Source organism: Oreochromis niloticus, linkage group LG22 (assembly GCF_001858045.2).
Source record: "Oreochromis niloticus isolate F11D_XX linkage group LG22, O_niloticus_UMD_NMBU, whole genome shotgun sequence".
Taxonomy (NCBI): domain Eukaryota; kingdom Metazoa; phylum Chordata; class Actinopteri; order Cichliformes; family Cichlidae; genus Oreochromis; species Oreochromis niloticus.
In genome coordinates, this window is record NC_031985.2 from 33,299,328 (window position 1) to 33,371,416 (window position 72,089).

The 72,089-nt window shown below is 39.8% G+C and overlaps 1 protein-coding gene and 1 long non-coding RNA gene across 12 annotated transcripts; one reads left to right on the plus strand and one right to left on the minus strand.

Moving 5' to 3' along the window:
- Positions 1-14,377: 14,377 nt before the first annotated feature.
- On the minus strand, positions 14,378-48,920 carry phactr4a (phosphatase and actin regulator 4a). Of its 10 annotated transcripts, none has more exons than XM_005450713.4 (16): positions 48,561-48,920; positions 43,875-43,993; positions 41,308-41,349; positions 29,874-30,044; positions 29,694-29,774; positions 28,427-29,614; positions 26,691-27,059; positions 24,069-24,200; positions 22,985-23,561; positions 21,688-21,920; positions 18,860-19,010; positions 18,547-18,602; positions 16,508-16,569; positions 16,263-16,400; positions 15,660-15,736; positions 14,378-15,510 (listed from the first exon to the last, which is right to left on the minus strand). In XM_005450713.4, the coding sequence occupies exons 3-16, from the start codon at positions 41,318-41,320 to the stop codon at positions 15,495-15,497; spliced, it is 3,264 nt and encodes a 1,087-aa protein (XP_005450770.2). In that variant the 5' UTR covers positions 41,321-41,349; positions 43,875-43,993; positions 48,561-48,920; the 3' UTR covers positions 14,378-15,494. The 10 variants fall into 10 exon arrangements, with proteins under 10 accessions (XP_005450770.2, XP_019206349.1, XP_013125944.2 ...); XM_019350804.2 differs by lacking the exon at positions 48,561-48,920 and adding an exon at positions 47,688-47,808; XM_013270490.3 differs by lacking the exon at positions 48,561-48,920 and adding an exon at positions 44,714-44,828.
- On the plus strand, positions 44,945-52,198 carry LOC112843487 (uncharacterized). Of its 2 annotated transcripts, XR_003215851.1 has the most exons (4): positions 44,945-45,558; positions 50,203-50,461; positions 50,547-50,626; positions 51,991-52,198. It is a non-coding gene; the product is annotated as an uncharacterized LOC112843487 (long non-coding RNA). The 2 variants fall into 2 exon arrangements; XR_003215850.1 differs by lacking the exon at positions 44,945-45,558 and having other exon boundaries at positions 49,172-50,461.
- Positions 52,199-72,089: the final 19,891 nt, after the last annotated feature.

Sequence of the window (72,089 nt, forward strand, 5' to 3'; positions counted from 1 at the left end):
AGACTTGTTCTACACAGTAGTAAAGACCATGGAACAATGGACCATGATGGCTATGTAGTATACGACAATATCTGAGGCCAGGACGGGCAGGGAAAAAAAGGTGTGTATGTGTGTGTCTGCGAGAGAGGGGGGGGGGAGAGAGTCCTTTGTGAGTATGGATGTGTCTGTCAAGAAATGTAATTGAAAATCAGGGTGGGAAGCTGCAATTAAGCCCCCAGGAGCCAGAGGTAGACAGAGATGGATCCAGGAGAAATGGGCCATCCACAGACCCCAAGAGTACCAAAGAACTACAGAAACATCTTCATATCTTGATACTGCAGACTGACAAGACAAAAACTGAACTTTTTACTTGTACTTTAAGGTTTGCGTACTGTTACATCTGGTGTAAAACTAACAAGATCATCATCCCAACGGTCAAACATGGTAGTGCAGGTGTGATGGTCTGGGGCTGCTTTAGGAAGTGGATGACTTGCCGTAATTGATGAAGTGTCTCGCCATCAGTGTGTGCCCTGAAGATCAATCGGACTTGAGTTACACAGCAGGAAAATCTGAAACACACCAGCAAATCCACCTTTGAATTGCTCAGAAAAACAAAACACAGGCTTTGAGTGGCCTAATCAAAGTCCAGACTTAAATCTGACCAAGACGCTTTGGCATGACCTTAAACATAAATTTAAAAAGAAAAAAATACAGTTGGGGCCAAAATTCTTCCACACCCATGTGGAAGACTCCAGTTATTGCCAATGCTTGATTGCAGTTGTTGCTGGCTGTAATGGTGGTCCTACCAGTTATTACTTTTTGGTGTGGACACAGAGGACAGAGACAGAGTTTGGATTACAGGACCAATGAAGTCTAATAATCCAAACAGTGGTGCAGGGGGAAAAACAGTACAACACAACACAGAGATAAGGAAAACTGAGGGCTTATATACACACAAGGAGCGATTAGAGAGGACGCAACTATGGAAAAACAAGACACAGGTGAACAGAATCTAACTAATGAGACAAGGGGACATAAAACAGAACACACTCGAGACACAAGACAACAGAATACAGGGGATGCATCATAACTGAAACAAGGAATAGTGTCATAGTTTGCTGTGTGGCAGGCAGGTAGTAATGACTGACACACAGACCCGTCTCAAGTAAAGGGGGCGTGTCCAAACGAAGCCCGTGTCAAGGCCCATTCTTCGTTCTTTGTTCATTCATTCGTTCTTCAGAGTATCATGTGACTTTTCTCTGAAATAATTTGACTGCCTTGTTTTTTGATTTGAGGTGTTGAAAAGATGCAGGAGTTCATTTTTTGAATGAACTGGATCTCAGGTGATTTTGAGGTTTATCACCAGCTTGCAAGGAGATTGTAAGCACATTAGAGAGTGTGTGTGCATACATTTGTAGTATACCGGACCTCATATTGTTATTCTGCAAATGATATTTCATTATGTTTATATATCGACTGTTAAGTAGCCCACGTGTATTATCACAGCAGGGTATGCTGTACATTGTCCAGCAGATGTCAGTACTTTCAAATGCTGTTGAAGACGGCTTCATGTGATCTTCCGTTTGAAGTAATTGGCTGGAAAGATTCTACACATTCACGGGGCTTCATCACACCATCACTACAGGCAAGGGAAGACCCAAATGCAGGACTCACACAGCATAATGTTAAGCTCAAAAACATGCTTTTTGAAACTGGGACTGGGGATAAACAGACATGTTGACCTGAAGGGATAAAACAGTCAGGCCGGTACATGACAGACCAAATAACAAAACACTAGGACTAACAAAAGCCAGAAACTAGAAATAAACTCGGATGCACAAGAGAAAGCTAAATTATACAGAGCTAGCACTTAAACCATCTCTTTAATGCAGTAGAAAAAATCATGAGTCCAAAACAAACTCAAAACACTGAGCCAGAGACCCAGGACAGACTAGAATACACTGTGAACAAAACCCAAATAACTACAACTGAGAGAATGTCAACATGTCTTTAAAAAGTTTAAAACTCAAGACTGCAAAAAAATTATACCACTACAGTCCCAGGAGCGTGACATTATCCTAGTGTAATATTTAAATTGGTTTGCTTATCAGAAACATCAGAAACAAGTGTAAAAAATATACAAAATACTAAGAAATCAAGAATGGGGCAAAATACTTTTTCACAGCACTATATGTGTTCAGCAGTTTCTCACACTCAATTTTTCAGAGAGTTCAGGTGACAAAATACTCTTTCAGGAGAACATTATATATATTTTATTGAATGGTACAATTAATTATCCAGTCCATAGAAAATGTCTAGTTTTGGAATGCTGATATTTTGGATTAGTTGCCAGAAATACCACATGACAGTGCAGTGAGTAAGATGATGGCTTTATTCCCTCTGACTAAAGGAAATTTTGTATAACTAACGAGCACTCACATAAATAGTGTTCTTACTAACTGAAAGCCTAACCCTCTCCTAGTATTACCAAATCCTTTTAGCGTCTGGTCATTGCAGGTAAATTATGTGAGGATGCTGAGAGCTGGCAGGTGAATTCAAGATTGCTTCATGGGTAATTTGCTTTGCTGCTTTTAAGATGTGAGTGATACAAAGGGCAAATAGATGTAGATGAAGAAGATGTAGGTTTTTAGCTGCAATTTACAGAACAGAGACAGAAATAATGACAATAAGTGGGTTACATCACCTGGCAACTTTCAATGTCTAAACCAAACTCGTGTTGTGAAATAAGTGAAATATTCATATTTGTTAAGCATGCTACCCACCTGTGTCCAGGGAGAAATTGCTCTCTGTAAAGGTAGACAGTTACAGTAGCACAGACTATGAACACAAACATTTTCCCTGAAATACTAATAATGAAGATGAATAAAGTGCACAATCACAAATGTTGTATGGTACCAAGCGAACTCCTCCATGCTCCTGAGACGATGCTGGAACACACAGCAAACCGCAAACCTTCTGGCAAAAGCACGTATTGATGTTCCATCCCTGAGAAGTAGGACTATCAATGTCATAGGGTCCAGGTATCGCCTCATGCTACCAGCAGTGACACAGACCCTAATGAAACAACAATTACATGGTGTTACTTACAGATTAGGAACCCCCTCTGCTAACTTAACTAACTAGATACATATCCCAGATATTGACTTTATGCTATACTATGATTAAAAGGTTTTCCTTGAACTATTTGAGGCATGTGTATAAGTCGCAGCCCATTAAGATATTGTAGTGTCATAACAATACAATTTAAACATTACAGACTCCCAGCGTTGAGAATGGTTATTAGTAGCTGGACGGGGCCATAGAAAAGCAACTAACCAGCAGCAGGTCCAGTATCTGCTTCTTTGTGCAGAGCTGATCAGCCCTGCCAGAACCCTACAAAAGAATTTCACACAGGCTGCTCATGTGCATGTATATGACCAGGCTGTCAGAGCCAGACTTCATGAGTGTCGTGGCTATCATTATTTTTTATGGCGCGTGATTTATCTTGTACTTAAAATAAACACACACTAGAGACAGGGAAGCCATCAGACTGGCAGGTCTGCAACAGGGTGCCCCATTCTCTTCACAGATAATGTTGCAGACAGCATAACCTCATCATCTCCAGAGTCGTTCACATCTGTCAGATGTGCTCAGTGTGAACCTGCTCTCATTTAGGAAGAGAATGGGCATTAGTGGCTGCTCTGCCACTTCTAGTGTTCTCTTACAAATGCCAATTGAGCTGCATGGCACTGGTCTGTGAGGCCAGGTCCCACTGAAGGACATCAGAACCTCATGCCACCCTCAGGGAGTCTGAATCTGCTTAAATCACAAGGCTAACTCTGCTATCATGTTATATGGTGGTCTGTTAAAGGAATTTAGATGGAACTCAAGCTCAAGACCCTCGATTTTAGTACATTAAGTATGTTGACATAGATTCCAGTGAGCAATTGTTTGGCTCACAGAGCAAACCAGGAGAATTCCGACAGTCTGGAACAAATACATAAACATTTACATCACTGCTACCTTGAATATTTTTGTCAGTCAAAGCTCTGTTTCTTTTTTTCCACAAAGCTGCCGTATTTCAGTGAGCAGAGGAAACCCCATGTGTCACTCACAAGATAGTTTGTGATTCAGCAATTAGTGAGTTCAGCATATTATGTATTTACTTCCTGTGGGGGCCCTTGAGGACAGAGAATTCAACAAAGCTTTGCTAATTTGTCTAGATTGCTCAGCATGGACCGGCACTCCTCTAATTACACCACAGTTACTATCACGCCTGTTTGAGCACTTCCCCCCTGAAGCTCCCCAGGAGTTTTTAAAAAAGGACAGGAGGAGGCTAAAATGTAAGCAGTTAACACACACAAGAAAAGAAAGGCATGAAAAAACTTCTCACAAAATTGCTGGCTGCGTTGTGAAAAGCACGGCTAGAGTGAAGGAGGCTTCCTGCACTTTGCAAAATATATTCAATTTTTGCAGCAGGATAACAGAGTGTTCCCCACTTAATGCAATATCTAATACATCGCTATTGGAGATCCATTTTGCTTAGAAGTAGTCAGCCCTTATGGGGAAAGGGTCTATATAAACACACAAGCTTGAGCCCATATTTTTCTACTTCCTTACTTTCTTGTGCTATTTTCCCTTTTTCTGACCCCAGTGTTATGCTCTCGCTGTCTTTCTGAGCAGTTCCCATTCTTTTTGGTACACTCATTTTTTCTTATTTTTCCACAAGGGCTCTCAGTCCAAAAGGCTCCCATTCAGTCTTATGTACTGAAGTTTCCAGCAGCCAGATGAAAGCTCAGGCAAATGGAAGCCTCACAATAGAGATTTGGAACACCTTGTGTGATATACACTTTGGTTTCAGTCTGGCTGGATAGATAAGAAAAAGCTTTCAGCACTGTCAGATTTGATTGTGTGCCTCTCTTTTATGAAAAGAATATTTCTAAGGATCGGCCTAATTCCCACAGTGCAATGTGGCGTGAATGAACAAGAGTCAATTACATGAGTTGATGAATAACAATGCAACTGCTGCTGTCTCTCCCTGAGCCTCTTCCTGACGAAGGTCTTCCTGTTGATCAGGAGTTCTTCTTTTCTGCCGTTGCAAATTTCTCACTGAAGGAACCATCTGACTTTTGGGCTTTTCTCTCTATGATTGCAGGTTCCTTATTTTACAATACAAAGCCTCTCAAGGTAACTTTTGTTGTGAACTGGTGCTTTATTGTCAAAATGTTTTTCTTTTCTTTTCTTTTCTAAGTCTAATACATATTTTTCTTTAATGTGGCCCTAATACTCCTTTGCACTTTTGTATTCACTGTGTACTTTCTAAATATTATCAGACAGAATGGATTGACATCTGATAATACAAAGAGATATAAATTTGTAGGGGGTAGAGTGGGGTAGTGTTAACAATCAATTAAATTTTGCTTTATATCCAGCACGGTCTTCAAGGTCAACTTTGTTTATAGAGTGAGTGGAGGTGTAAGAAGATGTGTGTGAAAATGAGTCTGCACAAATTGGAACTCATATATGTCATTAGGAAGTTTATTTCATGTCTGCAGCACACGTTTTCCACAGTGGGGACACGCCACTGAAGTAGCAGCCACTTGAAGGCAAATCCTGACTTTTTCCTCACTCTGACCAAATTGTTTTTAGTGCCTAAACCTGACCAGGTAAAATATTCTGAACTGATAATAAATTTAAAAACATACATTATTGATGTATGTGTATATGTGAACTTGGGTCTCTGGTAAGAGTTGGGAAATTATACCCTCCACCATAAATCCCCTTTCAACCTCCAAATCTTTCGCCTTTTAACAGAAGGAATATGTATTGTCTATATGCATGTAAGAGATGAAATATCACGTTTATGGATACAAAAATAATGGGAAGGTTTGAGTCAAGAAACACAAATCAAAAATGTAGAGGTTGTAAGCGCTTTGCTTTTATCTGCCACCGACCCCATTCACTGGTCTTGACAACAGATGGGTGAGTTTGCACTTCACTGGTATCATGTGTCCAGATTTCTAAGGTACTGATTTGACCTTTGGAAAAAAGATAACACCAGCATTGGCACGCAAGGGTTTGAAACAAGAAAAAGATTTGATCAACTCTTGCCCCTTTGCGTTGTTTTTAAGGTGGTTTAAGGTGTTAACAATCAACTGTTGAGTTTATTGCTCCCACTTTGGACAGTCCAGCACTGGACTTGAGAACATCATCAGAAATCATTGGGGTCAGAGAACCTTGGAAGTTGTAAAAGTGCATCCTGGCCAGAACCGCATAGTCTACCTGCGAGACACCAAGAGCATTTTTTACAGAAGTGTGTTGCTGTTCAGCCTCAATGTTCCACCTCATGATACCACAGAACACATTTTCCCAATAATACATGTCCATGAGCATTGTGAGCTCTGCTGAGGTGCCTGAGAGTGGCACGAGGCTTTGTTATTTTTCATAAAATGTAATTATTACCTCCCATCAGCTTCTCAGCAGCCTTACTGTCATTTGAGCAATGTCCTCATTTATGATTTGTCAGCTGCAGCAACACAAGGTGATCAGGATGGAGCCCTTTGTTGAAAGAACCTGGGATTTGGTAGCTAGAAGCCTCCATCTGGGGCATAAAAGAAAAATAATCTCTTTCATCTTTAAGATCCCAAATCCTGCACCGAAAACTAATCCAACCAGATGACACTGATGCACTAGGACTGTGGTTAGATTATGACTTGTCCCTTTGTCTAAATGTTGCTGCTTGCCAAAATAACTTAGTGCCTCGACTGATCCCCAGGAAGACAAATTGGACATCAAATTTTCATAGTGCCTGAGCAGTCATGTTCAGATCAACCAGGAGGAGGACAGGTTCAGCTCATTCTCCCCCCAAGTCTAGATGAATGCATCATAACTCAGCAAGAAACAGTTGCCAGCGCTCCAGCTAATTATGCATTCACTGCTTTCTGAAAAACAAAGTAGAGTTTGTCCTTCTTCATAGATAGATGTGTAACATTAAAAATACATTAGTTTGACTGTCAGGAAAAAGGTACAGGGTACCAAACTTTAAGTTAAATAGTATAACATTTTCTCTAGTGCCATTAGCAATCTAATTATTGAAATTGGTGAAATTGGACATGAGTGTTTGTATGTGTGCTGTCTTACAATAAGTGTTTGTCCAAGGTCATTTTTTAAAGAGGTAGAAAATAAAGGGTATCCAGTCTAATATATGGAAATTAATTTACACCAGCTTTGAGTAGAATTGTCATAATCATCATAATATAAAGATTGAAAACAAACCTTCTCATTTAAAATGTAATGTTATTTATTCATAAATACAGCAGCTGCAAGATGCATTATTTTTGCTTTCTACAGTTTTCTCCATTTACAGTGATTACGTACATTTAGAAATAAATATGTAAATAAAGAAATAATACATAAATAAAACCCATTTTCTAACTTTATTATTTTCTATGGGGAAAGTGGAGTCAGTTATAATAGGCTGTGATAAACAAAATAGATGTCATTAAATATTCATACTTACTAAATGGTAAATATAACTCGGTGTTTCCAAAATGCTGTATCAACCAATACCCAGGTGTGTTATTGGATTGTATTATTATTATTTTATTAATTATATTATTGCCACATACAACAGAGAAGATTGGCTTGAATTATGATAATGACATGTCAAAGCCAACCACAACATTGGCATTATGACTGGGTAGCATTAGTTGTTTATAACCAACAGCCTGTGTTGTTTACATTTTTTGAATAAAATTTTCAAGCAAAGACATAACTTTTCCTTCATTTTGAGTACAGTGAAGATTTAAGATTGGCTGTGCTTTGGGGAACATTAGTGCTTCATAGATGAGTCATTGCCATCCCATAAAGCTGGAGTGGCAAAACAGATAAAGCCTGTATAAAAAAAACAAACCCAGCATACTGCTGTTGTTCTTCTCTGACCTCTGGCCAAGATGTCAGCAGATTAATTAGTCCTATGCACGCACACTCTAGTTGCCATGGTGTCAAAGTGTGCACAAAGGTTGACGCTGTGGTAACTAGCTAAGCAATTTACTGATGACAGCCTATTGATAAAGGACCACATGCTCAAGGCTAATGTCTTTAGAGGATTTATTGAAGTCCCCCTGCAAAGGACTGCAGACTCCTTATCAAACCCACAGGGTGACTTGTTGTCCCCGTGCTATGACAGTTTGATCTGTGTGAAAGCACACAGAGGCACTTACTAACTGATAAAGAACTGTCAGCTCTATCTTTTGTGGTGTTCATCAAACCAGCAGCCTCTAAAATGAAAAAGAATGTTTTGAGTTAGCAGGTGATCAAACTGTCTGTTTTATGAAATTCTTATATGCAAAGAAATTTTACCTATAAATGCTCCACAATGTTCAACAGCTAGTCTCTAACTGTTTCAGTGGGCCGTTTACCAGCTTGGTGTAGAACGACATTCTGGAACTTTTTTCTCTGTAAATTGTTGCTCTGGGAAAATAAATAAATAAATGCTGTGGCAGTGTTGAGAGTAAAACAGTAAACTGAACCTGAAGACTTTTAGCTACTGCTGATTTAAGGTTACCATTCACTCATAAAAGCATGATGTTGCTATTAGCCAGGGTGTGAGGCTCACACAGCAACACTGTCTGTCGCAATGACAGCAAATAAAAACTCAAGGTAATACCAAATCAGCAAATGACAATTACATTTTTGTGCTGAGTGATCAAATCATAGAGCAGCAGCATTGGTATCCAACAGCTGATACAGAGACCCCGGGCTTAAAGGCCAACAGAGTGGGTTCCTGTGATTATTGTGGGTTTCACTATAGACAGTATAAAAGTTGGATGTGTTAACATCACTACAAAAATGGAGTAAATCTGCATTTTGTTATGGGCACCAGAGGGCAATAACTGTCCTTTCATAGTGCCATATGTGAAAGATACATAGAAATGCCTGCTTATGTCTGCTTTCTTCTGTCAGAGACAGTTCAGCAAATCAAGAACTCAGTTAACTGCAACATTAAGCATTCAGACATACTGAATATTGTATAAATTAAATGACTTTGCACTCTTAATCTCAATTCTGTGCAGTCATGATCAAAAGAATGTGTGATAATAATGTGGTTTTCTGGAAGACTGAAAAAGATGATTTTTTTTTAACTCATCATAGCAACAATAACATTCTGCTGAGAAGATAACTCATTGTGGAATAAGTATGTTTCTCTTTTTGAAAGGGACTTAAAAGAGAGTGCATGTTCCTCCCATATTGGCTTCTCTTCATTTGCTCCCTGTTAAATTAAAATTAAAATCCTTCTCCTCACATACAAAGTCTTGAATAATCAGGTCCCATCTTACCTTAAAGACCTCATAGTACTGTATCACCCCAATATGGGAGACAGACACACTTTCTACTTTTATGATGTCTACGCATATAGTTTGGGCTTGATCAGGTGACCCTGAATCATCCCTTAGTTACTTTGCAAAAGGCCTAGGCTTCCCATGATGCAGCATGTTGAGTTTTTCTTCTTCACTCACCCTTTCTACTTCAATTCAGTTCAATTCAATTTGATTTATATAGCGCTAAATCACAACAACAGTCGCCTCTATGTGTTTATAAACCTCTCTCCATTTAATCATTAGTTATTATTAATCTTTTCCACAGCATCTTTGTCCCGTCTTCCTCGAATAACTCCAACCAGTCATAGCAGATGCCGCCCCTCCCTGAGCCAGGTTCTGCTGGAGGTTTTTCTTTCCCACTTTCGCCAAGTGCTTGTTCATTGCGGACTGTCTGATCATTGGGGTTTATTTTACAGTATAATGTACCTTGAGGTGACTGTTGCTGTGATTTTGCACGTTATAAATAAAAAAAAAAGAATTGAACTGAACTGAATGTCCACAAGAGGTCTCTGTAGACCTTGAATTGGAATCCACAGTTCGCAGCTTACAGGGTTACTAATAGTATGGCACAAAGATTGCAAAACTAGCAACAGTTACAGAGCAAAAAATAGTCAAAAGCAATGTTCCCTCTAAGCTGCGCACGTGCGAAATTGCGCACTGCTGGCACGGTCTCTGCGCACAGAAAATCTGTGTTGCGCACAAAAAAATTAACCTGAATTGAAATTAAAATTAATACTTTAACAATTCTGTTTTGCAGTGTTAGTCAGTAAGTGACTGGCTGCTCCCGTATTGTATTAGAACGATGCCACCTTATCCTATGGGATAAGCCAATAATGCGATTTACATTCGTATATACGCAGCTAATCAACGTGGTTGACAGGCTATGACAGCGTCCTTATGTGCCGACACCGGTGTTTTAGCTAGCAAAGCGGCGTGGCTGATGTGGAGTGAAGCCACGTTAATGACAACGTGTACAACCATTGGAGATGTGAGCAGGACAGACGGAACAATTGACGGAAAAAGTGTGGACTTTATACCAGTTTTTAAATTGTGTTGATAGTCCACGTAAAACCAGAGTTGTGATATAAAAAAAAATTGCAATGTTTGGTTTTCTTCCTGAATACTATCGTTGTTTATATTTACTGCGGGAAGAAACGGAAAAAACAGCATTTTATAAGAAAAAAGGCTCGAAAGCACTCTCCGCCTGTGAGCAAAAACAAACTCCACCCCCCTCTCCCTTTCCTATTCGTCCAAAAAAGTACCATGTCGACCAATCAAAAAATGATATGGCAACGTGGCATTTAGTTGTTAAGAAACGGGGGGAAGTTTTAGGAGTGACGGCGGTGCTTTGATATGTGAGAGATTTGAGACGTTTAGCGCAAATCTTGTGTAGTTAGCGTGTAGTGTAGTTTTGCTGTGTGTGTCAGAACAATGAGGCGAGTACTGAATGTTACAGGTGTTACAGCAGTGATACATCTCCTGTTGCCAGGCCTGCAGGTATCAGGCTGTTGCTCTCCTTTATCTCATAGGGGACAGAAATTATTTTTTGGAGTGGCACAAATAATTTGTGTGGCATCAAATTTGATGCAGAACAGCTGATTGTTCTGTAAATAGTTTGAAATGTTTATTTAAAAACACCTTGGCTGCATTTAAAAAAAAATTAGCTGCAAAAATCTTTGTTGTTTGCCAGACTGAGTTACTTTTTTGAAGAAGTAACTATATAATTAATTGCCCAGTATTGGTCATTATATACTATATTTTGCAGACAGAGTTACAGGACTCTCTCCCAGACCACAGACTCATAATACAAGTCAGAGATTTTTTTAAAAAGAAAGAAAGTTGTGTTTTCAAAATTGGAGTTCAAGTTATTTTTACTTCCAATAGTGTTAACATACTGCACAGGTCAATGACTAGATTTTTTTTACATTTTCATTGTAAGTGGGCTAAAGCAGTTAATTAAAAGTAGTCTAACATAAATGTAAATGCTGTAATTTGATTATTTTAATAAACCATGTAACTTGGATGGATTAGATGCTGGCATGACCACAGTGCACACGTCTGATGTCACTCACAGTGGTCCAAGGGACCGCTCAGGGAGTTTGTGTGTTCGCTCAGACACGTGAAAAAATTAGAGGGAACATTGGTCAAAACAATAGTTCTTTGAATTTTTAATACATCTGCGTAGAATTATTGGAGGACAGTATGTGTGCTCCAATTAAACTAATACTTAAAGTGATCTTACTAATATAATATCAGGGGTACAGTAAATATTCTTTCTTAATGAGAGATATATTCTCAACATTTGAAACCACTTGTGACCATGATCATGCTAATTAAACTTGCAAAGGATCTACAGACTCATTGAGGCATAACTCAGTCAAAAGAAACTGCATTACATCTGAGACGCTCTGCAACCACTTTATTAGGAATATCAAGAGTGTGTGCTGAGCATGGCCAGTGATGCAGAGGTCCTTTGGGTCTGCTTGATCATTGTGTTTATACCTCCCAAGTCAGAGCAGGGACATTTGTGCACTATAAGTCACACTAGGCAAAATAATGTGACCGTGTGGTGGACCACTAGAGGGCTCCACTCACACCCAGTGTTGAGGAAGTGTGTTGCTGAGTTTTGTGGCGCAAAGTGTTCAGTTGATGTGGGGAAAGAAATAAAGCTGGAGTGAGAACTAAGAGCTCCCGTGTCTGTGTTTACCTCCACAACCGCAGCATAACCAAAATTATCACATATGTCTGCAGTGAATCTGCAGTTTCCCTGCCTTTGAAAAGGTTGCATTGAAAAAGGCAACCAGGTTGGCAACTGCTCACAGTCAGTTCCTGTCATCAAAGCAACTTTGGTGTGTCAAGAAGGTGTGAAAATGACTTTAAGATTGAATCATTCTCCTACGAGTTTGCAGCTGAATGGGGTCAAGATGGCAGTTAATGCAGTCTGTTTGTGATGATAGAGTGATTAACTCATGTGTTGGCAGTTTTTCTGCGGTAAAATAGAAAGCAGTTATTTGCAAACTTTTGCCAGTCTGTCTGTGATTAACTGCAGACAGTCCAAGTTGGTCTGTGATTGTCTAAAGACAGATTGCTTCCCACCAGGTGAACAGTGCAATTACCTCACAAACTGAAAGCAATAGCCTAAGGGTTGCAATGTGGTTGCCAAAAGCAGTAACAGAAAAATTCAGTGCAATCACCAAATTTTCCTAGTTACAAGGAGGTTGCCATCTTAGTTTTACTCTAGACTCTAGAGTAATAAGACTTTCAGTCTTACGGAAGTGTGAAACAGCCCTCGACTTTGACCTCAGTCCTGATGGGTTCAGTCATTTCAGCTCAGATTGAATAAAACATCATCCATTTTATAAATTTTGTTATTGTAAGTGTCAGAAAGGAGGATTATCCGGGGTATGTTTGTTGACTAATGACTTGTGATTTGATAAATCGTTTGCCAGGGAGCCTGCAATAAGATGCTACTGTGTTACACCTGGTTTCGAAACACCAAGATGGGGACAGTGAAAATGCTGAGCTTGAGCCGTCAGATCAACATTTCACCAAGCAATGGGTGGCTGCGTTCCTCGATTTATATAATCTGTGGTCCAAATATAGGAACATTGCTCATATTGTATTGAGTTATTTGGTACTGATGTGTTCAATGTTTAGCAAAATGTTGTATTGCAAGCATTCAAATTTCTGTACTTTTTGACAAGGTTAGAAGATCCATAGAAAGAACAACCTGCCCAATATTGTGTCGGTGACCCTTTTGCTGTTGAAAGACCCCTGACCCGTCAAGGCATGGACTCCACTACACCCATGAAGCAGTGCTGAGTGGGTGCTGTGATATCTAGCAACAGATCCTTAAAGCCCAGTAAGTTGAAGGGTGGGACCTCCATGGAGCAGCCTTGTTTGTCCAGTTCATCCCCAGGTCTCTACTGGGTTGAGATTTTGGAGTCTAAGTCAGCACCTCAGACTCACTGTTGTGTTCCTCAAACCATTCCTGAACCATTTTTGCTCTGTGGCAAGGTGCATTATCCTGCTGAAGGGAATACCGTTTCCATGAGGGTGTACACGGTCTGCAACAATACCCAAGTAGGTGGTACATATCAAAGCATCATCAACATGGATGGCAGCACCCAAGGTTTCCCAGCAGAACATTGCTCAAAGCACCACATCCACTGTTGGCTTGCCTTCTTCCCATAGTGTATCCTGGTCCACGTTTTCCATTGGTAAGGGATACACGTGGACCTGGCCGTCCACTTACAAGAAAACATGATTAATCAGACCAGGGCACCTTCTTCACTGCTCCGTGGTCCAGTTCTGATGTAAACATGCCCAATGTTGGTGCTTTCGGTGTTGACAGGTCTGCAGCTCCATACACAACAAACTGTGATGTCACGCAGCTGGGCCCATGTCAAACTCACTGAAATCATTCGCTCATTTTTCCTGTTTCTAGCACGTCACTTCACTTCCTCCCTAATATATCCCGCCCACTAACAGGTGCCATGATGAAGAGAAAATCAGTGTAATTCACTTCACCTGTCATAATGTTATGTCTGATCGGTGTATTCTGTGTACATGAAAACATGTTACTGTTAAGTAGGATATACTGCGGTTTTTGTTAGAAACAAGAGATTTTTACTGTGTCGGTTCATCCTGACAATCACTCAGTATTTCTACTGTAGAATAGAGCCGCTCCTGTGACTGTCCATTTATTACAAACTGCTATCACAGGTGTTATCACAGGTTAGAGACAAATAATTGTGTTTGCTCAAAGAGACATCAGTTGGACTTTTCTAAAGACAGATCCACTACTTGGAAGGAAGAAAATATTCCAATCATGGCTTAACTGTCTGTTGTCTTTAGGCTCAGATGGTGGTGATTTATTTACACCACATCTTTATAACACTGCCCTCATCTGGCCATTTTAAAAGGCTATATCTCTCCCATTCACACATTTCTGCTTTCTTTGCATCCATTTCACCAGCAGACAGAGGCATGAAGAGACTTAAATAATCCCACTGGACTGCATGAAAAATCACATTTTATTTTCTGAGCGGATTGTACAGTTATTCAGTGTTGTTGCAAAACAGTTTAATGGTCTCTGTATCAAAAAAGTACCATTACTACTAGGAGATAATATTTGAAATACTTTAGAATTAAAACATGTCAGCGTTGCATGTCAGTAGTTTACAATACAAAGTAAATCAAATCTACATAATTGATCTATACAATAGCAGCCACCTATGGCATATACAAAGTACCATAAAACAGCCAGGAAAATAAAAATATGTACATTTTCATGCTGTGAATAATTCAGTTATAAACAGTTTAATTAGAGGTTCAAAAACTTTATAGTTTTCTATATACCTGATTAAGGAACATAAGGTGCCTTATTAGAAAATGATCTAGGGATACGTCCCATGAGAATCAACTACATGATCAGCAAAGTACAGTAAAATGCACACGTTAGGATATTATGTGTCACTGTCAGTAAGTATCAGTATGTTGTTGATTCAAACAAAGCGACAACTCAGTTGTAAAGAAGTCTTTCACATTTTGTCTGAGCCTTTCATTAGTTTAGGTGTTTGATGATTTCAGTAGTGAGGCAGGTGCTGTGTGGCACCTTTAGGTACACTCAAATAAACAGTTTTTAAACTAGTCAGTTTAGTGGTACCATCAACAGTGCTAATATGAACTGCTTTGTGTGCACAGTCTTTCTGTGCTGGTAGAAAGGGAGAATATATTCATGAAGGCAGGTAAAGGCATCGGGCAGAGATTTACCCCCTTCAAGGTCAGTCTCTGAGTCCCCAATACAATGGGGATGTTTGCACGTAGCGCTCGCCCTTTTTAGTGTTGGCACCGTGCACCTCCAACATGGATGCACCGACAAACTCCTCCTTTCCTGAATTCCACAGTGTCAGATCTGCCTTAGACCTCACTGTGGGTGTGGCTCCTTAAGTCCTGGTTCCATTTAGTGACGCCGTCTTCAGCAGGTTAGCAGGCATGGATTTAAAAAAGATATACATACATAAAATGGACCAAAGGGGACCACATATTCAGTTCGCAGTGAGAAGGGGGAGGTGGGGGTTTGTACCGCCTCGTTCCCCCCAGTTTAAGTGCTTTACTGTTCGGCACAGAGAACTAAGGCCGATGAAACCTGAAGGAAAGAGAGAGGAAAAGTCAAGAGGTCAGTCTAGACGCTACACTCAAAAATAGCAAATAGCATATAAAGAATTGATGATGTGCTGAATAAAGCTGAAAAACAGCTGGGATGAATGTTTAATGAGAGCTGTATATGAGCCTCACCGGGTATAGATCCTGCTCTCTTCGTGGACCTCCATCTCTGAACTCTTGAATTCGTTGAGCTCCTTGCGGATAGCAGCCTGAGAAGAGGAGGAGACATGAAAGAGAGAGCGCTTCAGTGGGAACGGCTTTTATCAGTTTACAGTAGAGCACAGGAGAAGAAAGGCAGCAACGGATCAAAGCTTCATGTATTTTGACGATTCCTCAACTCTTAATGCTCCACAAACAACACACACTCACACACTTACTCACTTGTCCCTTTGGAACAAACTCAATCTGTATTTGATATCATGCCATATTCCAGTTTCCCCTCTCTCTAACATGCATTTTTTTCTGTTCCTACACATCTAATGAGCTTCACTTGACTCGGTAATTCACCTGGTAAATCTAAACCCAGCCATTATGCAGTACCTGTGCTACATTCCAGGGATCCGTCTTTGATACCAAATCTGCTTGGAATGCAAATCCTCTCAGAGTGGACCAAAGTAAAATGCTGTTATAAACGTGTAATGTTTAAGCTACCCCACTGCTAAGAAGCTCCAAACCACAGGAGGCCTGTAACGATAAAGGTAGGCATCAAATGCGTTAGAAGGTGAAGTCTCTCACCTTATCAGCAGGTGTTAGCTTCGTCCACGGCTTGTCTGCTCTGCGATCGTAGTCCTCAGCGTGGGTGGATTCGACGTACTCATGGAAACGCAGGATCTTCCTGGCCTGGAGCTCAGCCACTGTGGGTCTCTGAGACAGCTGATGGCAGAGTGGACAAGGCTGCTGTCAGTTTCTTGTTCACAACAACAGCAGCAACAAAAACAAGCTGTCACATTAAAAGTAAAGTCACTTTATTGTATCCTAACCTTTCTGGTGAGCCTCCGTTTGATCTCGCTTCTCTCCAGCCGTCGGTCCACTTCGTTCTTGGCTGGGGGGAGGAGAGTACATTCCATGAGAGAGGGAAACGCTACAGACAGATTTCACCTGAGCTGCTGTCGGCACGCTGCCCTCACTGGAATCTTTAATCACTGCCTGGCTCTGCACAAGGCACTGCATTGTTTTTAGCACGCTGAGGAGCATCTGTTCTGTAGAGTCATTTGAGGACAAGCGAGCTGCAGCGGGGAAGAATGAATCCTGGAAAACTTGCTGACAGATTCTGAGAAGTATTAAACCTGGAATCCCACTCAGCATCACAGTGATGCTGCATCAGTGATCTACCACAGTCAATCTGCTCCTCGTGGTTTTGAACTTTTCGTTCTTGTGTTTTATCATGTAAGCAATGGTTTATTATTTCAGAAACCTGGGTTATATATTTGGTAATTGAGTCAGAAAATATAGAAGTGTTGAAATACTTGAGTAGTGGCTGACCTCAGTTTGTCCATCAGAGGGCACAACCACCACAGGCTTGGGCCTGTACTAAGTTCACTAGACTCCAGGCATCATTCCCCTCTCTGGGTTCATTTAAGCTAACAGTGGTGATCAGGACAAGCAGTCACACGGAGGTATGAACTCTCAAAGTTAACCCAGGGTTTCCCCTGCACGTTCACGTGAACCCGTGGTGTTGGCAGCATCTGACCAATCTTTCACGGATCCTATGGCTCGTTTTCCACAGGAAAGGATTCCTGTGAGTGCTGCAGCTCACCAACATAAGAGTGAGTGACTCCAGATAACAAAACGATACCCTAGGAATGCTGAAGTCGCTTCATAGTACAGGCCTCTGATCCGAGCAGAGTGGAAACAAGTATTTACTGGTAAACTTGACAATAAAAGCAGATTGTTTTCAAACTACTGTATCATCTTATCATAAATATCTCAGTTTGTTTCGTGTGTAATTTTAAATCAACAAATATCAGGATGTATGCTGGTTACAGAACATTGGTTTTCCAGCACCGGCAGTTGAAAGTCCATCGCTTTGATTTCAGGTTAATGGTTAAAAGGAATAACGCACTGTGTACAGCTTCTGGAATTCTGCTGTGCAGCTATACTGCACACGTTTCAGTTACTTCACTATTGCATGTGATTTTTCTCCCACCGCACAGATTCTGGATAACGAGGACAGATTGTATTAAATTCTTAACAAAGAGTGGGGATTTGTACACAGTCCTTGGTAAGCTTGTTCAAATTTGTACTGCAGCCCAGAGATTCAGGAACTAGACAGGAGAAGGCATCAACCACAGAATGATGGGCTAATAACATACAGGACAACAATGCTCTATCTATCAGATTTTCATCTGAACTGAACGCAAAATGTTGTTTTTGTGAAGTGAAGATAAATACAAATCAGAATTTAATTTATTTCCATCACATGTGGCAGCAACCTGAGCTCCTTAACAAGTTCAGTATCTGCTGTGAGGCCTGAATTTGAATACCTCCAACAGTCTCTTAACTACAGCAAAGCAGCAGCACTGATAGAGTTGCCTGGTGACTGACCATGAGACAGATGGACTTGTTATAGTAAATGTAGTGGCTGTGACTCATTAATCACATGTGTTCGCTGCCATGTCTGGAAGGTAATGAGTAATTTAGACTCAACATCGATATGGACACCAAGCAGACGCGCCGAGTTGAAGAGCCTAAAGGAACATTGGATAAATAACTGATTCAGGCTCTCTAATGTGCACTGGTGTATTTATTCAAATCACACGCAAACTTGTAATGAAGTGCCCTCAGACCCAATAATGTACAAACTGCTGTGTGTTTAGTGACACTCGTGGCGCCTGAGGCAAAAAGGAAAAAACATTTTACAAATGAGTGAATGACTAATGCTCTCTATTGATTTCAAAGACGAGAAAATAGAAAGTGGGCTTCTTAACATTACAGCGCAGATGAATGAGATGCGAGTAAACACACAGCTGAATGGAGACGTGAAGGATGGAGAGAGCAATAAATGGAGGAATAGGCTCACCTGGAAGGATGTTCCTCTGCTCCAGCTCTTTTGCTGTGGGTCTCTGACTCAGCCGCCTGAGGGAAGACAATATTTCAGACGGAGCATATTTTTCTTTGCCTTCATTAGATAAATAGTGAAGAGTAGACAGGAAAGTGAGAGGGTGTGTTTTGAAGAAGAAAGTGAAGTGCTGCAGATATCGATCTCAGTCTACTTTTTTGGGTTTGCTGCATGTTAATGTGAAGCAACTGAAAAATAAAACTATTCAGGCCATATTTTTCCCCAAAACTGTCCTAACTTTACTCTCGGTGCCTAAAAACCTTATATCCTTTACCGTGTCAGTGTGGTCCCGATCTTGTTCCTCACTTCCTCCCACTGCTCCTTATTGTTCCAGCTCATGCTATCATTGTTATCCTGATTCTCCTTCTCTCGCTCCAGTTTCAGCGCCAGCGTGTCCTTCCTCTTCACTCGACTCGCCAGCCCACCTGTTACACACAACGGACATGTTTATACATCCAACAACACCACCAACATGCCTACACCTGAATCATCTTTACGCAGCTTAACATGGACATTTCAAAGAAGCTAATAAAGACCCAGTGCTTAAAGCTAAAGTTAGTAAGAGCTCAGAGCCAGTATCCTCGGTGTGAGAAGCAAAAGGATCAAAGCAGTTTCAAGGAAAATTATGGAGACCAGTTTCCACAAAAAGATAAAAGGATCCATTTCCAATTATCTGGTGAATTTATAAACATGCTGGAAATTTCTGCGAGCAACAGATCATTTTTTCAGTTTTTATAATTAATCATATTTTTTTATTGTCAAAGTGATATTATTTTTTTTTTATATTCTGTCATTCAAAGTTCTTAGAAAGAAAATCAGAATAGACAAAACTATGATTTCCCCCCAAACAAAGAAAGAAAAGAAATCGGAGGAATCTGAATCAGTGAAGAAAACTGTTATTGGTCCATCTGTACTGTAAGACATGAAGAAAAATCCAGTAACTTCTTCGTGTTTCCTCAAATACAGTCAAGGTTGAAGCTGTGTCTTCAGAGGAAAAGCAAAATTCCTTCTGCTTAAATTAATTTAAATTGTCAGCCTGTCAAAGCAGCAGAGACACCTCAGCACATCTGACAACTAGAAATATGGACTAATGAGTAAGAATGTGGGAATTTTGATTATAGTTGTAGCTTGTTTTTTTAAAAAAGAGGAAAGAAAATAACTGGATGGTAACTGTGTGTGGTTAAAACAGTGGATAGATGGAGAAGCTGTGGAAAATTTATTCAGAATTCAAGGAAACATCTAACCAGATTTAATAGCTGGTTTGACCTTAATGAGATCATCATTAGTTTTAAAGCAGGAAACTGTGCCAGTGTGCTGAGTTGGAACGCAGAGTGAAAGCAAAGCAGCCAATCACTGCTCCGTGTATGTAAAAAGTCCTTGAAGACCACTAGAATAAACGCTGTGCAAAGCAAAGCATTCAGAAGAGAATATTAAAGGAAAAAAAAGACAGAGACTTTGCTTCATGTACACTTTCTTCTCGCCAAGTAATTTATGATTTTTCAAAGTCTTGATGTCTTTAGAATTGTTGTTGCCCATAGAAAGTAAAAATAATGAACAGCCCTTTAGACCTCTGGCAGGTGGTGTACATAAAAAGAAGACAGACAAATCTACAAAGTGAGAAATTTTTTTCCAAAAGAACAGAGAGCATCATGAGGAAAGAAACTGGCAGATCGTCTGTGAAGGTTCTCAGTCAACCAGGTCATCGTAGTCAAAGGAGTTTGCAAAGAAAAGCGTCTGGACTTCTTTAAGTTGCTTGAAGACGTTTCACCTCTCATCTGAGAAGCTTCTTCAGTTCTAAGGTCAAATGGCTGAGAGTCCCAGATTTGAACCCAGTGGGAGTATCCCCCCAAAGAGGGACAAAGGACCCCCTGATGATCCTCTAATCACATGAGCCAAGGTGTGAAAGCGGGTGTGGGACCTAATCAGCCAGGGTTTCGGGTGAGCTCATTGTGAAACCTGGCCCCACCTTGTCATGCGAATTCCTGAGGTCAGATGGCCCAGGATGTGAGTGGGCGCAACATAGAAGAGCCACCACCACAGGACAAGACTCAGCAGTTCATCTGCATCTTAAGGATAAAGGTCACTCTTTCGAGGATGCCAACGTTCACATTCTGGCCAGAGAGGACAGATGGTTTGAAAGAGGAGTGAAAGAAGCCATCTATGTTCACTGTGAGTGACCGTCTTTGAACAGAGGAGGTGGTTTACGACACCAACTGTCTGCCATCTATAATCCAGTTTTGAGATCCCTTCCCAGACGCCTTAACGCCCACTCACATCCTGGGCCATCTGACCTCAGGAATTCGCATGACAAGGTGGGGCCAGGTTTCACAATGAGCTCACCCGAAACCCTGGCTGATTAGGTCCCACACCCGCTTTCACACCTTGGCTCATGTGATTAGAGGATCACCAGGGGGTCCTTTGTCCCTCTTTGGGGGGATACTCCCACTGGGTTTAAATCTGGGACTCTCGGCCATTTGACCTTAGAACTGAAGAAGCTTCTCGGATGAGAGGTGAAACGTCTTCAAGCAACTTAAAGAAGTCCAGACGCTTTTCTTTGCAAGCTCCTTTGAAACTGGCAGATTCTTGACAGTCTTATGTAAATTAAGAGATCCACGTCTTCCATCACTTTGAATGTTTTCAGTTATTATGCTTGAGGAACATTGAAACCATAAACCTGTCAGCTTTAAGAAAACTCATCTGTTCAAATCTGCATATTCACTGTGAATCCACTGTTTGTTAATTTTTATCTTGTGCTTTGTTTTATTGTTCTTATTTTTATTGTTTTACTATGTGTCTTCCTATTGTAAAGTGTCCTTGGGTGACTTGAAAGGCGCTTATAAATAAAATTTATTATTATTATTATTATTATTATTAAGATGTCATAGTGCTTTAGGAAGTATGGCCCATTACACTGATCAAAACATACACAGGGATATTTTAAGTATTACATATCAAATTTCTTGCTTATATCGAAAACAACAATTTCCTGAAATGAGAGACACCAAGTTGGCTGTGAGCTGAGGTGAAAACTATTTTCTATTCATCTTAATGCACTTAAAGATAAGTGGGATTTTTAAATGTCACTTGACAAGTGGAACTTACTTGGAGGACCTTCCTCGTCTTCGTCACTTTCTTCGTCTTCTCTGTACAGGATGGGGCCGTCTGAGTCTGACTCCTCCTCGCTGTCTCCAGGGCCTCCACCCTCAGGGATGACAGACACTCTGGGGTCTCCAATCAATCCTTTCCTGCTGCGGGGCTCCAGCTCCGACTGGTAGGACGGCTTAGGAGTAAGTTTGCGCATCTCTTCTTCAATGTCAAAGTCATCGTCTTCTGGCCTGTGAAGGAACACAGCAGCTGTTAAACAGCTATAAAGCTGCTGTGTCACAAATCTGCACACTGCATTTGGAAACAACTGGGTGGGGCGCTATTATGAAATATTCGCAGTGAATTTGAAAACTACTTTTGTTTGAAATGCCCATCCCTGGTGCGCAGCTGAGGCAATAAAACAGAGGTTGTTTGCCTCCATCAAACAACCTCTGTTTGTACCAATTTGTATAGAAGACTCAAAGGTGTTTCATTTTGATATAACAGTTTAGCCACACACTATATTTGCAGCAGCTCATTCAAACTTTGAATAGTTTTTCTATTATTATGATGTGGGTTAAGCACATTATCCCATATTTTCTATGAGTCTGTTGTGGCCAGTGCGATCCTCTATGCTGTTGCATGCTGGGGGAGCAGGCTGAGGGTTGCAGATGCCAACAGACTCGATAAACTGATTCGTAAGGCCAGTAATGTTGTGGGGATGGAGCTGGACTCCCTCAAGGTGGTGTCGGAAAGGCGGATGCTGTCCAAGATAAAGACAATGTTGGATAACACCTCCCACCCACTCCATGACATGCTGGTCAGTCACAGGAGCACGTTCAGTGAAAGACTGAAAGTACCGAAAAGCACCACTGAACGACACAGGAAATCATTCCTGCCTGTGGCCATCTCCCTGTACAACTCATCCACTTAACACACTGTTTACTGCAACAGCTACACCCTTCTTGCACATGTTCTTTTTCAGCTATTTATTAATAAGTGACTTTTATGTATATATATGCCTGTATATATTGTGCTATTCTTAGTTAGTGTATTGTCTGTCTCTGTTAATGTTTGTTTATAATGGAGCACTGTAACAAAAAATAATTTCCCCTAGGGATCAATAAAGTATTCTGATTCTGATCCTGATCAAACTATTCTGTCATGAAGCTATGTTTCCAAAATAAAGCCAAATTTGATTTGTTATGCATCTGCACATTCAAATAGATAACTAAAAATAAAAAAACAACAACAAATGCTCCTGTGCCTACCCAGTGTTAGTCACTATATAATGTGAAGCATATAGAGCACTTACAGCCTAAGAGGTTCGATGGTGACGGGGAGAGAGCGCCGTGAGTTACCCCCCACTTCTGTGGGGATCTCTGGTGGCATCTCAAACAGCAGTGAGTGGGCTCTCTGGGAACTGTCTGGGTTTGGCTGAGGTGGACCGGGACTGGCCAGAGCCCTAGAGATGCGAACATGTAGAGGGAGGAGTGGAGGCTGGCTGGGTGGCTCAGTGGTTGGGCTCGGGGGATTAATTTGCGTCGTGGGGATGGGACCTGAGGAGGGGAGGCTGGGTGGCTGGAGAGACTGAACCCTGGGGGGAGATGGAGGTATGTGGGAGGGCGGTAACGGGGTAGGCACAGTGGAGGTCTCAGGAACTGCTCCATTTGTCTTCTCCTCTGTGTCATTTCCTTTCAGGACAGCAGGGGGCACCAGAGCGGGGGCAGGGGAGGGCTCAGCGGTGGGAGGCTCTGGGGTCTGACTGGGAGGAGAAGGATCCACAGAAAGGTGCTTGATGACAGGGGTTGTCCTCTTTGGTGGGATTGGTGGAGAGCGTTTGGTTGGTGCCGGGACAAGACCTATACCAGAGCCAGCCTGTGAAAGCTCTGCTGTTAAAAAGAGAATCAACAACAAGTCAGTACCTGTTATACAGCATGATGATAACATATACAACTTATAGTGATCAGGTGAAGATGCACATTCCATCTGTAAATGACTAAGGTTAGTTTTATTAACAAAAATGCACAAAAATGCAAATCTGTCACTTTTAGTGAGGGAGAGAAGATGTTCCTGTTAATGCAGAGCTGGCTGCTGAGTCAGTGGAGGGTAACACACAGGTATTAGCTGTATCAGCAGTCTTTTAATAAACATTCCAGTGTGATGAACACACTTAGTGCATTTTGGCACATAAAATGCCTATCAAATTTCCATGCAGAGCTTTTTTGCCATTGGTTAGCTGAGCTAAAAACCGCTCCAACTGCTAGAGAAACGCATGCGATGGAGGTCTGGGGTTAAATGAAGGTGAGGTATTCCCTGCTGTATGAAGTTTGTGGCTCTATTCCACCTCTCTCCAGGTTTACTACAACAGACCGGGATTGTGGCGCCCCTCTGGGTACCTGAGCAGCACTGGGCAGCCCTGTGACGCAGGTACAAGGGTAGAGAAAAGTAGAGGCCGAGCTCACTCTGGCGTCTCCAGCTGGTCCAGTAACAAGGCTGTCTGACCTTAGAGCCCCTGTTCAATGTGGAAGCTGGCAAAAATGAGTGGAGATGTCAGGGATAGGGCTGGGTTTACATTCCAAGTTGGGAGATGAATACGAGAGGGAGGGGGTTCAGATAATGTTTTTCTTGGCTTTACTTTGCCAGAAGCAGAGTGTACATCCATCATTACACAGTAAACAACTTCTGTGGAAAAATATCTCAGAGCAAAAGATAAGCACTTTCCTCGTTGCATTAAAAAAACAAAACAAAAACACTACAGTGTGGTGTAGTACACATTCCTGACCATTCAGGGAATTAAATCACAGGGAAATTATGTGTTTTTCTCATTTTAGCTGGCCCATCAGCAGCAGCTACAATCACATATACATATCAGCTGGACTCACATAATATTACTATTACTACTAGTATTATCGTTGTCGTTGTTGTTATTATCGTTATTATCATTATTAGCCTTTTTATTGCAGGTCTGAATTAAAAACCCAAATGTAAATAGAAGTCTCAAATGCACAATACTGGTCATTAAATGATTTACACATCACATATCATAGTTTTTAATATAACACAGCCTTAAAAAGTTTAGAAGTAGGAACAAAGTATCATGGAGGGAACAGAAATGAAAACTGAAAACCGAAGATGAGACTTTATCACAATCATATACTGCAGTAATGTGCAACGCTTGACAAAAGGCAGTGGAATGTGTCACCGCCACAGAGAATCAGCAAGTTTCAGATACAGTGCTGTAAACAGGAGCAGCTGTGGCATGCTGGGACAAAGAGATAAATACTAAAAGCCAATCCTTTTCTTTTTTTTCCCCCATAAATCTGCCTTGCGGTGCAATACTACTAATGCTGCATAAAAGGAGCAAGCTCGTGCGTGTCTCCTCGACTGAGACTGGCGGAAACACCGAAACTTCACAACTAGCAACATACTGGAAAGCACACACATCAGTGACATCCGTGAAGCAGTATGGATATTCTGTGTCTCAGGATTACATCATGTTCAAATGGTGACAGTGAAAAGCAGCATATTTACAACTTCAAATTCACTAAAGAGAAATTTTACTACTGTGGGTTTTTAATACTTTTAATGAGGTTGGAAACACCTGTATCTAAGTCACAATTTATTTTTAATTGCACATATCACTACGTGAACTGTGTGAGCCCATTGGCCAATAACAACAAAAGCTGACTGTAATAAGGGTTTAGCAAACATGGAGTCTAAAGAATGGAACAAGACATAGAGTAGCTCTAACCTGAACCTCCGACTTAGAAAATACATTAACAACAATCATCTGCTGATGTAAAGCATGCCTCAACAAAGAGAGAAATTAGCTGGAAAAGGTTGAAGTCATCAGTCTACATTCAGTCCATTGAAAAATGTCTATAAATGGAGAGAGCTTAGTTCTGTGGTCATTCTCTTATAAGTGGGATAAAGCACAAAGCTGATCAGTGACCTCAGACAAGCAGCTCAGAACAACAACTAAAGATGTAAAGGAATAATTTGAGTTAGCTAACATGTCTGTTCATGACTATATGCAGATCACTGTTCAGGCGTTTGCGAAAGAGCACCCTAACCCTCCACAGCATCACTAAAAATGTTTTGTGAACTGATGAAACCAAAGTTTTGGAGGGTTTTCTTCTGGGTTTTTATGCTTATGTGTTTGCGTATTCTTGGATGTCAAAGTCAAGCTAGCAACAAGAATGACCTCGCCAAACAACAATCAGTGTTTGGATGAGCATGTGATTGCTATGAGACAGTTTTCCTGATTTGTAGCTCTCGGTTATAGCAAGATGTTTGGTTCTAGGCTAGCCTGGCTAATAGCGTTTAGCTAACCTTTTCTCCAAGGACCAAAAAAGAAAGAAAGAAAGAAAACAAAAGCACTTCTATCTACTTATATGGATTATTTTCACATTGAATCACAATGCCTTTTAATTCTCCAACAGTCAAACCTGCAAGATCTAAATATGAAACAAAGTCATAATCACGCTGTTATTCATACACAATTCACTGAACAAGGCCTTTTTCACAGCATCTATTTTAACATGAACTACAACTGTAATAATGACAGATCTGTTTCATGAAGGCAGAGCCTTTACTAAGGTAAATAGTGTTTATCTAATATTCCATGTAAATATGACTAATTAAAGACTTTGCAAACATTTTGTTTCTAGCAACATAAAACCACACAAGGGCCCTGACCTATTCCAACTAACTAAAACTGTCTAGCACCACATATTTGCTGAAGTCTGCAGAAAGAAAAGATTTTGGTCTGTATAACATACCTTTCCCATAAACAACAGGGGAAAAACTCTGAAAAACTCACTGATCTCCAGGTTTGACCTACGGAACAATGTCCACCTGCTATTTCTCCACCATAATTACCACTACTACTTTTTTTCTATAAAACCAAAACATCTTCCCTCTGTTTTCTTTGTACTTGCTCCTGAAAAGTCCATTTTTTAAAATGAATCCTGTAAAAATAAACAATGTAAAACTGCAGAAGCAGGCAACAAACTCACCAAGCAGTGGAGGGTTGCTGTTGCGGTTGGTGGGTTTGGGTGGGGGGACAGGAGGCTGTTTGGCATGGGGAGGAATGGGGGGCGGTGTGTCAGAGTCAGTTGAGGAAGCAGCAGTGAGGGAAGGTCGGGAAGCATCATCTACAATTAGGGACACCGTCCTCGGTGGTTTGGCTATTGGTACAGCAGCAGAGGAGGAGGAAGAGGAAGACGAAGAGGATGAAGACGAGGGGGGGGTCGGACTCCTCGGTGATTCATAGATAGGACTAGCAAGGAACTTGGGAGGGAGCAAAGCTTGTTTGGGTGGAGGAGGCAGCTGCTGTGAGTCCTGTGTTGGAGGAGTGTCAGGGGTGAAGCGGACACCAGCGGACTCTACAGAGGGTGTAGACACACACACACACACACACACACACACACACACACACACACACGCACACACACACACACACACACATTAAAGACAAGGTCACAATAAGGTTTCTAATACTGCTGCATAAACAGGAAACATTAAAGGGAACGCTGAAGGAGAAGCTGATGCCTGAGTCAGGCTTATAAAATACTGAGAGCTTAACCAGAGGGAGGGCAACTCGGATCAAGGTTCTGCAGTTATTAGAGGATGAGAGGCAACATGAATCACATGATGTAAGGATCACACACAGCAGACAAGGAGGAGGATCAAAGATGCACAGAGGGGTCTTAATGATTTGTTTTCCCGCTTTTCGTGTTCACCTAGATTCATGTATCAAAGCTCAGCATTTACCGATTCATCTTCATTAGCCCATCAAAATGAAGGTTTAGTCAAACATTTAAGTCATTGCAGGCTTAGTATGTAATTCAGCTCCCTTTCCCTACGAGAAATGCAGATACATTTGCTCTGGAAGTGCCACTACACTGATGCAGAAGCAGAAAGTTGGCCAAACTGAAATAACCCTGGGTGACATATTGAATGAAGTAAGATCTTTGTTCTTGCATAATATGGAAAACTTGCGGCTTGTGAAATCCAGACGCGCTACCCACACTACTGCACTCCTTACAACTACTCACTCACAGGCCTACATGGGTTATTCAGTGAAAAAAAATAAATAAAAAAATCAGTGCCTACAACGTGAATCAGCTGTCTTTTGTAACTTTAAGGCAAGTAAAACTTTATCATCAGAAAGAAAGTTGAGCATCTGTACTGCAAAACTGCACGAATTTCATGAAATACAAACCCAGGATGTATTTTTGATAAGTCACTGCAGATAACTTCAAAAGGTGCATTTTGGGTAAACTTTTCATGGTCAGATCAATGTGTGCTGGCTCATGTGCAGAGTGACTGCTCTTTACTTGACATAGAAAGCTCAAGCACATCAGTGCCGTCACATTTTCATGACATCACAATTGTCAAAAATGACCATGTTGCTCATAACATGAAAAAAGGCTGAAATTAAACCTGCAAACCACACCTTTGTACATTTTGTGTTGATGAATGGTGGTAGAAGGTCAAATTAACATTTAGTGAGTATGTAAGAAATATATTTTGACACAAAAGGAAGCAGGAAGATGAGACTGGCATCAAAAAGTAGGTTAAAAGGAAACCATCCGTGTACTGTAACATGTTCCGACCAGCCACCTAAACCAAAAGGTGACATAGACAAACTTTTAGTTTGTCCAAAATGCACTTTTTGAAGTTTCCTTCAGTGAGTTATCAGATCAAACAACTTGGGTATCACTAAAGGCTTCTGAGAGAGAGACCTCACCTGATCGTTCTCTGAATTCTGCAGGGGGTGCGTATCTGGGCAGGGTGCTCCTTCGGTCAGACTCTGATGCAGGGCGAACTTTCTTGTTTTCCTCTGAGGAGCTCTTCTGGATAGGAGGCCTCAAGTCAATCTCAGAGGCAGGCCTCATGACAGGCTGAAAGTTGTCAACAGGCCGCTGGGGTCCTGGCCTCTCTCTCTCATTTCTCTTGGCCCAGTTATCTCGTTTGTCCTCCCTCTCTACTCGAGGATCTTTCCTCTCCCGGTTTTCTCTGTCCCTGTCATCTTTGTTCTCTCGCCAGTCTCTCTCAGGACGTCGATCCCTCTCATCTCTCCTGTCTCTGTCATCCCTTCTTTCTCTTTCATCACGCTCCCGATTTTCCCTGTCCTCCCGCTCTCTGCGTTCTCTTTCATCCCTGTCTCTCCTTTCTCTATCGTCCCTATCCCTCTTCTCCCTCTCATCCCGTTCTCGTCGTTCTCTTTCATCCCTGTCTTTCCTGTCCTTCTCTTCACGGATTCTACGCTCCCTCTCGTCCCTATCCCTCCTTTCAAGGTCCTCTCGATCCCGCCTCTTGTCCTCGTCCCGATCCCGCCTCTCCCGCTCGTCCCGATCCCGCCTCTCCCGCTCGTCCCGATCCCGCCTCTCCCGCTCGTCCCGATCCCGCCTCTCCCGCTCGTCCCGATCCCGCCTCTCCCGCTCGTCCCGATCCCGCCGTTCTCTGTCTCTATCTGGCCTTTCATCCCTCCATTCTCGCCTTTCTCTGTAGTCTCTATCGTCTCTCCGGTCACCATCCCTTTCTCTTTCCTCTCGCCTATCTCTTTCTTCCCTGTCCTTCTTTTCATCTCTGCCGTCTCTTCTCTCATCTCTACGGTATCTATCATCTTGTTGAGACCCTCGAGGTAGAGTTCCTCCTTTCTTATCAATATCTGATGGCAGACGGCTTCGTTTGTCTACATCAACAGCGAGCCGTGCATGAGTGTCCACGTCCAGCGGTGCCCGGTTACTTCGGGAAGCATCAGATGGCACTCTGTTACGACGTTCATCTAGTTGGGGTAGCCTGGAATTCACCTTAATGTCCGACTCCCCTCGAGACACTCGCACTCCCGCTTCTGAGACCCTGTCCACATCCATTGGCACAGGGTGACCATTTTTAACTGGTGGAGCTTTGGAGTGGTTCACATCGTTACTCTCTGTCAAAAGCAGAGAAACAGTTGTCATTGAAGTTGGATCCAGTTTAGCCACAGAATGCGTAATCACAGCTCTACCTACCGTTCTCTGGGACGTCCTTTAGAACGCCTCTTGCTATTAACTCTTGTCGACTTTTCCTAACTGAAATCTTCCTCTCCAAAACTAAAACAAAAATGTAAAAACACTGATAAATTAAGCACGATGTAATGACATATGATTTACACAACATGCAAACGTGACAAAATCCTGTAGTAAGCATACCTATGGATGTTTCTGTGAACTTATCACTTGGCTTCTTCTTCCTCCATTTCCAGGGCTTGAAGATATTTCCCATTTTGGAGAACTTGCCTTTGCGTTTAGCTGGAGGCGTTCCTCCACCAGAGCTGCCTTCCTCACTTCCTTTTGTGCTCGGTTGTAGGTCAACCTCATCATCTGCATGAACAGGACACAGAAAAACCATTTCAACTCATGACAACACCCTCGTACAATAATCCAGTGTCACACTCATCCCTTATTTTGAGAATATACTACCTAATATACTGTCTAATGTAAAAACTAAACAGTCTTTACAGGCTGCACCAGTGCATCTACAGTTAGATTTCAAATGTAAGGCAGGGCTGCCTTATTAACTGTCAGAATGAAAGCATTAACCTCTAAACAAGGCTAGTCCAAATTCCACTCTTCCACCTGCTACTATTTACAGGGTGGTGTGAATTAATGTGATTATTTTTGCCACTAACGTGACAGAGGGGACTCAAGACCATGTGGTATCTTCTCCATTTGTCACACCACCACTATCAAACTGAAAACTTGAAATATTCTTGGCTTTAAGTAAAAGGGAAAAAAAGGTACATATCTGTGACAGAAACCATGAGTCAGAATTCCAGAGGAGGTGTTTTGCAAATCCAGAGAAAGCCATAAGTGGGTGTGAATCTACCATTATAATTCTTAGGTGATGAGTCGTAAGGCAGCAGTTATGGCTGTTACACAATACTGCACTGGAGCATGGCAGACAGTGACAGGAAGTCCTGTGGCATTCCAACGTTTAATGTCCCCGAAAAAAAATATTAGAAGTGCTTATTTAGCTGTAGCGGTTACACTTCACATTTTATGCATCGCTCTATACTATAAATGAATGAATTTATATTTTGGCAGTAAATGACATACTCAACAAGCTCCTTCAGGAACTTGAAAAAAAATTTCTCAAAAATACTGTACTCAGCCAGACCGGGCAAAGGTTGCAGTAAAACTAACAGATCGCCAAACTAGTCATTAGTCACAATTCAAAATTCTTATAATCTTCTTATCTCAATATGCCTCACAGTGAGAAACTGAGCTGTGATTAGTGTGGCACAGGGTTTAGATAAATATGGCCACTGGTCCCCATAACATTGTGCTTCCCCCAAGGGAAATAAAAGACAAAACCCCCCAAAATCTGGAAAAAAAAAAAAATTCCTGGAGAGATAATGCAGAAAAATCAATATTGGATGTCCATGATCTCTCGGCACTCACGCATTTATAATGACCTGATGAAATATTTGAAGGGTCATGCATCAAATTGTTAACTGACAGAATATTTCAAAATGGCATGTAATTGACCAACCACCCCATTTGTCCTTCAAGTCTTAATACAATAAATGATAAAAATCCAGAGGGTGTGCTTAACCCTGGTCATCCATGGCTCAAGCCCAGATGTTTTTTGAATAATCTCATGAAAGAATTGTTAAAGTACGGGGGCCCCACAGGGAACTGTGCGGCACCATTCCTCTTCACCCTCTACACTGCAGACTTCTCCATCAACTCCCCACGCTGCCACCTACGGAAGTTTTCTGACGACTCTGCCATAGTCGGCCTCATCACAGGTGAGGACGACTCAGAGTACAGACAGTGGACTCTGGACTTTGTAGACTGGTGTCAGCAGAACCACCTGCTGATCAACGCAGGGAATACCAAGGAGTTGGTGGTCGATTTCCGGAGACGCAGACCCACCACACTGACACCGGTGAACATCCAGGGAGTGGACATTGAGATAGTGGACTCTTATAGGTACCTGGGTACCTATAATAATAAACTGGACTGGAGCCACAACACTGATGCTCTTTAGAGGAAGGGTCAGAGCAGACTCTACCTGCTGAGGCGGCTGAGGTCATTTGGAGTACAGGGAGCGCTTTTAAAGACCTTCTATGACTCTGTGGTGGCATCTGTCATTTTTTTACAGTGTGGTATGTTGGAGCAGCAGTTTATCGGCAGCTGAGAGGAAGAGGTTGGATAAACTCATCAGGAAGGCCAGCTCTGTTCTGGGATGCACCCTGGACCCAGTGCAGGTGGTGGGAAACAGAAGGACTCTGGCCAAAATAACATCTCTGATGGACAGAGTCTCCCACCCCATGCATGGAAATGTTGCTGAACTGCAGAGCTCCTTCAGTGACAGACTGCTGCATCCTAGATGCATGAATGAGCGTTTCCGCAGGTCCTTCCTCCCTGCAGCTGTCAGACTGTACAATCAGAACTGCTCCCAACAATCATAGATGTTTACATCTGCGCTGTAACTGCAATAAGTTAATCAACCGATTCGCACTACAACCTGGTTTGCCTCTTATCTGTAGTTATTTTTATTTAATTTAATAACTGTACAGTACTCTGTTTATAGTAACCATTGTCCTTAATGTAAATATGTAAGAAAAATTGTGTATGTTTCTGTTCTGTGTCCTGTGCACTGTTTGTTTGTATATGTGTCTTTCTGGCTGCTGTTACAACCAAATTTCCCCTTGTGGGACAATTAAAGGATTATTCTATTCTATTCTATTCTATTCTAATCATTATTATTATTGTTTATTAGGGGCAGGCGTGTTCAGGCATCAGTTTGTCAGTGTTGATCAAAGGCCAAGTCACATCTGAAACTCTCCCATGTCTGACCACCCAACAATCTCACAGGAGACACTCTCTGCAGTAGAGCAGGGCGATATGACCAAAAATATTTATCACGATATACATTTGAAAATTTGCGATAACGATATAACTGATGATATAATTGACACTAGACAAAATACTTCACAACTCCACAATTTTATTAGTGCAAAAAAAAAAAAAACAAACAAAAAAAACCAAAAAACCCAATGTATTTTCACTTAAACAAGCAGCTGTTTTTTTATGTGCATTAAAGTTATATAATTATTATAATATAATTTAACAGTGCAAATGCAAATTCCTTGCTGACAGTTTAACCAAAAGGCATTTCCAGTGGAAATTGGCCGACATATCCTCAGCATAACCATGTATAATATCCACAAAACTTAAAAAGAGGTTATACACACACACAATACGGTAATATTATGTTGAAGAACAGTACGTATCACTCCGCGAGGCTCCTGCCTACGATAGCCGTAATGCTCCGACAATCCATCAAGCGGTGCGGCTTCGTAGCTTAGCAAAGTCGAACTAAAACATTTGACAGATTTTCAAGCGCCGTATACCACATAAAATCGTTTCGAGGTCAGTAAACACAACCAGAATTCATACATAAGGCACACGGGATTATAAGGGACACTGTCGATTTTCAGAAAAATCAAAGGACTGATTTTAAGTGTGCCGTATTTTCCAAACAACACGGTAATAACGACGCCCCGCTAGCATGCTCTACCAAAAATAGTGCTTTGTTGTGTATCTGTGTAAGCTAAACCAGTTCCACACCACTGAAGTCGCAGCATTTTTACAAACCAATTCTGGTTCATCCGTTTCATTCAACGATCCGCTTTCGCCCTTCTCATTCTCCGTCGCCGCCGTGCTTTTTCCGCCATGTGCGTATGAAAACAACGGCAAACAGCATTCAACAGAGAATATGTTGGATTCCACCAGCTTTGTTGCAGAGCAGGTTGACCTAGTGACTAATGACACTAAGAGGGATTAAAATGCAACACTGTCCCAAATGTGCTCAATGGAATTCATATTGGGCAAGTAGGGAGGCCAGTCTCTAACACCCCAAAGTTATCAGTTCAGCTAAAGCCCTTTTACACAAGAAAAAAAACCAAAAAAAACAAATGAGGAAGGAACAGAGGAGACCAGAACAGGCAGAGAAGAAGTTGCAGCAGAGACCGCTTCTAAATTCAGATAAAAGAGTCATTTTTGACCAGGATATGTCCTTCAATGCACATATGACAGAACTATGTAGGACTGCTTTCTTCCATTTGTGCAATATATCTAAAATTACAAAAACATCCTGTCTCAGAGTGATGCTGAAAAACTAGTTCCTGCATTTATTACTTCTAGGCTGGACTACTGTAATTTTTTTATTATCGGGATGTCCTAATAAACTCCCTGAAATACCTTCAGTCAATCCAGAATCTGGAGCAACAGTACTGACCGGGACTAGAAATAGAGCACATTTTTCCTATATTGGCTTCTCTTCATTGGCTCCCTGTTAAATCCAGAATTAAATTTAAAAGTAGAATGAGAGGCAGCCTTCAGTTTTTAGGCCCCTCTTCTGTGTAACCAGCTCTCAGTTTGGATTCAGGAGACAGACACTATCTCTACTTTTAAGATTAGACTTAAAACCTTCCTTTTTGTTAAAGCATATAGTTAGGGCTTAAAACAAAGTTATGCTGATGATCACAGTGAAAAATAACATTGTAGACATGAAATCATGCATACTGCTTCGAGTAATGTCAGGCTTAAACAGCAGTGTCTCACTCTCCTCAGAGACTGTGGCATGTATGCATGACTGTGGTATGTGTAACAGTGAGTAACCACAACAACATGGGGATGCTCCGTGTCTGTCACTCTGAAGCTCTCATGATTCCCAATAAAAGCTCTTAGATTATTTTTCCAAGCAAATCAAATTGCACTTCAATGCTAAAACGTGATACTAATACATTGTATATTCACATAGTATATATTATGTTATCATAACACTGACATTTACCATTTGCAAAGTCAATGACTCAACTCTAAAGGAAAAATTACATCTACCCTGCCACAGTGATATTTTAGAAGAAAAAACATGAACACATTATTTGAGAGCACTTTGTGTAACTTCCCCATGAAATGCCATGAAAGATGATGACGGACGTTCACTGTGGATTAATGAAAACTAGCAAACATTTAAAACACTACACAGAACTGTTTGTGTGAAATAAATCAAAAGGTGACAAGTAGGGCTGCACGATATTAGGAAAACCTGCGATGTGCGATAACTGTGATCAATACTGCGATAACGATATGACTTGCGATAAAATAAATAGCAAAAAAACCCCAAAACGAATACATAATTTCCGTTTTACTGCAACAGTTGTATTTAAAGAAAGCTGCTGTATTAGCAGTGTAACAACAAAGTGCACTTTAACACTGAAACATTGCCCCCATAAAAAAACATTTCTGAGGCTTGAATTCTGAAAGACATCCTTCCCGGTCCTTAGAATTAGTTTTAAATAAACATAACTTAAATTATACTGCAAATTATCTCAATCCAGTTGTTCATCATTTTACCACTCACCAAGTAGTTATGATGTAAGTCAAAACTGGAGAGGAAACTTTACTGTAGTGCTTGCGTAGTTTTCAGCTTGGCTCAGTTCAAACATGACGGTCTTGCAGCACGTTTCGTACATTTGTGGAATGGCGACATGGGAAAAGTAGTTTCGTGAGGGGATGCGGTTTCTCCGGTCCATTTTATGTATCAGACTGGTGAAGCTCTCTCTGCTAACTGTATTTATAGGCTTCATGTCTTTGTCAAAAAATGTGTAATGGCCTCTGTTATTTCTTTGTAGAGCTTCGACGTTTTCTCATAAGGAGTTCCACTTGAAAAACTCTGATACAGAGACGGCTGTTGGACTGCTGTGCTCTTTTTCTTAACATTAGCAACCTTTGTTTGGCTAGCCCTATCTTTCTGGAACTCTTCAAACAGTTCTGTGGTTGTATTAAAGATGATGGGGGAGATTAGTCGTGTTTCCTCTGGTGGTTGCCACGAGTGTTCGGCAAGTTTTGCAGAGTACCTGTGTTTGGAGAACGTCGTCTTTATCAAATCCAAAGTACCTCCAAATAAGCGAGGTACTTTTTTTTTTTTTTTTTTTTTTAGGCACGAGTTCATAGTCAGTAGCGTTTTTTCGTCATGCGTCTCGCTCTCAGCCTTTACAACTCTGACTCGGAGCTGCAGCGTTATTCGCTACCCACCTGCGTAGGAGGCGGGCCTCTAATCCATTTGATTGGTTAATGCTGTGAAGGGCTCTATTCGACTGGTCAAATGTGTAAAGGGGTTTCTTTGACTGGTAAATTCTTTAAGCACGTGTGTAAACATTTTAAGGTACCCAATTATCGCAGTTTACGCCGTCTTTTGCGATGGGCCCATCGCACAGGCTGATATCGCGATGACAATAAATTTTCGATTTATTGTGCAGGCCTAGTGACAAGTATAGTGCAACGGCAAAAATCAGTAGAAGGAATGACTTTTGAAATAGTGCATAATACTACAAAATAAAAGGAAAAAAAGAAATTGAGAAAAGGGGAGGTGATGTGGCTATGACAAGCCATCAGGACTAAAAGCAGCAGAACGCACAACTGAAGCTGCATAAAATAATGGCCTGTGGCTGTCATTCAATAGTGACTTTAATGACGGTTTATAAATAACGCATTAATTAATTTGCATTAGTAATTATTGTGTCATTCTGTATTTTGTAGCGGGCCTCATTCTCACTAGGTGAATACTTGAACGCACTCTTTGTGGAAGAGTCCATCCTTTTTGGCTGCTTGTTTGACCATCAGAATAACAATGGTGTGTGTGCAGTGAGCAGCTACAATTTGAGCCAATAGTTCGACACGCTGAGTAATTTTCCATATCTCACATCACATCAGAGTAAAGGACGCCTGGCTTTGAGTCAAGAGCGAGCATATTTTAGTCTACTACAGTCCTTTTAGTCCTTGATAAAACAAAACCCAACTCAATGTTCTAAGTACTTCCCGTGCTCAGTCCCATCTATCCTGCTTCTGACTATCAAAAAGCTCATCAGGCTGAGCACATGCTGAAAGGTTTTCTGGCAAATCATGGGATGCAATTTTTCTTAAATAATAGTCCCAACCAACAGTCTAAAAGTAAGGCCATCACAGGTTTGACATTTCTAATACAATTTAAAAATCAGTATATTCACAGACCAATCTATTAATTCTCCATTATGCGATTAGACTACATAAGACGAGGTCACGGATCAACGTTTGTTGACAGCAAATGGTGCATATATACAGCAATTACTCAAGTGGCTCATTTCCAGAATCAGTGACATTACCGGTTTTAGATCAATCATTGTAATATTGAGTAACTTCTACATTGATATGCATACAACTACAGACTCACTATCCCAAACATTTATCACCAATCGCAACATTAATTCAATGCTACATACTCCCACACTACAATGTGTTTTCTATCACAAGGCAGGAAAGCATTTCACCTGTGACCCCTTTTCAAGAAGCATTTTCCTCTCACACTTCCCTTCACAGAGCCAACTCAGATGAAGATGTACAATAATATTCACAAGCATTTTTTATTTCACATCTGTGAAACCGTGTGGCTCTGCATTTGTTGCATTTCATAAGGACATCATAATAAGAGAGCAATCATTTCATTTGGCCGACACCAGAGCAGTTTTATTTATTCTTCATTGTGTCCATTATCCAGTTTTTTAATATTTGTGACCCAGCAGCTAAATACTGGCTGATGACATCACTATGTTATCTTATTTGCACAAGTCATTCGACAGGACTAATATGGAGTAACACCAACATCCAGCTGATACTCTGGATAATACTGATATTCTTTTTCTTTTTATATTGACTATTTTCTTTTTGATTTTCTTAAATAACAGAATTCAGACTGTTGGTCAGACAAAACAAGACGTTTGAAGTTAAAATGTCAAGCAGCAGTTATTTCTATGAGTACATTGTGGAGGTAACAGTTGAAATTATTGAAAATATAACTGAATACATTTTTTGTTCCTTTTGATATATTTCGATAAGTATGTCGTGACCAGGCTGTTGGAATTATCTGTGGAATCCTATCCTATGTGCTCTCTGCACTCATCACTTGCTCTCACAGCTATTTCTGACACTTGGAGTTCAATAGGAGGGGCAGGGTGGCAGTAAACTAGGAGAGTGGTCAGGAATATGACATGGTGACCTTGTGTTACAGCAAACCAATTGGACAAGGCTGCTTCTCACTGAGTGAGCAAAGAACTAAAGGCAGTGACCTCTGAGAGCCACAGTCAAGAGGAAAAATGGCACACTACTAACGATCCCTGAGCGAGCAGTCAGAATCTGTACAAGCTACTGATTTGCTTTAATAAACCAGCTATGAACAGTAAAGCTTTTCCCAGTCACCTGAAAGAGTTATAAAAGCCTTAAACCTATAGTAACTAGCTGGCTCTGAGGTAATACCCTGTAGTCCTCTAGTCAAGCTATCCATATGAGTCATGCCAGTCATATGACACAGTGTTAGCAACTCCACAGAACAGCACACCAGACACAAAAATGAAGAGCAAACATGTAGCAAAGAAGATGTTCTCGTGTTACTCGTTTTGAAGAGGAAAGAGTGTTGCAAAATGTTTAAAGAGAAACTATCCAGCAGCATACCACATCACATCAGATCAGGACTGACACACTGCTTTGAGAAATTGTTCAAAAGAAAGAAGACACTCCAGTGGTACACAGATGCTCGATTTAAAAAAAAAAAAAAAAAAAATGATGAGCTGCATTGTTAGTAAGAATTGTCAGTCCAGATGCAGACTTTCCTACTAACAGCAAAAACCAGTTCTCAGTGTTTGATCTGCTATTTGCTTAACCAAAGAGACTGATGCTTTATGGTTTCCTGTAGACTTGTGAATTACAAGAAGGCTCGAGGAGTCAAGTCGTTTGAGTTAAAACACGCGGCGAACTGGAGTCAGCTGGTGCCTTGTACCCCCAAATCTCAGTTTTCAGATAAGGTTCCACTCGGAGATGAGTGCTGTGTGCAGACAGAAAGAGGTTTGTGTGGCTTGCACGTTTCACAATCACCACATTCCATCTGCATGCATACTTCTACACCTGTCTGTGCCTGCTGCCTTTTCATTTCTCTCTGCTTTGAAGACACCTGTTTGTGTATACTTTATCCAACATGATATCCTCTGGCTGCCAGATTTGTTCCTCAGTTAAAACTAGTCAAAGATATGTTCATGACAGCTGTTAAGTGCTGAGCGTCTGGCCTTGGACTCACCCGTGTTGTGTTGGGCTTGTTGCTGGGCCACAGTTTCGCTGCTAGCACTGTGTCCCATGCTATGGCTTCTGTCCCTCCTGGGCTGCCAGGCGCTGCCTCTCCTGAGGCCCGCGGCAGCAGAAGTAAGCCTAAAGCCACCTCGCTCTCCTCCAAACAGAGAGCTTCTGTAACTCAACACTGTCTTGACTGCGTCGTTCAGTCTCTACAGTCTTTGCCTTCCCTTCAGCTTCTGTTATTTCTCCCTCACACCCTCCCTCCTTCCTTCTTTCTCGCTTTAAAACACAAACACACTCACTCGCTCACTCACTTCTTTGGTCCCTCCCTTCTTGGAGCACTGACTTCATAAATAAGGTACACCAATAAGGTAATCCAGCAGCCTGGAGTGCCTTTCATTCCTTAGAACTGATTTTTTTGAGGGCAAAGTTCACAGCAGGAGATCTCTGAAGCTTGGCCGGATCAGACATCAAGGATTGAGGGATTTCAAATGCAATGGGACCACCCACTTGTACCAATTTACGGAGTGACAAAACATTACTGCCTTAAGGGCAAGGGGGCGGGATCTGCAGGGTGAGGTAACTTGAGAAGTGGAAGGTGAGCTGAGCCAAGGTGGAGCTCAGTGGCAGAGCAGAGGAAATGGCACAGTGCAGGTGTCCAGTAACTCCCTGTGGATTGTCCGTTAAAGCAATGATGTGAAACTCCTCTTCACACCAACAGTTCTCCGACAAATTCTTTTTTTAAATTTTAGTGCAAATGTTTTTGTTTGAACTTAATCAAAGCTGGTTACAGGGAAAAAACAAAACAATGTAGACTTCGCACTTGCTTCTTACTTAATATGCTACACCTCTTATTAAAACCCAGTAAATGCTGTCTAAGGACATTACTCTCACATCCATCCTCATAAGTGCCAGATGGGGAAGCACAACTGAATTACAAATTGTGTGAGAGTTAGTAGAGTTCCCTCTTTCAAGCTGACAGATAAACATTACAAAAACGTATGTTCACTTTTTCCATTGTGACTCAAAAACAGTTTAGTTGGCAGAAGTTGTTGGAAGTCTACTCACAGAACAGAGGAGTCTACTGTAACAACATGATTTGAAAACAACGTGATTTTAAAAACCCAAACATAATAAAACATAATGCTACTACCATTGTGCTGTTTATAGCAAGCTTAAACTTGAGTTTTTTAAAGAAATATTTAAAGTGAAGAGGAGCAAGAGAACAATCCGTATGTTTTAAAGACATGAAAACTTCAAAAGAAGCCGACTTCAAGATGTGGCCCACACTGTAGCTCCCTCTACAGTCAAAATGCAGCAACACAACTCTGACACAGGAATGCGTGGAATGCACAAACACAAGTGGGCTTATTGGTACAAGGACAGTAATTAGGGCAACAATCCTTGAAATCCTAACAAAACAAACAGGACGATCACACCATTCACAATTACTGTAGAGTACTATCATGGTACTTAAATATTTCCCACTCTTTCAGAGGCACAGTGGCAGATGGAGACACTTAATTTTGCTTTTTCAAGCAGCTTGAAAATTGAGATCACGAAAACCAAAAAGCAAATATTAACTCTATGACTCAAAAAACCCCACTGCTGTCACACTGACAACCCCAAAACACAAACATGTAAAATGATTCATCATGATGAAAGACCTCTGCGGATCGAAACATAAAAACACATGAGTCGTTTCAGTTGCTCAATAGCATCACTTTTAGAGCAGACCTGAGGAGGAAGTGCAGTTTATTTTTACTGCTTGGCCACAGTGCCAGGCAGGGATGAGTAGATCGAGCTTCCTTAATCTTCTCCACCACGGCCCAGTTATCTATAAAGAGCACATACAGCTATGCTCTGCCCTATTGTGACACTTCAATGAATTAAAGTAATATGAGATTACTTCTTAGTATTCTAAGAAGCCACAAATGGCCACAAATGTTCTAATACTTAAACACAAGACATCCCAAAAGTACAGAAAACACGTTATTGTTTGAATGAAGGTAAACAGCATTTACCATCAACGTGATAGACAAAAAAAGTTTACTCACGACTATATTCAGACTGCACAGCCATCCTAGCTAGGTTTTCACAGATGAATAACGATTCAGTCTAGAACAAAAGATCCTCGGGGCTATATGAATCGGTAGGTGATACTAAGAGGTCTACAGGGTGAAACGATCAGTGGTGAAAATAGACACAAGGCCACATTGCAGTGAGTGAAACCAGCAGCTCAACTAACCTACGGGTGTGTCTTCTGGGTATGAGCCAATCAGATAGCTGTACTGATAAATGCCACTTTGCGTCACAAGGACAGTCCCTATATGGGCATCCTCATATTATCAGATGGCATTTCTGTTAAACTACAGAAGCTTTTCTTTGTGTTTGTTGTAAACATTTTCCACACAAATTAATATAGTCAAACAAATAAAATATTTAATCATATAATAAAATTTGGTTTTCTTACCATGATTTTCCATCACTGTGCAAACTCAGCAATCAGCAGCTCCTGAAACAAAAAAGTATAAAGCATGTAATATTCATTTTAAACAAGTATAAGAGATTTACTTATAAGATGTTAGATTTACTTCTTTGACAAACATAAAGAAAAATGTTAGACTTTATTACTTTTATTTCTTGATTAAAAAAAAGTTTTAAGAGATTAAAAAAAAATGAAATGAAACAATATCCTATTTGTTAAAATATGAAGTCCAAAAACAAATAAAACCATTGTTCAGGGGCGAAAAAACACAAACAAAAAAACCACTTGAAATAACCAAGGTGAGAGCAGTCAGTGAAACCTCCACATTATTACTGAGCATATCAGTAAATTACTGTGTTTGCTCCTATAGATTAGATGTTCTCTGAAGCTAATGGGGAGAACACTGAAGCTAAGCAAAAGCTCTCCTTATAGCCAAGACAACATAGGGCAGTAATTAACTTAAACACTGACTTGAGATCAATTCTAAAAGCCTAAAAGGCACAAAAAAGTCACCATTAAGAGAGTGTCAGACAGTTGTAGTGTTGCAGAGAAAGGGAGCGCACACTCTCCCAGGATCTAAGGCACAAATATTAAAAATTAAAATGCTCACTGAATAGTCTTTGACACAAAATACGTTTCTTTCTCCGTTGCTGAGAAGTTATCTGGAATTCTTTACTTCGCATAAGCACTTTGAGATAACCAAGCAAAAACTGTTACTGTGTGTGTTACTCTGTGTGACAGAGTGAGACACATTATGAGTTCATAATCTCATGTATAATTTAAGAAGACTTACATGGGGGAATTTTTAAAATTCAATGAAGTAATATGGCATCAGTTGCAAAGTTTTACATGTAATAGGACAGGCGTAAGGTGTAGGCAATAAAAAACAATAATGCCTTCTCTGGAATTTTAAATTATATTAACACTTTAAATCATGAGGCCACCTGAGACAATCCCACCATGAAGTTGAAAGCATACAAGCATGCCATTTTAAATCGTTCTCTGTTTAAGAGGAAGCTGATGGAAGTGCCAACTGGAAGTTACACAAGGTATACGATTACTGGAATAACACTTGAGCTGTGAATATAGTCTGAAAAACCAATTGCATGATCTCAGCTTCCATGGCACTACAGCATACTGCCATAAATAGGAGCAAATTTCTAGAGCCTGACCACAACGCAAGATTTGTAAGACCGATATCAATACCGATACTTGGCGATTTAAAAATGGAATATTTAGATATCTTGTGCAATGTTTTTTAATGTTTTTTTTTTTAAAACGGTCATACAAAATATAACCAGGTGCCCCAACATTTGTTGTCATTTCTTTACATTCTACCAAAGTCTCTTAGCTTGCTGGGACCACAAATTATCCATTTTTACACCGTCCAACTACAATTCCTAACAATAAAATGCACTTATGTTCCATATTTATCCCAAAAGAAAAATGCCAAATTCCTACAGAAATACTACAGCAGCTAAACACAGTGATCAACTGACAAAAAGCTAAATAGCTTAATAAAAGTGGCAAGCCGAACTACTCGAGCCCCTCTCTACACAACTTAATTCTAATTGGAGTTTGTTTCTCTAGAACATTTTCATCTTGTTTTTATTTAGTCATCGTCTTGTTGTCTTCAGAAAAAAAGGATGTGGACAAAAAACTATGCTTATATATAGACCTATATGCAGTTTATTTGTTAAGCTGGCCTGTCGGTAGAAGCATGTTATGCCAATACGTATTTTCAGGAAAATCTTCCGGAGGTTTAAATAAACCTCGTATCTATGTACCTATGCAAAAAATGTGAACAAGCTCTCCTTAAATCTCATTAACACCAAACTATCAAACAAGCCGACTAAATATCATAGGATTATTGTTTAGACTCTGAACATTTTTAAGCCTAAAAAAAGACTTTGTTTTTCTGACATTTCTTGTTAATGTTCAATCATGGCTGGCACGTCATAACTCAGAATCAAAAAGCAATTAAACTGCTTTCAAGGGACTGACGGCAACAACGTCATCACCAGGAATTGGCTAGCAAATCACTGTTCTGAATGTCCTGTCGCTTTAAGAACAAGCAGCTGGGTGGATTGGTGACTGATCATAGTTAAGTTCCAGATGACAAGGTCAAACAAGCAGCTGACATTGACAAACTGACAGTGTGTGTTTTCTCTCCCAGGGAGCATCACAGGAGCTATTCAAAGCATGGCCCCACTTGCCAGTTGGTCAGAAACGGTGGGTGCGGCTACATGGTGACATCAACAGAGGTGGGTCCTATGAGCACTATCATGCTGCACTTTGGAATGTCAAAAGTCTCCTGCGAACAAACTGGTATAACCCCGCCCATGTGACTGAACAATGTGTACATTACAGAAAAAAAGAGTGAGTGTAGGTAGGCGAGAATTAGACCTTATTTTCTTTACTTTTCTTTTGATGAAGCACAGCACGTTCTATGTGAATGCAGCTGCACTCATGATGAAGAAAATGTACAATAAGCCAATAATCGTTATCTGTATGAGATTTTTATTTTAAAATGCTGTTATGAGTCAACTTACTTTGACTGAAGATCATTGATTATCAATAAAATGCTCCCCCAGAAACAGTGCCCTTGAAGTTTTTCTTGGACTTTTCTTCGACTGGTTCCAATGAGGAAAAACTCAGCAGCAAAATGATCCTGTCAAGTATACAAACAAGCACGAACATAAGGCAAGACACAAAAAGTGAACTTCCTTGTAGCTGAGCTGCTTTGAAAACCTGCTGAGTAAGCCGTTTATGAGATACAGTTTTAGTTTGTGCCATTTTGTTGGACTGTAGCAGAGATCCCCCGAAACACCACTGATGAAAAAAGGAAAACACAAGTTGCTCATTTACGATAAAACATTCATTACCTCACACTGAAACAAGAGCAACAACTCCGCTTTTGAACTTTGAGTTTAGCCTTCTAACAGTAACTGCCCAACCCCTCTGCCTCATCCATTTTGGTTCAGTCCAACTGGTTTGACAAGTCTTGGCCTACATGCTCAACAGCTGTAGCTACGCTGTACTTCACTTCAGCTATTCCACTTCTCTGAAGCATATGTTTACTTAAACACGCAACTCCTAGGTATTCCCCAAAATGCCCAACATCCGCAACAGTGCACCAACTCAAAATACTGAGGTCCACTATATAAATAGATGCACATCGTTAATAGTAAGAGTGAGTGCAAATGGCATGCAAAAATAGGTCCTGCACACCAAATGATAATATTTTTGTAATGACTAATAAATCTGTTCAATCTGACCCAACACCGATGCATAGTTTTATTACTTTCTTCCTGATAAGCAATAATAAATAGATAAAGCCTTATTTCCAACTGACGGGTAAAGAAAGAAATTGATACACAGTTACACTCACAAATAATTCACTAGATCAAGTTCAACACCATTGCAACCCAATTCTGCTCTCAAATATCCTCCGAGCACTGGTGCTGGCTGGCAGCACAGCAAACACAGAGGTGAGTTAATGTGCACCGGTTTATATGCAAGCACAAGAGTGTGAAAACCAGAACAGCTGAGCCAGTGGACTGAGGCCTTGGGACACCACGTGAACATGTGCAAACACACGCACACAATCCTGTCACTGCTTTACAGAACAACCAAAGGTTGAATAGGTGATAGCCCAGCCTCTGATTTACCTTGGTTTCCAGTTAGTGGTTCCATGTTAGCTCTGTGACTTAAACCCACATCACACAACTTAAACAGCAGGCAAAACAGCAGCTAGATTTTCAGGTCTGGTAATAGGAACAAAGTTATGTCCTCACATTCCCGTGAAGGCAGATTTTTTCAGAGACATGGCATTCAAAAAATCCTGTATTTAAATCTGGGGGAAAATGCCACAAAAGCAAGTATTATAGTCGCATGACTTTCAGGGGGAGAAAAAAAGCTTTTTAAACCTATTTTTGTGGAAAAGTCAGCAGATTTTTTTAAAATCAGGTTTCATTGAAAAACATTTTTACTGGTGATTCTGTACATGCAGCTTTTATATTCCAGTGACCAGTGAAGTTAATTTAGATAATACTGTGTACAGGCCTTACCAAGATAGTTAGTGTTAAGTGGTATGCTAGAGCTACCTAATCTCAAGTGCGATATGAATTTTTTAAACAATTTAATCGAGGATAAAGGAAAGAGAACAGAAACAACAAAACAACATGTGACCAAAACCGGAGCTGTGACGTGGCGACATGGCTCGGGCCTCTCCAGGTAATGATAACATGTTAATTAAGGCTAACAATTATTTTCACCTGAGAACAGAAACATTTGTGGAACAAAATTTGAAAGTAGTTTATTTTAAAGCCATACTTCACTGCTACTCTGTGGAAACATTACAACTAACAAAAAGTGCAGTACAACTAAGGAAAAGCAAAATATGCAGATTGTTAAATACTGACTCTACAATATTTAGCCCTGACCCAAATATTACATTCTGTTAATAGATCCTAAAAGTAGATGATTTACTTTTCTGACTATGTGTAGTATATTTTTCTCTTTTTTCTTTTCATGTCAATATTATATATATATTATAAATAATAAAGTTTAAGTAGAAAAGTAAGTGTACTTTTTATTTGCGGTATCAATCCATTAGCATAGCATTTATTTAGCACCACAGACATTTTGCTAACGCCAGTTGACAATGAAAACGTAATTATACAAAAAAATCCATGAGATGCAAAAATGTAACTTTAGGGTTCTGAGTTTGTTTTTTGTTTTTTTTGTTTGTTTGTTTTTTTTAAACGTATTTATTTTGGAGCAAATTTGCAAAACTTTGACAGTTTTCCATCAGATGTGACTACACAAGTAATTTTATGGAGCTTCTTTTTGCCAAATAGTCATAAATTTTGAAGGACTTTTTCTTCATAACAGACGTTTCGAGCATCCTCCAAAGACATGCCAGCCAGACGCATTCGAAAATTTCTTTGGAAACAAGCTTCAAAATAACTGCTGAAAAAGTGACCTGAAGGCCTCGCAAAGATGGTTGCGGAGTGGCAAAGTTTGATTCTGGAAGGATTGTGTTTATAATTTGGAGGAGTCACTGAAATGTGACAAAGTATCTTTACAAAATATTATTGTTCTCTTGTTTACTGTAGTTTTTAATCTCCAAACACCTGAAATGATCTCAGATTGAGCAAAAATCTCCACTTTCGGCTTTTTGTTTTTTAAAATGTGTTTTAGGCAAGAGCACTGCCTTTTTTGTGTGTCAATTGTCCTTCTTCAACAAAAAAAGATTACTCCTTGAGCCACTTAGACTTGTATCTAATTTGGTTGTCACTTTTCATAAAATGCACATCATGAGACTCTCACAGCTCCACACACCCAATCCACAGTGATTACTCTCATATAAACCAGTTCCAAAAATTTTCCTTAAAAATAAAGTTTGCACTTCAAGCTGTCAATACACTTTTGTAAATGTCGACCTGACTCTGTTTTAATGGAACCAAACCACTGTTTAATGATGGCAGATTATGTTAAAAACCTTCAACCCATTGCATAATGAATGATATTTTTTGAATTATTTTCTTTAAATGTCATTTCATGTTTTTGTTAGCAGTTTTTAGTAATGCGTGATTCCTTTGAAAAGTCAATCTTTAGCTGAAATGCTGGGGTTTTACTGCACTGGCAGTTCGTACATTTTTTTTTCCCCACAATCGTGTTTGTTCACTGTAAGCTCCCAATTAGCTCACTCTCAGCTCATGGAAAAAGGGTCAGGGTTGTGCAGAGCTGAGAGGAGCACAATCAGCCATTGTGCTACCTTTATTGTGCAGGCCTGGCGATCACTAAATGAAGCTGTGAGTAACTGCGTAGCTCTCAGTGAAACACTTTCATCAGCTCATGATGCCACATACATTCGAATTTAAGTCCCACAGCTCCACAACATTAAAATAATCACATTCTTTGACCTATTTATATCCCACTAACCCGTATGTGCAACTGTTTACAAAACTAGCCTGTTTTACACTTGCACGCAATTTTTTAAGGCTCGACAATATCTCTCACAGCATGAGAAAAAATAATTTAAAGCATTTTTTAATATATAGTCTCTAGCTTAGATAAAATTGCATGTGCGTAGTATTTTTTTTCCTTCCTCTGTATTAATTACAAGAAGGTGGGGAAAGGGCAAAATTAAAAAATGATTACAAATTGTATAATGCCCACTTTTAAAATTTTGTGACAAATTCAACTGTGACAAAACTGATAGCTGATTACCTGCCAAAAGATTAGTCATGGCAAACACAATTAGGTGGTTATCCCTTTTCCCACCATTTGAAAAATCTGTACCTTCAAAAAGTCTTATCCTACACAGTCTCTCAACGTCACTTCATAGTGTTACATACCTTTAGGTAGTCTGATTTTCATGGAATTTTGCTCGTATGCTTGTTCAGAGTTTAGTCCTTGTCAAATGCAAAAATCCACAACAACATCCATCCATCTGAATACATACCCAACAACAGGACAATGCACAGCACAAAAACAAACTGTGGCTCCTACAGGGCGTATTACTGTTTTCAAACAGGTCTAAAGGCACCGGGTGCCTGTCAGGACATGTACACCGACATGTGAATGGAATGCAGAGAAATACTTCTCTGGAAATCAAATAGCCAAGAAAAACAGGGTCCACTTGGACATTAGCATAATGAGATATAATAACTCAGAACTCTTAAGCTTCTTTCTAAAGTTTTTTCTTTTTTAAGTTATTCAAAAGTAAGGCAAAAAATACAAAAACAAAGATTATGGTAATGGAGTTGTAGTGGCTGCGTGTACTGAGAATGACATGTAAGCGGCAATGAAAGAAACTATTAGAAGGTTATTTTCAGCTATTTGGCATCGCCCTAGCCAACGTTACGTGTACAGTAAACGCCAGGCAGGTACAGGAAGCTACATAACAGAAGCTAATTGGGGGAAAGGTCCTGTGAAACTATTTCGATACACATTCCTTTACGTTGTTTTCTGTCTTTTATTGCATTTACTCTTTCCACCCTGACCACCCAAAAGTTGGGTATGTTACCATAAAACAGAAACGTATCACAGCAGCACCTGTATAAAAGCTAATCCCTGGCTGCTGCTAACTAAAGTTAGGTAAGACCCAGCAACAGGTGGTTACTGTCCTCCTACAGTAGCATTAGCTTTGTTAGCTAATGTAAATTAGCTTACAGTTGCTGTTCAAGCTCCTAAAGACCGATACAGTGTGTTGTACAAGGGTGACTTACCTTTTCCCGTACTCGGTCTACCTAGGTGGTATTTATCCAAAAGGGTGGAGATTTTTGCGTTTCTGTTCTGTTTGATTGAACCCTTCTTACTTTTGACACTTGTCGCTGTTGTCCATCACAGGGGAGAGAGAGCAAGGCGGAACTAGCTCCAGTAAGTACCTTTGCAACCAACCCGAGCCACAAAATTAACTTTCTGCAGCGCTCCAGAACACATGCGGCACGAAAGCATCGCCTGAATTTAACTCCAGGTTCTAAGAAATATGCTGAATACTGTCTTAAGAGTTCTTCGCTAAGACTTTGCTGCCAAAAGGTGTTGCACGTTAACTCGCAAGGGAGATTAAATACTGTCACGCATGCGCAACTCTTCAAAGGGTGATCGCTCCCCCAAAGGGAGGAAAAAAAGCCAGACACAAACCTCAGAAACCACGTGATTTTTTGGGTCTGGTTTGGTCAGTTTTGTGGAGAAAGTTGAAAAAGTGTGGTTTAGGTTTAGGAACTGAAACGCTTTCACTACAAAATAACCCCATAGATAAGAAAATATGAATATAAGTTTTTCAACTAAATTAAGATTAAATAATACAATACAATAATAACTGTATTTTTTTATTTAAATAACTGCCTTGAATATGCGTAATTTTAAAATCCTTCAATACTTGCCTGTGAATTATTGAAATTGGTGAAACTGAAAATTGAGTATATGTTATATTTTCTGGACACCCTTTAAATACCTGGGATCAAAAGTATTTGCACACCTGTATATTTATTTAACTTCTATATAAGAATATTTAATATGTTGTTTTAACATTAGGTTAATGATGATGTTGTTTCTCAGACTTGATTGAGAAGTAAAGAGGCACCCAACAAGCATTGAAGAAGATGATGAGACTCAAAAAAGCACAACGCTTATAAGAGACATATCAGACTTGGTTGGTTTGCTAAAATCAGCAAGTGGGATTAGTTAAAAAATGTAAGAAGGTTAAGTCGTGGATATTCATATACAGCATGGCCCAGCTACTCCTTTACCGAGGAACCTGGTATTAAAGTTACTGTGATGGAGTGGTTTGAATCATATCTTTCAATCTATCTAGCAATATGTAAATGCAAATGAGGAGTCTACTTTACATACTAAAACTAATTATGGAGTTTCACAGGGTTCTGGCTTAGGATCCATTCTATTTACCTCATACATATTCCCCTAGGCAGTATTATAGGAAGGCACAGCGTAAGTTTTTATTTGGTTTGCAGATCATACCCAGCTTTGTTTATCCATGAAGCCAGATCACAACCACCAATTAGTTGAACTTAAGTTAAAGACATAAAGGTCTGGATGACCGCTTTAACTTTTTAGTATTACTTTTTACTTTTTTGTTTATTACTTCTAGGCTGGATTATTAAAATTCAGTATTATATGATTGTTCTAAAAGCTACCTGAAAAGCCTTCAGCTGATCTATAATTCTCATAAGACACACATTATTCAGTAAAATGATCAATAGAATAGACCTGCCCAACAAATCTGCATATCAGTATCATGCATATTTCAGTTGAAAAAAGTGTATTTAAAAAAAAAGAAATGTTCTCGACTATCAGAAGAAGTCCTTTTGATCGTTTAATAACACATTTTTATTTCATTTATTAAAACAGCATTTTTGGCTTGTTGACTGTCATGGTCCCTCGGTGCTCCCAGGCTGTCTGCTCCAGGTTTGTTTTCTTTCTGTCTCTCTCCCTTGGTTTTCTCTTTCTCCTCTTTCTGTATCTGTGCTGATTTGATGGTGTTTGCTTTCGTGGGCGGGACTCATCGTGGGTTGCTGCCTCTGGCCGAACACACCTGTGACAGTCAATCACCTGTTCTTGATTATCCCATGAAGCAGGGACATTCTTCACTGGGTTGTTAAACTACTCGGTAAACCTTGGCACTTGCTTCTCTGTGTGTTTTCCGCCGCTTCTGACATCTCTTGATTCTGACTGTGTGTTCCCTGTGTGCACAGATCCCCAGATTTCCCTCCCTGGTGTGTATTGTGCAAAGACCCTGAGTTTGAGAGAGAGGGAGTGTTACCTGTAAGTATAGGTGAGTTGATTCCTTATGTTTACGGACCTCGTGGAGCACTATTCCCCTTTTGCATCTTGTCTTTGTGTAAATAAATGTATTCACTGTAAATAAACACACTGAACTGAGTCTTGCACCTGAGTGCAACCTGGCCATTAACCTTGACATTCCCTCAGGGCAACATTATGCAGCCATGTCACTTTTCTGAATGCACTGAGTGATGCTGCATGTACACAATCAAACCAGATGCTGACATTAACACAAGAGCTTTTTATGGGAGGAAAGAATGTGATAGGTCACTCAGGGTCATAGGCTCACTTCCTCAGTAAGGACAGCAAAGTTGGTGAGAGTGACAGCCAGTGAGAATGAAACCCAGAATCTGGTTTGAGGAACAGTTAACAGATCAGAGGTCAGTTAAGGCCCATCCATATGTGATCTGTGTGGTTAAGCACTAGTGTAAACATGTAAATGATGATTATGTGTGTAGGTGTGTTGGTAGCTTGTAGAGGACTTTATGGAGGGATATGTAAGGTGACAGGATGTGATGGTGCTCCAAAACTCAAATGTTAAAAATGTGATATTTGTCTCTGTTTTTTCACAGAGAGTAATTGAGGTCACAGAGAAACACATACTGTGCAGTATATTTTGTTATAAAATGTCTAGTTATTTGTTATGCAAGGGGCTCAGGAGGTAGAGCAATGCATCCACTAATCAGAAGGCTGGCACTTCAATCCCTGGCTTCTCCAGTCTGTATGCCAACATATCTTTAGGCAAGCTACTGAACCCTGACTTGGTGTAATTCATTGATATAAATAGGTATCCCAAAGCTCCCAAAGAGTGGGGTGAAATTTTTTTTTCTAAAAAAACCCCAAACTAAGTCATATCATAGAGGGTTAGTCTTATTTAGCAAAAGTTGTGCAGCAGTTTTCTAAAGCTTAAGGATTCTAAAACTGAGGGATGATACACCCTTTTCTATTGATTTTTCCTGTTGTCCAGGTCTCAATTTAAAAAAAAAAAAAAGTCTCAAAAGAGGTTTGCAAGGGGTAATCTTAACTTCTACCTCTCTTTCAATATGCTGGTTTCATTCACCTCTAACAGATATATAAAATCCACTCATTCTTGTCTTATTCCAGCTTTTATTTCTTGTGGATTTGATTACTGTAATTCTCTGAAGACATCAGTCTTTAGTCACCACATGCTACAATTAATTCAATATTCTTCTGCCAGGCTTATAACATGTAGTAAAAGATGCAACTCCATTATGAGGACTTCAGCTGTGCATAGCAGCTCATGACTGGCTATCAGTTAGTTTTAGAACCGATTTTAAGATTTTATTGCTTGTTTTTAAAGCCCCACACAGTTAGGCTTCTCCCTACGTCTCTAAGCTGTGGTCTCCATATGAGCCTGATCCCTGCAGGAGATTTTCCAGCAAGGCCTTTTTAGTGTTTCCAAAGACTATCTGATCACTAAAGGTTATGGCGGCAGCTCAAGGGCAACGACTGTGGGATTCCCTGTGAAGATCTCAGGCAAGTGAACTCTCTCAGCTCTTTTAAATCTCTTCTTACACTTCTACAACCACTCTGACTCTAGTTTTAGAACTGGATGTCATTTTTCAAAGGTTTAGACACAAAACCTGTTCATTGTTCTAAAACTGCATTTTGCAGTCATATTTTTAAGGAACACTTACAGAATCACTGGGACAATTCTTTAGATCACCCACACAAAATGTAACAATAGTTTTTAAGCATAGTTGTTCAGTTTTATAGCTGGTACTACAACAACCATTAAATACTGTAGTACCGTATGTGTGTTTCATCATGGTGTTACATGTAATGTCACTATAAAAGGAGCAGTAGAGAGAATACCACAGATGTGGTGGACTCATGGAACAAATCTGATCTTCAGTGGAGACCCCTGATATTCCTGTGACCACCAAGTCTTCCTCGTCCTGCTTGACGACCTGCATGCCTCCTGTTAGAGTATTGCTGTGTCACTGTGGAAATCCTTTTTTATTTATTCCTGCACCACAAGGTCAAATCAACAACATCATCCGAAACAAATTTGTGACAGTGGATCTCATTATAGGCTATAGGAATGAAAGAGTTATACATATATATATATATATATATATATATATATATATATATATATATATATATCTGTGTGTGTGTGTGTGTGTGTGTGTGTGTGTGTGTGTGTGTGTGGATATATATGTGGATTTAAAAAAAAAGGTGTGCTCACAGACCTGCTGTGTGAACACGATCAGGAACTGATGTTTGCCAGAAGGTGCAGGAGTGAAAAGTTTGAACACTGTGATCTCTTCTGGTCATTTGCTGAACTACACAACACAAATACAGAGTGTGTTTCTTTAGTCTATACACCACACACCAGTGGCAAATATTGTATGCCCCCTACTGGCCTGCTAAAAGCACTGTTAGTTATATAGTTATATGAAATTACTGCCTAACTTATAAATAAAAAAATAAATACATACATATATATACATTTGTTTCTAAAACCAAAAAAAAAGAAGAGGGAGGACAAATGCTCAAAACTCACTTATCTAATTCCAGAACAGAGTTGGGTATTCTTCACTTCCAACACAAAAGGTTTCTTAAACAAACAGAAAAGAAATATTTCCCTCATTCTGGAGGAAAAGACTGTTTTCTCTCTTGTAATAAATGCAGTAATCCAAGAACAAGGCAATGATGCCAAAGCTGATAGTGAAACAGTTCACTTCATGTATCTGATAAAATTTATGTGCCCTTTGTTTTCCTGGTTTTAGGAAGTAAACACCGCACACAGTGTTGCTGCCTGCTGTGAGAATAAGAGCCGCAGACATTCCCAGTCTGAGGCTGTTTTTCTCTTTTTTTTTTATTACTCTGCAGAACAGCTCTCTGTGTGAGGAGCTGCTGGTTTTGAAGGAAAACTCAGACAAAAGCAAACCTTCCAGTGACCTTTGCATGGACCCATTCTCGTCTTAGTGCACCAGACAGACCCTCCCAACCGTCCTATTGCATTTAATTATAGCACGCTTTTAAGTTTTGATCCCAAAGTTTTTTTGCTGGGTCACTGCTCAATGTCTGTGAGTATTTATAGTCACTCTGTTTTTTGTTTAAGTGCTGGGATGTTAAGATTCAAAGGAAAGAGGAAGCATAGGACTTTACTGTTGACAGCAACATACTGAAAGCATGCAGTGTGCTTTAGCGTAAAACTTAAAGGAGCTTATCGTTCCTCAGAAGCTAATTTTATCCTAAATCCAATATAACCACTGATATCTGTGCACATTATTTTTTTTTTAGACTGTTCTCATATACCGGTCTGAGTCGTTTAGTACCAGGCCACGAGAGTTGAGGCTCGTGTGAAATTTATTTATTTATTTATTTTGTAGTGGTTTTATTTTGTTGTATTTATCCGCGACACCTTAAAGGCCGGTCTGTGAAAATATTGTCGGGCATAAACCGGTCCATGGCACAAAAAAGGTTGGGGACCGCTGTCCTAAATGACTGAAAAACCACACCACACCATTGCTGCATTCGTGCCGGAGCTTTTACGATGCCTTACAGCAAAGGGCAATGCACACACGCTGGACAGGTCCCCAGTGCATCACAACCTTACAAAGCTCAGGGAGGCACAGCATATCACTCTTGCCTGATAAATAGATAATATGAAAGATGAATGTAATTACAGTGACGTCACCTTCCAGATTTTGAAATCCTGATCCGAAGTCTCAGTAAGTGTTTCTGCTACTCGCATATTTGTTGCAGAAAACCAGATAAGATAAGGAAGGGCGGGTCTTGCTGAAACTGCACCCTCATTGGCTAATGAAGTGATTGGCAGCCAGTTAGTCAAATAGTGTGATTTCAAACTACAGAAAATTCTCCATTCTCCAGAAAGTGAAATGACCAAAAATGACCAAGATTTACAAAACAGACTTAATTTTTCTGGGCCTGGCTTCTACAGGCCCAGAAGTCTTTTTGCAACCACAGCTATCGCCATCTGTTGGCCTTCAGATATAATGCAAGTTTTTAAGTGCTTTCACATTGGCTTCATTTTTACATCCATGTTTTATATCTATATCTATGGCCTGATCTCAGAAACTAAGCAGGGAATAGTAGGAATAGTGTGTGGGAATATACATTTTTCCTTTTTAAAACTTAGTCCTATGATAGAAAAACTTTACTATTTATTAAGGAGTTTAGATAACTAGAGTGTTATATACCTCAATTAAGTACACTGCAAAATGATAACTATCATTAACTTCAAGCCTACTTTGGAATCAAAATAAATGCAAGAAAGTGAAATAAGCATAAATTTAAATAAAATATCAAGTAATAATTGACATGTAAAGTAAAATATTTAAAAATCACAGCAGAAAAATCTGACTTTAAAATTCCGTTAATGGAGAAAATGTATCTAAATAAATGTCAAAGTACAACAGAACCTACTGTTACACTTTGGGAGATGTGGAATGTTATTGGTGACGAGTTTTTTTTGTTTGTTTTTTACAATATTATGCCATGTTGGGTTTTATAATTGTAATTCCAGAACTTGTGCACACATCACACCACATGTGCACAAAAGCACTAACGCTTCTAATGTAACTTACATAAACTTTATCATTCACAGAAGTGTCTTTGCAAGCTCTGTTGGGAAACTGTCCCTACTCCAAGTGATTTCTCCCCTCTGGATCATTACAGCATACCCTACTTACATTTAAATGATATAAATAAAACCTAAACCCAGTCATTTTTTTCACAGTTACAGTGTAATAGGCTCTGTAGAACCACCAATGTTAAAAAATGCTATAGAAGTGTACCACTTTGATCTGGAATTGAGAAAAACAGTCCATCAGTTTGCTGTGTAACACTAGCTATCTGTAACACTAGCTACACTAGCTAATCTGGGACTCTCCACCATTTGACCCTTAGAACTGAAGAAGCTTCTCGGATGAGAAGTGAAACGTCTTCATGCAACTTAAAGAAGTCCAGACGCTTTTCTTTCCAAGCTCCTCAGACTACAATGACCTGGATGACTGAGAACCTTCACAGACAACACTAGCTATTGGCACACACTCAACTGAAGCACTAACGTGATAATCTGTCACATCAAGGGAGTGTTTTTCCACAAGGTGGATCAACTTTCATGTTGCATAATATCCATTCTTGTGTACATTTTGTCCCGAAAGAATCATTTTCCAATCAACGTTGTGATCTTGCATGGACCTCCCTTATATTATACTTAGAACCAGCAAACAAACAGAGGAAACCAGCTTCTCTGAACCCTGAAAAGATGAACTATAAATATGCTAGATAGTCTGACTGTTTTACATGGTGAATAGAACCTGCACAATGCATACTGTTTGATTAGTTACACCCATGTCTTCGAATCTATTATTAGACAGCAGGATTTTATTTCAGCTATTGTGGTGCTTCTTTTTTAAATGTTCATTTCCTGTGACAAATTTGAACAAACCCACCATAACTTCCCCTCACAAATGAGAGGGAAAAGCTCACTCACCTACCTGTCAGCTTTCAGAATACTGCAGATTTATAGATGCCTGATAACACCCCCTTTTTCTTTCTTCTGTCTTCCACTGAGACTCGTTTATCAGATGTTTGATGGACAAAATGTGTGTATGTCTTATTGTTCATGATAAAAGTGAATTTAAATAAAGCCTCTTTTAACATTTAACAGTAGTTATTTATAACCATCACAATTATTTCAATTAAAAAAAGAAACAAATGCTTTTTGTTTTATTTTTTTTTTTTTGCCCCTCACAAATTTTTATTTTGGATATCCAATAATATCTTTACTATGAATTCATCTGGTCATTTTTTGGCTTGCTTAGAGTGGACTTAAATAGTCCTAAGAAGGAAAAAAAGGGAAATGAAACCTGTTTGGGTTATATCGGGGAGCAGAGGTAAAACCTGATAATAGAGCTGCCTACGCTTTCCTTATGTCACCCAGCAGGAAACACACAGGAAAACAATAAGGCCATCTTTGTGGACACAGAGGCTGATTACACAGTTTCACTCAAACATTAGATAAGCCAGCAATGCAACACAAAAACAGATTATGCGTGACTCACAGTTATGAACCTCAGTAAGCACCTTTACAACATCAGCCCTTAATGAACTGTAATGACACGGAGCATCATTTCCCTGTCAGTTACTGCAAGCTCATTACAGGGTCTGTAAAAACAACTGACTGCTTTCTAAATTTAGACTACAATAAACTCTTGTTGTTAGTGTCCACATGGCTAAACACTAAAAAAGCAACAATGTGGTTATTTAAGAACTCATAAGAGTGGAAAAGCAATAATCTATAGCAGGGGTGTCCAACTCCAGTCCTCAGGAGCTACTGTCCAGCAGCTTTTAGATGCATCCCTACTCCAACACAGCTGAATCCAATGATTGGATTACCTCTTCAGCATGCCATCAAGTTTGGCAAAGGCCTGGTAACAAGCCATTCATTTGATTCAGGTGTGTCGGAACAAGGATGCATCTAAAAGCTGCAGTGCAGTAGCTCTTGAGGACTGGAGTTGGACACCCCTGTGTCGAACTCCAGGCCTTGAGGCCTGCAGGTTTTAGATGTGTCCTTGATCCAACACAGCTGATTCAAATGGCTAAATTACCTCCTCAACATGTCTCGAAGTTCTCCAGATACCTGGTAATGAACTCATCATTTCATTCAGGTGTGCTGACCCAGCTTGATTGACCATCACTAACTTTGTCAGGTCATGTTATGGAGGCCATGAGATTTGATCTGCACCTTTTAGATTCTTTGATTGGTCTCTTCTGATTTCTGTATTTTCTTTAAATCACAGGATTCTTTATTGTATTTTTCTCCTGTCTTTTATTTCCACTGTTTTTTTGTTTTTTAAATTTAATTCCACGTTTGCATGTAAAGCACTTTGAGTCTCTTGGCTGTGAAAAGTGCTGTATAAATAAAAAATTGCTAATAAACCTTTTTAGCCACAGCTTGTTGGCTGGCTCAATTTTATCAAAAGGATTACACCCCGCAAAAATAATACGCCCAAGCAGAGAAAGACGTGTGTTAGTTTTATTAAAATATAAGCAGTGCATCAAAAAAAAAAAAGAAATTAGGGAAAGTGAGGATAAATTTATTATTCAGTTATATAATATCTGGCACTTAAAATTTTAGCATTAGGTTAAAAGATGTCACTTGAAAGAATAGAAACAAAGTATTAAATCTGGTTTCCTTGAGTTTTGCTCTCAGAAGAAAGGCTTAGATGTATTTTATTAGACTTTATATTGACCTGATTTGACAAAAATTAACTAGCAACTCATTAAATCATGTAATGCAAAAACCTTTAGGAGATAGAGCTGGCTGCCTACCAACAATATCCATGGGTGTGTAGATGAATTGACTTTCTTTTGATTGGAAAGGTTTTGTATTAATAGACAAACAGACTAAAGTCCAGAGAATGAACTTTGAATGCTCCAGAAGTGTTTTAAATACCAGACCCTATAAATAGCAGTCTATTTACCTAAAAAAAAGTTCAGCTTGTAAAAAAGGTAAAGAAAGCTACAGAAGCCCTTTATATGGATAAGTTTAACACAAAAATGAAAAGGAGACATTTTCTGCTCACAGTGTCTGTTGGTCTGGTGATGACACATCATCTGTTCATGAACTTAGAGACACAAGAGGCAGCAATGGCACACTTTATGATGGCTAGACATAAGGGTTAGTGTGCCACCGCAACATTATTTATTTTGGGGCATTACTGTAGCTCAGTCTAGTCATAACATTCACGTAGATTTGATGAAGTTCACATCAGGGAGTGACAGCATGTTCTTAGAACTGACCAGGTATTCAGTGACTCATTATCTTCCGTCTGTCCCCGTCTATGGGAGGTGTAAGATCAACAAAGCAGCCTGTAGTGATTTCCAGTCCAGGCTAAATCTGCTACAACTGTTATAAATAGTTACACTGTAGTAAAAGACAGTGTATAACATATAGTGAATACTGTAAGGATTCAGTATCACCACAAGCATTCAGTACCTTTAGAACCACCTTTAGCGGCAATAACATGAAGTAATTGTTTTCTATATGAATTTGTCTCTCTCATCATTGTGCAAGAATTTTGTATCACTTTTCTTTATAGTGTTGTCTCAGTTCATTGAGGTTTGTTTGTTTGGTTTATGCGCAGTTATGTTAAAGTCCTGTAAAAGCATTTTGGAATGAGCTCTGGACATTGATGAGGCTTCGAACTTTAGCATTTAAAATGCTCACTGAGGTCTATAGAGTCTGAGATGTGGCTGTTGACGTTTTAGCAACTGTCTGAGCCTGGGGTGAATTTGCTGGGATGTGCATTCCTGGTACCATTTGCACAGTTGAATAGTCTAGACCAGCAAATTGCCTGAACTCCTACTTTTACAGAGATAGTCACATTTGTTGATGATCAGTTCATCAACTGCGTTTTATTAGCAACTTGCTGCTACTTAGCCTCTTAACTCTTGTGGAAGCAGTAAGGGTGTACATATTTTTACTCCCGACTGCACAGAATGCTGTGAAAACTTCCTATTTCCCGATTGTAAGCATGACAGCCGAGCCAGACGTTCTCTGCCAGTTGCTGCTGCCACATGGCAGTGAGCAAAATGAGTGAAATGAAAATGAAAGTGAAATATTTTAGATGGAAGAAATTTGCCTTTGAAAGGGCACATTTCATCCTAAACCATGATCTATCCTAACCCTTCCGAAGAATTCACATTGTAATAACCTAACCAAACAGTCAGAGAAATGAAGTGTCAAAACTGAAAGTACAACAAAAGCTTAAAAATAACGCTCTCTCGTAGAAAGCAAACTATCCTTTGTTTGAAGTCTTGTGATTTATGTGTTGCAAACAGTGCCTAACGTGCTTTACAAAATGGAACTTCTAGGAAGCATTCCAGGTATTTCAGGAGTGCTGGCAGCAGCAAGCCAAGTTTAAACGAAGTACAGCTTCTGCTCTTTATAGACACAGTCACAGAACCTTTTGGTTGCACGTCATTTTCCAAAACTGGGAGCAAACAGACAACAGGAAGACACAGAGCATCCATTCTAAGACTGCTTCATGCCAAACAAGAAATTAAATAAGAAGATATAAAGAAGAAATTCACGGAAAACCTTATGATCACACAGATACACAGTCTTGTTACTTGAGAAATCAGACACTGATTGACTTGTCCAAGAAAAACATGACTGTTATAAGCTACACAGGTCATTGTTTTTAAGAATACAGTCAGTGCTGTAGGCTCCGGAAGAGGATTAGGGCCACTGGAAGAAGAAATAAGTGAGGATGCCTTTTTTTTTCAGAATTCTGTATCAGAATGTAACATCCTCTTCTGTAGTAGGCAATCATCCTCAGTCACACAGCACTTCCTTTTTCCAACAACCTCAGCAACACCAAATAGATTACCTCGCCGTGACACTGAAGCTTTTAAGACAGTGGATGCTGCCACTCCACATGTCAGATTTAATAGACTATTAAATTGTTGGATTTTATATTGGTGGGGTTTTTTTTGCATAGATGTATAAAATAGAACTGGATACCCTAATATGGTGCCTAATATATTCCAGTGAAAGTGTCTCCATTTTCCAGTCCTGTATGAGGTCCTATCTGTTCAGCTCGCTTTCATTAGCGTCTCTATCAGCTGCCTGCACAGCTAACACATGTCTCTTTAAGTCAAAGACAATAACTTCTTGTTGTTTGTTGACTCCCCCAAAAATACAAGAATTAAGTGTTTGTGCTCAAGAGATCTGTTGGGAAAAACTGCTCTTGAAACAAATGTTTAACAAAGATTCTGTTTCACAAAAACGACTTTCCGCTGTGATCATACCTCACACTGTGATAGGGTTGTTGTGTTGTACATCACAGAATCCACCCTTCCTACTACCACCCTCTCCTGTCATCACAAATAAAGCCCATCATTCTGGGCGTCCCCACTGATAAACCTAAGCGTACCCAGAGCTGAAGCACCATGGAAACTTGATAAAAAAGAGGTGTTTGTAGCAGTTGTCTTTGTTTTAAAGGGAGATTCCTGCAACTATAATTAGTTACCCAAACATCTGCAGAATGTCAGATATATTTAGTTTAAAAAAATAAAACAAAGGTGTCTGAAGTTATGGAATTTGTGAGCGTGCAGCTTGATAAGATCCAAGTTCAGGCCAGTGTCTGTACTGTTTATAAGAGCATAAACATTGTCAGTGGGACACTAAATCAGGTTCCCTCGTGGTATGTTCACTGATGCTAGTGTCTAGGACTGAGATGGAATGTACCCATCGGAATTCACATTCCTTTGAGCACAATGTCATTGTAATAGTTTTACCGGAAATACTTTTAAATTGGCTACATGATGAACGTGGAAATATTGTACTTTCTCCAAAGAAGAAAAATTTAGAGAAACGAATGAAACTTGCTAAAATAAAAGAGAAAATTCTGAGACTTTAGCTGTATTACGATCAACGTCTTTCCTGCAAACACTGTTAATTTTTTGAAGATTAGCTGCTTAGCTGAGTTTATTATAGTTTGAATAAACAGAACAAATGGGTGTCATTGCCATGTAAACTGACCCCATTCTGTGAGTGTGCCACAGTGTGTTAGCTTCAAGATGAACACAGAGTCTGAGGCTGTGGGACAGACTAAGATGGGCCCTCTGGTGGCTGCTGGCTTAAGATCACAATTTGACCTTCAAATTCCTTTAACTTCAATCTTGATCCAAAAAAATGAATAGCAGCTGGAGCCTATCCTAACTTACATAAGGTGAAATGCGAGGTTAGCCCTGGATAGGCAGCCAGGCCATTATAATGCATTACAGAGAAAGAGAGAACCACACATTCTTGTGGAAATCCACACAGGTACAGGAAGAACATGCAAACTGCAAACATAAAAGATCATGAGGTTTTAAACCCAGGAACATTTTGCTGTGAGGCAACGGTACAGACTACTGGAGCGCCCTTTGATTCAGGCTAGCTTATTAAAAGTTAAGAAGTACTGGCACAAGTTTTGCTTGGTTTTAACAATAATCTTAAGGTGTAACAATGACTTTATGAATTGAAAAACTGACATATTCATTTATGTTTCAAACCACAGGAAAAACTGATATTTCAAACACTCATGAATGCTCAACTTGACCAGCAACAACCTAAGAAGCAGGAAAAAATGAAGGACGAAAGCACACGACTGATCCAATACACAATGCTGTGATTGATGCGGTATATGCACGCCATGCAACATCCAGTGCGTCTCCAAAAAAGTCACCTCAGTCCAAAAACACTATTTAAATCATAAATATTTGCCAAAAAGACACAAAGCTATTAACAAATACAATACATTATGGATTTGATTGTTAGCATTATTGTTCTTTTATTTCCAAATTTTTGTAGACAATGCATAAACCTATCAACATCCACCAGGTCTGAGCGCCTAACAGCAACACGAGAGCCTTCAGCTTTCAGGTCCCTCTCCTGTGGAACCAGCTCCCACTTTGGGTTCAGATGACAGAAACTCTCTCTGCTTTTAAGATTAGACTGGAAACTTTCCTTTTTGATAAAACGTATTGTTAGGACTGGATCATGTGATCCCAAACCAGGCCGAGGCTGCTGGGGGATTCCCATGATGGACTGAGTGTTTCTTCTTCACTCACCTCTTTTCACTCTCTACATATTTAAACACAACTCTGTTTAGTCATTAGTTATTATTAATCTCTGGCTCTGTTCTACAGTGTGTCTTTTGACCACTATTATTATCCTTTATTATTGTGGATGGAAGGCATATCTGAGAGGCATGATTTTAGAAAATCAGTACATGTCTTGCAATACAAGGACAGAACTTGAAAACAGCTGTCACGGTTCTGGGTCCATTGGACCCAGTATTTTGAGTTTATTATGTTTTGGTTTAATTTTGCATCAGGGATTGTTTTCTTGTTCACTTGTTATGTTAATTATGATGATGATGATGATGATGATTATTTATTATTAGAGTTTCTGTTTATTTGTGTTTAAGGATTTGTTCTCGGTTGTATCTCACGTTTAGTTTAGTTCTGGTTCCATGTGTCATTCTCTGTCGGTCTGTCTCTCAGTGTCAGGTCTGCGTCTTGGTGTAGTGTTCTCGTTTCCTGTTTTATTGTGAAGGTCTGCGTCTCATGTGAGTGTGTTCAGTTTTACGTGTCTCGTCTTGTTAATTACTCCCAGCTGTGTCCACCACCTGTGTGTAATCTCCCTGTGTTTCTCTGTGTGTATTTAAGTCAAGTCTTTAGTCATTGTAGTTGCTGGTCCGTCTGTGTATCCACCATGTCTCATTCGTGTGTTCTCCCTGCCGTCACCATCATGTACCGTTGTCTACCCTGCTTCATGTTTGTGTTCTGGTTCGTATTCTGTAGTTTAGTTGTTTCCAGTATAGTTTAGTGTGATCTCTGTTTGCCGTTTTTCCTCTTGTGCTTTGTGTTCAATAAACCACCTTCACACCTTTACAAGTGCCTGCAATTGGATCCTCCTTATCATCTCCACACGGCTCATCTCACTCGCCGTGACAACAGCTGACTCAGAGCACTGCAGACATCCAGTCTCAATAAACATGCTCATCAATGCCTCATCAGGCAAGATTTTCAGCAAACTTATCAATAACAAAAGTAATATTTCCTTTATATTTGTATTATATTTTAGTTAAATTTCTAATTTAAAAAAAATAATTTTAGGTTTGTTTTTTTTTAAGTCTATAGTTTTTCTAATGTAATTATTTTGTTTTTTCAAATTTAATTTAGTTTTAGTTTACTATAATAACCTTGTTAGGGTTTGATTAATATCCAACTCTTTGTAAAAAATGTTTATCTCTTGGAAATACCCCGATAGATAACATCAAAAACTAAACTACAACAAGCTGCCAAATCTGAAACATGATTCTTCAGGCAGACAAATCTAGATTTACCTTAACAAAATGACGGGAATAGTATGAATAAGAAACAGCGCTATTTGTCAAACATGGTGGCATGGGCACTTATGGCTGCCAGTGGAACTGGGTCACTGGTCCTTATTGATGATGGGAATGAAAGCCACCACAAACCGGTGACCTCAGAGTCTCAAAAACTGACCTCAATCCTAATGAGTGCGCATTTTAAACATTTAAAACAGCTTTCCTGATCAAATTCTTCCTTCATTTATCTGCTATTGCAGTTTCGTTTTATAGAAATACCAATTCAACGGTATTCAGTGGTATGGTAATTTAACACAACAGGTTTACTCCTTTTTTTTCATGTTATCCTTAAAAACAAAGAGACTTGCACTGACTAGTTTGAAGTGAAAGTAAAACTCGTGGAATGTACCTTATGTCACACCCTTTTCTCGTCATTTTATCTTTTTGGTTAAATGCATCAATATGAAACTGTTCCGAGAAGCACCATCAAAAACACTAACCATTTTACCTGGTGTAACATTCTCATACAAAAATGCAGCCGTTTAAAGTGTAGTAAAGGGTCACAACAGCTTGTTCTTGTAATCGTGAACCACATTTGCAAAAAGGAAATTGGTTTTACGTTGTAATTTTCTTCACTGTAATATCATAGTGGACAGATGTGATAGCAAAGCTGAGGTGGACCTACTACACTAATGATGACTGCATTCCATTCAGGTGAACCAGTAGACAGAAGTGCTGCTGTACATGCTGGCTCACAGTATTGGTTTACTGGGACATTGAGAAAGGGAAATGAGTCTAAATTCTCATTCACAGCAAAATATGAGGCCAATACTACAATTCAGTGGAAACAGGCGTGTGCAGAAAGGCCTTGAGCCCTTGCCCCTTTCCGAATGGGTGCACCAAGTGCCCTTTTCTTGAGGCACTTATTTATTTCTTAAATGTATGTGTGCATGTGGAGTCCTGCCTGTGCCCCTCAACAATAACATTTTTGCTAAATAAAAGGATCTGGCTTGCATCAGTCACATGATGAGCATTAACCAATGCTCGCCCTTGACAGCTAGTTATGAGCGAGGAACAAGCTCGTGAAGAGAAACCGTAGTTTTTGCCGCCTGGTCGTGCGGAGCTGTAGGGGATACAGACTGATGCAACAAAAACCAGTAAGTAGGGTGTACAGCATACACTATACTCTATAGCAGACAGGAGTATTAGGTTATTATGTACACTGTTATTATTCCAAGCACTGTCACCAATCTTTGCATTTTATTAATATCTCATAACACTTGTTCAATCAGCTACCATCTCTCCTGTGGAGTTTTTAATGTCTACAGTCTCAGATAAACACAGCTCTGCCCTCCAGCACTATCAGCAGCAGAAGAAGCAGGAACCCCTCAACAGCAACACTGTACCCCATCAGGTAAAACAATGGCTACGTTTGCTTTCCATTGTCCCCACCTAATGACAGTGATATAGTACGGTGCGATTAAATATTAGATTCTTGATGAATCTGGGTTGTTGCTATTCAGCCTGGCTCTATGTGCCCCTTTTTAACTTTGAGCACCTGCCCAAACCTGCTATTTCTTTTATCCCCTTTTTAAAAATCTATCTTCGATCCATCAGAAAAGCTGAATCACTCTGTTAGAGAACACTTATTGCCTGTCCAGTAAGTGTTGGAGAAGGTGATGATTACCAATAATGGAGAACAGTTTGTTCAGTCACCTCCTCTCCATCACATGACCTTGGTGTCCAAGCTCCAGTGCTGCTTCCCAGCAGACCCTCACTACAACAGACTGATAGAAAACAATGTGTGACACATCTGAAAGCCTGCTTAACATTTTCTTGTCCACAGCCTCTGTGTTGATCTTCTAGCTCAGCCTTCTGTCCCAGGATAGACACGGGCCACATAGCTGTAATCTTCCTCCTGACAGCGCTACAAAATGATCTCCTCCTCCCATCCATCCACTGAGTATTTTTGTAGGTGCAATAATCAAGAGTTGTACTGAAAGTCTGAGGTGTACCAGGTGAACAGGAATGGAGACAGCACAGTTCCCGTATGGCAAATCATCAAAACAGACTCAGCACTGCCCAGTCTCACATTCTGCAGCCTGTCTGTGAAACATGAGACAGACAAAATAAAGATGATATTAATCCCTTAACAGGAGTCCCCTGATTGACAGATCTGCAATTTACACAACTATCACACTTCTTACCTTTTTTGTAGTTACTCTTTAAAAAAAAAAAAACTTTTAAAAAAAGGAGTGTTTGTTGTTGGTTGGAAACCACAGCACTACCACCGAATATATAAATCCACAAAATATGGTCACATGAAAATAGTCTCCCATTAAAGTAACCTTTCCAAATGCTATAAAGACCCTCTGCATTAAAAAACAATTTTTAATGACACTGCCATTTTAAAAATGTATTATATCTTCACCAGGAAGCAGTGAGCAGCTGCGGCAAACACGGAAAAAGCATGACAGATAGTGCCAGTGAAGCGACATGAATCAATATGCAAAGCAATCTATCTTAGTCTAAAAGAATTCTGGTGAAACCATCAAAGACCAGCACTTTTTTCTTTGCCTATCACAGCTATTTGACCTTCAAACAAAAACTGAGTTTGTGTACTTAAGACTAGCAGCACATTTATAGAAAAATTACAAGGAAATAAAACGATGGGGCAGACACACACACACACACACACACAGGGCGTTCTTAGAGGAGGTCTGAATCAACATCAAAGTCCTGCAGGTGTAGGCTTGGCCGCTGCTTATTTCCACTGGATTAATGGACAGACACACTGCATTATATTGATTAATAGTTTACTCTGTCTCCTTCTAACAGAAGATTTATGACCAGCACAATGGCTGGAATAACTGAGGAAGGACTTTAACACAATTGAGGAATGGTGCTCGAAATTCTTAACGTGTGACATTCACGTCTGCATCAGCAGGTCCTCCTTTCCTTTTTTGGAAATTATACGCATGGATGATAGCAACAGTGACCAGCGCATGAATCATGCAGTGTCCCATTGTTTTGAATGCCTGAAACAAATGCAAAATGTCACTTGTGGAATATTAAACATTAACTGAGCCTCTACACAATAATTCAGGCCTAGCAGGCTTGCAGCTAGTCTTCTGTTGGCAGTAAAGTTTCATCACTGTTAGGAAGAAGAGAGTGTAAAATATAAGGCTCTTAGAAATTGTTCTTGAAATGAATTTCAATAGTTCTTCAAAGAAAGCAATAGCGTTTGGACTTTTTTTTTTTCTTTCTTTTTTTACCTTCACTGACTTTATCACAAAAGCTAGGGAAGCTTCAAATTAGTGTGAGCTGTGATGGCTTTCTAAAACTCGCACACATTCAGTCTTCCATGGAATGGGTGTTCAGCTTAGGTCGTTGATATTCATTACATTCAGGCAGCTCTATGTTCTTGGCCCACATGACAGAAAATCTTAACATTTTCAACACTGCTGCAAAACACAAAGAAGAAGAAGAAGAAGAAGGAAAAGAAAACCAGACAGAATTTTATTCATAAATTTTTAACTTTCACCTTCAAAAAAAATTGTGGCTGAGAAGCATGCCCGACCCCAGACACGTGTGGCATGCTTGGTTTATATTCAGCTGTATCCTTGACATGTCATCCCCCTCCGTCTCTCTCCAGGCTTCCCAACACTGTCTTCTCTCAACTCTCCAAGAGAGCTCTGCTTCCATTTCTTTTTCCCCCCAGCTGTCACTGAAACCTACCTCTGCCTTTTATTGTGACACAACAATGTCCATCAACACCACACAATTCACTGACACGAATTTTATACAAAGATCCTTCACGGGTATTTACTACGGAGCCCCGCAAGGGACATGGGAGAAAACAATTAAGATGAACTTTTGCGAAATCTCGCAAAGTTTTTGTGAGATCTCACAAAACTCTTGCGAGATCTCACAAAAATTCGAACTGGTGGGTAAGACGTGTTTGAAAACGTCGGAGTAATTTTGCAAATATCTGCGATGTCTGGATAAACCGAGCAGATACTTCGGAGACGTCTGTTACTGACCAGTTCCAAGTTTTGCGAGATCTTGCAAAATTTCACCTTATTTTTTTTTCTCCCATGTCCCTTGCGGGCCTTCGTAATTTACTGATATGCGGAAATTGTTAAATAGGATTTGAATTTGTTTCAAATGGTTTCAATAAAGTTAAATCTGTTGAGGCTGATGATGACATCATTGAAAACAAAAGACAGAGAGGCTGCTGGGATACTCAGGGTATATTTAAAATTCATACAAAAAAATAAATAAATAAAAGGAAAAAACTGAAAACATCAAATAGGTCCCAGCAAAGCTCGCTCTGAGCTTGATTGTCGATTTCAAGTACTTTCATGTCATGTTATGAGCATATTTATTAAAATTATTCAAAAACATATTTTTAACAGTCAATTTCAAACCTTTTGTGTGTTATGGGACTTACAAATGAAACCAGTACATCGCAGGTGTTTTTATAAACGAATTACTTCATTATTTATGTAAGAGCAAAAGTAACAGTGAATTTTTATTTCAGAGCCATTGCTCTCTGTGTTTCATACAGCTTTGTTACACAATTAGTATTCCCAAAGGAGTGCTACTCGCATGAGAGGTTATCTAAATTAAGCACTTCTTTACTTACTAAAACGAAGTTGATTGTAAATCAGAATTTCTCATAATTAACAAAGTCATTATTACCTTTCCATTTTCATTTAAATGTGGCCAGGCTTTAGTTGATGTAAATCATTATGACACTTCATTACTAACATTTTTTTGAGTTAATATCACTTCTTTCATTTTTTACTCAGACAGAGACAAAACGCACAACCTGTTGCTGACAGATCAACAATGTGATCCAAAGAACTTTCTTCTTCTGCAACTGAAAACTTTTTTTTATCAACTAAAAGAAAAAACTTGTCTGTATTACATTAATAATTTATCATTATGCATGTACTGCATAGTAAATACACATTTCCATGTTATGACAGTGAATATGCTAAGCACTGCATATTCTACTTTTATGTCTTGATGCATGCTCAGTAATCCAGGTTCAATTCAATTCAATTTTATTTTATTTATATGACAACGACAGTCACCTCAAGGTAGACCCTACAATAATACATACAGAGAAAAACCCAACAGTCATATGACCCCATATGATAGGGTGACCATATTTTGATTTCCAAAAAAGAGGACACTTGGGCCAGTCATGAAAAACTTTAATAATACTGTTTGCTTAAAGAAAACTTTAACATATTTAAGTGATGCCTTCTCTGTGTAGTTAATGATAAAATAAAAAATGTCATATGGTCTTTTACATGTCGACAAGTGCAAAAAAAGAGGACGGTTGGTCACCCTACCCTATGAGCAAGCACTTTGGCGACAATGGGAAGGAAAAACTCCCTTTTAACAGGAAGAAACCTCCAGCAGAACCAGGCTCAGGGAGGGGCGTCCATCTGCCGCGACCAGTTGGGGAGAGAGAAGGAAGACAGGATCAAAGACATGCTGTGGAAGAGAGCCAGAGATTAATAACATAATAATAAGTTGGGGAAAGTTGATTCAGTTCATCCAAATGACCAATTCAGTGTCAGCTAACAGCAGGTTCCCCGACTTTATACAGAGTAGAGCGGCATAACAATCAGTAATCCCCAAAGTTTTATTCTGTTCATCTGGACGTAGCATTTTCAGTGGGACAAATGTTTCGTCACTCATCCAAGTGACTTCTTCAGTCTCAGCTGACTGCAGGTTTCCCCAATCTTATAAACAGTACATTTGCATAATGACTGAAACCAGCCCACTGAAGGAACAATGGGCTGGGAGGTCAGTTCCTTGAACAATCAGTAATGTGATCAGTTTTGTGATCGCTGATATCCAAATGTACATTAATAACAATCTACATTTAGCCATGTGTACTATTCACAGAGAATTGGAATGGTGGTTTAAGAAAATGATGATTTCCGAACTGAGGAGGGAGCCTGTACTGATGATGAAAGATGCACTGTGTTATTGTAAGGCTGGGGAACCTCAAGTCACCTTAGACTGAAAAAGACACTTTTGATGAAATGATGAAACAGTGAGTTAAAAAATGTTTTTAGCAACTTTGTGGGATTTAGTAAACCAGTGTGGTTTATGTTTTGACAGTTTTCTGTATGGCTACAGTTAAGCATCACAAAGCTCTGCTTCTCACCTAATTAAGCATGACACAGAGACCCATTCAGTAGAACACGTCTACATGCTGGTACACAGTCTTCTGTAACACAGCTGTGACTCTAGATAGCATACACACCTCCTTCTATCATCTTTCTATACTCTTTAAACTTGCCCGCCCTTCCTATTGCACGTGCACGTTACGGTATCTCATGCGCACTCGGTGGCACCGCTCTGCTCCTCTCCATCACGTATTCACCTGTTATAAATATGCCTGCTGAGATAGCATATGGACATTGTCAGGTGTCTCAATACCAAATTAAGATTTCATTCAGTGGCGTCTCACAGGGGACAGTGGCTGTTTACAGAGTTGCACAGATTGTTTATACTGTTGCAATGTAACACACAGATCCCCCGTACACGTACACCAGATATGGTGTACGTGTACTCAGACACAGAAGAAGATACGATGACAATCTAGATAATGCTAAGAATGGCACCCAGTACAGACATGCCATGATGGTTGTATTAAGAAATAAAGATGCCACCCGTCTGTGATGCAGCAGATGGAGGAATGTCTGGAGGTCTGGAGCCATTACTGGAAGAAAAATTACTGACAGCTCATTTCCCAAAGGAAACATTGGCCACTATACTGTATACTATTAAACACTTTTTGTCTTTGAGTAATTATACTGCTTCTGCTCAGTGAGGCTAACCTTAGAACCTCGCGAGGAAGTATCCAGGAATGCCTGCTATTCAAAACAGCCATGTAACTGTTTATCCTCTTTACTGTGAGCTAATGGAAAGTTACATATGTATGCTGCAAAACTTCTTCTCCCCTCCTTGAGCAAACCTGCTTCCTTTCTGCTGGTCCTGGCTGTTTTCATGTTTTGGTATCAGCAGGCTAGTTTGGACCGGTGGTGCAGATAGGCCAGACTGTCCCCAGTCTGTCCCTCAGGCTGCTCGGGTCCCTGCAAACAAACCCAGGAAGAGGAGGAATGTTCCAGCGCAGTCTTTTACTGTAATCAAAGGCCGTTTGGACTGAAACTGTGCAACATGTGACAACACAAAAAAGAAGTCAATGTTGCAAAGAGTTTTAGTGTACAGGTAATGACATGATGCATTTTTAGAATTTATTATTATTATCATTTGCTTCACTGTTTGCTGCAACATTATTTCCTACTAGTCAATATGTCATTATCACATTTTTACAATTGCACACAATTTTTTGTTTGGCACATATTTTAGGGAACATTAATTATTAGCAAAGATCTTCAAGTTCATCCTTTTTGCACTTTTGCTACATTTGTAACTTGGTTATATTGAGAAACGATTAAAACGGTTATGCTGAGGTTTAAATAATATTTAACATTTCATTCAGCATTGCCTATTTTTATCTAGCTACCTAGCAGCAGGGCTCCATAGATAATAAATATCAGTTGGTCGATCTACCACTTATCTTTCATATAATATCTCAGCACCTTGTGGATAAACTGGTGTACAGATATTTATGATCCACAGAGGACGAAACTCTTGGATTTTTTGGGTCAGGGCCACCAGCTAATTGTCTTATTTTAGTTCTGAGTGATATCACTTGATGTCTACAATGAATTATCAAGCTATTTGTTCTGTTCCACAGAACCATAAGGTTGTTTTCCAGTAGGTTTTTATCCAGCACCATTATCAGTTCAGATTCGTATCTCTTACATTGCAAAGCTGGCAAAGTTGGACTCCATCCATCTATCCTCCCTCCTTACCTCTCTCTTAACCAGTTATCCAGGAGTACTGTAGCCCTAGCTGCCATGGGACACGAAAAGTTAAACACAGTAAACATGTTGAGTGAACATCAGCATGTTAGCATGATCTGAAAGCTAAATTACAGGGCATCTTCATTCAGCTGTTATTATAACTTTTGCCATGGGCGTAACTTTGTGCTGAGCATTGGGGGGGTCGAGATCTCTGTCTAAATAAATAAATACATTTGGGTAAATTCCCAGATGATTAAACATGCAACTATTTTGCTGGTAATAAAAGAAATGAGTAAAGAAAATCAACAGCCTATTTATGCAAGATAATTCATAATTTTATTGGGGGGGGGGGGTATTTGCTGGGTGTGATTATTGGGGGGGGGTCATAACCCTGGAAATTACGCCCCTGACTTTAGCAATGCTAAAGTGCTGGAATGAGTTAATGTATAGATATGTTAGAATGAAGCATCATCTAGTAATTTTTGAAACTTGTTTACACTCCCCAAACGACTGTATTTAACTGCTAAGTGCTAATTTGATAAGTGTGTGTGCAATAACAAGAGGAAAGAGACCTGGGACCTGAGTCACACAATCATAATTTACCATCAGCCAGCATGTTGGATCAAGCAACAAAAAAACAATAACAAAAAAAAAAACAGGCTACATT

Excerpts from the sequence above, each read along its gene's own strand:
- phactr4a (XM_005450710.4), bottom strand. The coding sequence starts at position 38,899 with ATGGGACACAGTGCTAGCAGCGAAACTGTGGCCCAGCAACAAGCCCAA. Across the intron at positions 29,775-29,873 it reads GTTCACAGAAACATCCATAG|TTTTGGAGAGGAAGATTTCA; the intron begins GTATGCTTACTA and ends TTTTTGTTTTAG. Across the intron at positions 16,401-16,507 it reads AACGGAGGCTCACCAGAAAG|CTGTCTCAGAGACCCACAGT; the intron begins GTTAGGATACAA and ends CTCTGCCATCAG.